The 56,615-nt window shown below is 35.5% G+C and overlaps 1 protein-coding gene across 1 annotated transcript; it reads right to left on the bottom strand.

Moving 5' to 3' along the window:
* Positions 1 to 5,352: 5,352 nt before the first annotated feature.
* On the bottom strand, positions 5,353 to 44,281 carry LOC120078944 (probable E3 ubiquitin-protein ligase RNF144A-A). Its single transcript, XM_039033153.1, has 4 exons — positions 43,373 to 44,281; positions 42,233 to 42,309; positions 5,487 to 5,662; positions 5,353 to 5,415 (listed from the first exon to the last, which is right to left on the bottom strand). The coding sequence occupies exons 1-4, from the start codon at positions 44,083 to 44,085 to the stop codon at positions 5,353 to 5,355; spliced, it is 1,029 nt and encodes a 342-aa protein (XP_038889081.1). The 5' UTR covers positions 44,086 to 44,281.
* Between the last annotated feature and the right edge of the window lie 12,334 nt (positions 44,282 to 56,615).

Here is a 56,615-nt window from a genome sequence, read left to right as displayed (position 1 = left end):
CACGTTCCTATAGGTTCGACACCCATATAAATGGTGAATTAATATTTTCATTGTATCGTAGAATAATAAATGAAACATAAAATNATAATAAATGAAACATAAAATTTAAGTAATAAAATGTTAAATATAATATAAATAATAGACATGTTAATTTATTTAAAAACTATAAAATATTTATTTTTTAATTTTAAATTTTTTGAATTTTTTTATAATGTTTTTCAGAAATTCATTATTTATTGATATTTCTATCAAAATTTTTGTAAAATTAAGGCCTCAACATTTCGATCAAAAATAAGTTTGCTTTATAATCGGGTAAATTCTAAACTTTCAATATCATCCCATTTGACAAATAAATGTACAATTTTTTCTCAAACTCCATTTTTACTAATTTGTCAATTAATTTTAAGAAAAGATATATAGTGCAAATATCTCTATAAACTTATTAATTTTAATAAAATAAAGTTTCGCATAAGAATAACATCATTTACCAATGCACAAAATAATGATGGAATAATTTTGATAAAACTCAAATTTCAACTATAGAAATAGCTCTAATTTTGTTTTTCTCTAAAATTTTATTAATCTTATATCATACCTATGTTTCATAATTCATTGAATTACAAACCTAAATATTTTTGTTGATTTTTGAAGCGAGAATTTATTACAAAATATTTTAAAATTTAAAGTTAAGATTGCAACCATATATCTATATTTGAGATACAGTTTGACAAAATAAAAATAGATTATAATTGATAAAACGTGTATTATTTTTTCCCTAAATTTATTTGAATGGTGTCTATTAAACTTAGTATAATTGAAGTGGTTTGTTAAGGTTAATTTACAATATATATACTTCAAAACAAAAATGATAAAGAAAGTAATAAAATTTGTTCAATCTAAACAGATGATTACAATATTAATAAAAAATTGTTATAAATTTAAAGTTGAAAGGCTCATCTTATATGTGTAACCAAGGATGGAGCTACATAGGAGTTGTGGAGGGAGACACGTGCTCCCTCAATTTATCCATCTTTTATAATTTTAATATAAATTATAAAGTAATATGTATTGATATATATAAAATTTTCAAATTAAATAAAAAAAAACTGGCATTGGCTTGTTGGCTTGGGGTATTGTTTGATTAGCTTACCAACATTTTATATGGGATTTTATATGACTTTTTTACCTAGTTAATCAAACAAGAGGCAGTTTAGAAACCATTTTTTTTTTCTTTTCGAAATTCATTTTTCATATCTCAACTCTCAAGAACATTCTATTAAAAAAGTATCGTTTATTTGTCTACATAATTTTATATTCACATAACGCTCTATATATTTTTATTTGTTTCTATGTTAATTTTTACATTTACATTACTTGTATAATTTTTAAAATTAATTTCAGAATTCAAATTAGAGGATTATTTATTATCACTCGTTTGGATATACGTAGTCGGCAAGTAAGTTTAAAATCTTCTTGGACTTTAAGAGAGTTACATCACATTAAATTTTCAACTTCAAAATTATATTATTGATATGCGTTCAAATATTGAGTTTGTTGAGCTAAAAAGCATATGTGATATTGAAGTAAAAATGGTCTTGCTGAAAGAAGACAAGGTATATTCATTAGTTTACAGATTATTCACCTTGACGTTGATTTTACCTGTTACCACATCTATTGTAGAGAGAACATTTTCTACTATGTATATTGTGAAGACTCAATTGCATAATCGAGAACATTTTGTAGTATGTATATTGTGAAAACTCGATTGTATAATCGAATGGGAGATCAATAGATAATGATTATCTTATAGCTTATATTGAAAAATTTTATTTGATAAGTTGGATACAAAAGTTATCATAGATCAATTTCAAAAAATGAAAACTCATAGAGAGCAATGGTAATGTATTAAATTAGTTAATTTATGAAGTTATGAATACTTTATTTACATTCATTTATAGATTTCTTTTTTGTTAGACTTGTACATATAGTGCCCTTATATAAAATTTCTGGCTCCGCCACTATGTGTAGTGTATATTTTTATAAAGTAATAATTATTTGAATTCAATCAATCTAATAAAATTTACAAGTAGATAAAAGTGAATATTTGTGTTGATTTTGAAATGTTTAAAATCACTTTATATTTGAAAATATGTTTCTAGAAGGATGATAAATTGGGATGGAAGGGATAGAGGACAGGTGTGGATCTCCTAGAATGCATGCTCAAAAGATGGGATGAAACAAAGGCAATAGGTGTAAATACTGAGGGAAAGCCCACTTTGGTGCCACCTTTTTGGCCTTTTGCCTTTTGGTGTAACCTTTAACTTCTGACTTAAAAGTACTCATCAATTTTTGGGTGATGCCCATCACAAAGTAACTACTTTTGTCTTCTGCTCTTTTTTTCTTTTTAAATATTTTATTTATTTTTCAAACTCTTTTCCTTCATAAGTTGAATTTAAGTCACGTTTACTCATAAATCGATAGTATTATAAAAAGTAAACGTAATTAATTATGTTTTTATGTGTTTACCAACATTCTATAATTATAATTAAAAATCATAATCTTGATCTACAATTCGATTGCAGATGAGAGAGGGTGGTCATCAAGTGCCATTAATAATTATCTGAGATTCACTCATCTATTTGTTGAACATTTGAGGATTTTTGGATTTTTCCCTCACACGTCATCAATAAGTATTTTATATGGTTTTGGTTTCATTTAACATTAGTATCGGTAGCAGTATATAAATGATCATATACTATTATCGAAGAATGATATTGATCATGGATACCGATGATACTGATATGAGCAATAAAACGATACACTTTTTGTTGTTTGTTTTAATCCCTTGGTTTCTTTTTTCTTTTTTTGGCTCCTTACTTTTCATTGTTAAATACATGTCTTACTCTACGATAAACACAAGACAAAGAAGAATATAAACATCTTTTACAAAAATGATTTTCGCAACCGTCAAAATAAAAGGTATGAGAAATTTTGTATTTAAGAGCAACGAAGGTATTGTGTAACTGCCCACAATTTTCATGACAGATGTGAAAACGAGTCAATAAAACCAACCAAAACTTAGAACAACCTCATTAATTAGCTAAACTTCATGGCTCGAAACCCCAAGTCAACTTCATCATCCAAACATAAAGTACTAACCTAGTATTTGAACAAAAAAAAAAAAAAAAAAAAAACCCAATTAAGAAGAACCAAAAATATCAAAGATTTATTAGGAGCCTAAATTCCTAAGGTCATGAATAAACTTTTCTTTTTGTGTTATACCAGAACGCTAATCTTCTAATCATCCTAAGAATTATCATTTGCACCTTCTTTTTCTTTTCTCTCTTCTTCCTTCATTGAAGGGAATCGAATTCCTACGGAAGCAATGAGATCGCCTTGCATTTTGTTTTCAGTTTTTAAAGAAATGAAAATAGCAAATAAAACAAAAATAATAATGGATAAACATTATAGGAAGCATTCTTTAAAAGAAGAAACAAAGGGATAATGTAACAACCCTATTCGAATCCCGAACTTTTCACGTTTTCCTCTCCATCCTCTCACGAACATTTCTTCAACGAACAAGAGACACCACCACAAGTGTAATCTTGTTATTCTCTAGAAATTCAATGATAGAATAGTAGTCTCTATCACCTTGGAGGAGGAAGAATAATACATAAAGGTTGAGAGGAAATCAAGATTGGATATTAGGTTTTTTCACAATCAAATTTCAGAATTGGTCATAAAGGGATATTTATATTGGAGAAGGGTAAAGTCTTTCCTAATTTACCCTTAAGCCCAATTAACTAAATAACATTTATTCAATTAATTAACATACCAATTAAATAACCATATATGTTAAGTCCAATTTAATATATATAGTTAATTAATAAATAAATAAACATCACATGTTTATTTGCCTTCATCTCTCAAAATTAATTAATTAATTCTTCATGAATCTAATTCATAAGAATTTATTATTTGAATTTTATTCAAATATTTCTCTCTTAATTATAGATCACATCTATAATTAATCATATCATATTAGTCTCATTAATATGTTATTCCATCAATTGACTTGAACAGTTCAAATCATTCCTCTTATCTATTCTTTCGTGAGCTAACAAGAGGGCCTTATGGACCTACATATTAGAAGCTCCAATGATATGAGATTAATTAATTAAACTCTTTAATTAAATTAATATAATTAATTAATCAATCTTCATTAACTACTGGTCACTCCACTAAAGACCGGAAGCTGCACTCTTTGAACTTTAGATATATTTCTATGTCCATAGATATAATCAATCAACAATAAGTCGATTCTTTACGAAATGCTCATAACTACAACTATGTAAAATTACCATTTTACCCTTATAGTTAACTCTAATTCCTTAAATACCACTGATTTCTTTAATGAACAAACAATGTATAGTCCAACTATAAACTAACACCTCTCAAGCCAGTGAGAGGTTGAAGCCTCAATGTTCAAGACCCAGAATCAGCTATTAAGGGAGCAATTTATATATGGACGGGAAGGAGTGAATTTCATCTTGTGCAGTTGTGTTTCCAATTCCCTACTCGATCAAATCCCCAAAATGGTAGGTTTGTTAAGTCGGCTAACAAGGTTAATCTCACCCATGCAAATCAAAGGATTGCCCTCACAAACAAAAGTTTACAACTCACTCAGGATTAAGGTCATGTCACGTATGGTTCTCCTAGTGAAGTGTAAGCCTCTTCTAGTAGCGGTGTTATCTAGATAGACTATTCATTTCGTGGTCTGGTCTTATACAAACTCTTTGTATAAAATACTCCCACTCGCATGTCGCCATATGAACGATCAGGATATGATCATTTGTAGCACTTATAACAATTGTAATATCTACAAAATAGGTCGTATTCGTAGTGTCACCAGGATATGGTACCCAACCTTATCCATCTACTACAGACCATTTAAGTTATCGCTTAAACATGATCTACCTGTATGTCTCCACATTCATGTTTAAGTTTCATAAAATAAGCTTGGATCTTAGTTTATTAGATTGAATTAATGCAATCTAAATGTCAATAAAATACCTCTTATTTTATTAGATATGTGATTTGTATTTACAAACTAAAGACATATGAGATTTAGGATATCAACTCCAACAATCTCTCACTTGTCCTAAAGTGAATGGAATGTATAGTATCAAATACAATATAACGAGTGGAGTATACAACATCAAATATCATAAGTGGGATGTATAGTATCAAATACAATACAATACATTAGGCATACAATATACACAACAACATCTCCCACTTTTCCTAGATTAGGTGACCTATATCTCTTAGACCCATGTTCTCTAAGTGACCCTAAAAAACTTTAGCCGTTAGAGCCTTTGTAAATGGATCGGCAATATTGTGCTCCAAGGAAATCTGTGTGACAGTCACATCTCCCCATTACACAATCTCCCTAATGAGATGATACTTGCATTTAATGTGCTTACCTCATTTGGATTACAAGGCTCCTTGGAGTTTTCCACTACACCAGTGTTATCACAATAAAGGGTGACAGACAATGTCATATTTGGAACAACTTCTAAATATGCCAGAAATTGTCTAAGCCATACAGCTTTCTTAGTAGTTTCACAAGCAACTACATATTCTGCCTCCATCATGGAATCTGCAATGCATCCTTACTTGATGTTACGTCATGCTATATCTTCTCCATTCAAAGTGAACATTGATACTGATATGGATTTTCTAGAATCCTTATCAGTCTGAAAATCAAAGTCAGTGTATACTGTAAGGATCAAATTCTCAGCACCATATACAAGCATATAGTTTCTCGTTCTCCTAAGATACTTAAGAATGACTTTAACTGGTATCCAATGATTTAATCTTGGATTGGACTGATATCTACTAACCACTCCCACTACATGGTAGGTACTGGGCCTAATACACAACATGGCATACATAAGGCTACCTACCACAGATGCATGAGGAATCTGTCTCATCTCCTCAACCTCTTGAGGTGTCTTAGGACACTATTTCTTAGGCAGAATAATTCCATGCCTAAAAGGTAAACCTAAAGGAACCATGAGGTCTGTAGCGGAAGCAAGATCGGTCCCAATTTCAAATTTTACACAGAATAACAAATTTTCATAACAATAAATTTATGCATAATTAGAAAAGTTTACAACATGCTAAGGAGGGAAGAAGGAAAGGTTAGAAATTGACTTACAATTTACGCCAAAAACCTTCTTCATGAAAGCCTCATCTCTGCTTCTAATCAATCACGAATCAAAAGATCGTCAACGAGGACCCTACCACAAAACCTTTGTATTCTCTGTAAGGGAAGAGAATTCTCAAGAGTGTGCGGTCTAAATTTTGGGAGAGGGAGAATAGTAATTTGGGGGAAGAAAATTCTCCTAAGAGATTTTTCAGATAAAAAAAATATTTTTGAAAAAGTGCTTTATCAAAAATGACGAAGAAGCATTAAAACTCCCACACCCACTAGCACCATCACATTGAGAGAAAAGAAGGGGAGGGAGTTACAACTCCCTCCACAATTATTTTTCATTAAAAAAAATTAAATTTAAAATAATTTAATAAATAACAATTATTTAATAAATTATTATTATTATTATTATATATATGATAATCATTTTATCATATAGTATATATTAAACTATATGTTATATCAAATATAACACATAACCTATAGTTTCTATATTGTATCAAATACAATATAACCTATAGTTTGTTTCTCTCTCAATAATGCATGACATTTGATATAAATCACATTTATACTAAATTTAATTATATGAATCTCATCCATGTAATTAATATTTGAATTATATTCAAATATTTAATTCCTTTCAAATAAACTCTATATTATAATGTATCAAATACATTATATTAGTTATATAATATATAATTAAGTTAAATTAATTATATCACATATAATTAATTTCCTCAATTAATTTGAACAATTCAAATTAATCAAAAATTAATTCTCAATAATCTCTGTTGAGCTACAGATGGGACCTTATGGACCTGTAGATTGAAGTTTCAATGGTACTTGAATAATTAATTAAACTCCTTCAATTAAAATATTCAACATCCATTAATTGGTTACTCCACTAAAGATCGACAACTGCACTTTTCACATTACAGATATATTTCTGTGCCTTTTGGATATAACTAGTCAACAGTGTGATGACTCTTCACAAATTGCTCGTAAGTACAGTTAGGCCAAAATTACCGTTTTTTCCCTATAGTTACATCAAACTTCTTAAGTACCATTGGTCCCTCCAATGAACAATAAGTTATAGTTCAACTACTAGCAAACCCCTCTCAGGCCTGAAGGAACTTGTTTATAAGGAGAGCCATGAGCGGAAGCGGATTATCCAAATTCCATTTAGATTGAAAACAGACATTTATAGTAAACATACAGATTATGCATCTTAATAAAAATTGCAGCATGCTTTTAAACTAAAAAAAGAGTTAAGAGATTATACCTTTCAAGAACACTTCTTCATGTAAATCCCTCGAACTTTCACAAACTCCTCGAACAGTCACAAACCCCTCGAACAGCAACAAATTCGAACAAAAAATGAAGGACACTACCACTTGGTATCCTTGGTATTCTCAGGGTGAGAACCCAAGAGTGGTGAGCTCTGACTATTTTGGTTAGGAGGGAGTTTGTGAGTTTTTGGAGAAGGAAGACGATCGAAGAAGAACACACTATCGTATAGCTAGATCTTCAATTGTGTAGATCTCAAAGTATATCGTATAGGCTATGTTGAGATCGTGTGTAAAACATTCACTATTCGTGTAACTTTCTTATGGAAAAATAAAATCATATTTTATTTATTCCATTTTGTCATAAAAACCAACTAACCTCCCACTAAGGTAGTTAGAGAGAAAAAGGGATTAATTATCCAAATAATTAATAATATAAATAAATATGGTAACTAACTTATCATATTATATTTATAACCTGTAATTTTAATATTGCATCATATACAATATAAACTATAGTTCTTTTTCTCTATTTTATGGCATTTAATATAAACCATATTAAAATTAAATTTAATAACTATGAATCTCATTCATAGAAAATATATTTGAATCACATTCAAATATTCATTCCTCCAATTAATCTCTAATGCATCAAATACATTATGTCAATTATATCATATATAATTGAATCAATTTAATTATATCATATATAATTAAATTCTCTCTTATTAATTTGAATAATTCAAATTAACCCAAAAAATGATTTTCAACTAAATTCTTTTGAGCTACCAAGGAGACCTTATGGACATGTAGCTTGAAGCTTTCACGGTACGTGAATAATTAATTAAACTCTTTAATTACATTATCCACCATCCATTAATTGTCGAGCATTCCACTAAAGACCGACAGTTGCATTCTTCGCACTACAGATATATTTCTGTGTCCATTGGATATAACCAATCAATAGTATGATGACCCTTCACAAATTGCTCGTAAGTACAGCTGGACCAAATTACCGTTTTGCCCTTGTAGTTACATCTAATTTCTTAAGTACCATTGATCCCTCTAATGAATAATAGATCATAGTCCCACTATGACTAAACCCCTCTTGGGCCAAGAGAGGGTGTGGCACCACATTGTTCAAAATCCGGAATCAACCCTTAAAGGAACAATTTATCTACTTGCCCCTGCTTCGGGGAAGGAGTGAATTCCATCTTGTGTAGTTGAGTTCCCAGCTCCCCAATCAGAGGAATCTCCAAAATGGTAGGCTTGTTTAGTCGGTGATCTGGCCACTCTTATCCATACAAATTAAAGGATCACGATCACTCTCATAGGCAGGAGTTCACAACTCACTCAGGATTAAGGTCATGTTACCTATGGTTATCCTAGTGAAATGAAAGTCTCTATTATAAACAACTTATATAATGAGACTAAACATTTCGTGGTCAGGTCTTATACAAACTCCTTTGTATAGAATATTTTTAGCTCGTATGTCTAATACATGAATGATCAGGATCGGATCATTTGTAGCATTTTAAAACTTTTGTACACCTACAAAGCAGGCCATACTCGTAGTGTTACCAGGATAAGATACCCAGCCTTATCCATATACTACAAACCATTTAGTTATTACTTAAACATAATCCGCTTGTATGTCTCTGCATACATGTTTAAGTTACAACGATAACCTTTGATGTTAGTTTATTGGTTTGTGATTGATGCAACTAAAGTTTCACATATTTCATAGACAAAGTGAATAAAATATCAAATATTATTAATCACATACAAGTTTGTTCATACAAGGTTTACAAACTAGAACCATACGAAATTTAGGACATCAACCCCAATAATCTCCCACTTGTTCTAAACCTAGTGGGGTGTACTAGATAATGAAATACAAGTACGCAAAACAATAAACTAGGGCATAACACACCCAGTACAAGATCTCCCAATTGCCTAGTCCAGCTGTGGTCTATTCCATAGACCCATACTCTGCAGGTGACCCTCAAACACTGTAGCCATGAGGGCCTTCATAAATGGATCAACAATGTTGTGCTCCGAAGCTATCTTCATGACAATCATGTCCCCTCGATGCACAATCTCTCAGATGAGATGATACTTTCGTTCTATGTGCTTACTGCGCTTATGACTCCTAAACTCACGGAAGTTAGCCACATAACTACTATTATCACAATAAAGTGTGATGGGCTTTGACATGTCTGGAACAACTTCCAGATCAGTCAGGAATTTCCTGAGCCAGATGTCCCCCTTAGCAGCTTCACAAGCTGCCAAGTACTCAGCCTCCATGGTGGAGTCCGCGATGCACCCCTGCTTGGTGCTTCGCCATACTACTGCCTCTCCATTAAGAGTGAACACTGATCCTAAAGTAGATTTTTGAGAATCTCTATTAGTCTGAAAATCAAAGTTCATGTATCATGTAAGGATCAAATCCTTAGAACCATATACAAGCATGTAGTTCATCGTTCTTCGTAGATACTTGAGGATGTTTTTAACGGCTGTCCAGTGATCATATCCTGGATTAGACTGATATCTATTGACTATCCTCACTGCATGACAGATGTTTAGTCTAGTACATAACATCGCATACATCAAACTACCCACGACAAATGCATAGGGGACCCATCTTATTTCCTCAACCTCTTGAGGTGGCTTAGGACATTGTTCCTTAGACAATGTAACTCTATGCCTGAAAAGCAATAGGCCCCTCTTTGGGTTCTGCATTGAATACTTGATCAACATCTTGTCAATATACGATGCCTGAGATAGTGTTAGCAATTTATTCTTTCGATCTCAAACGATCTGAATACCAAGAACAAACCAAGTCTCTCCCAAATCTTTCATGTGGAATTGGGTCCTAGCCAGTTCTTAACTGTAGTTAATAACCTACATCATTCCCAATGTGTAGGATATCATTTACATACAACACTAAGTAAACTACTAAACTGTTGATGATTTTCTTGTAGACACAAAGCTCATCAACGTTTTGATCAAAGCCATAAGATTTGATCACAGTATCAAACCTTATATTCCAAGATCGAGATGCTTGTTTCAGTCCATAAATGGACCGATTAAGCTTGCAAACCTTTTGCTCTTGACCTTGGATTATGAATCCCTCGGGCTGCACCATATAAATGGTCTCCTCAAGATTGCCATTCAGAAAAGCAATCTTGACATCCATTTTTCATATCTCATAGTCATAATATGAGACAATGGATATCAAAATGGAAACAGGTGAGAAAGTCTCCTCATAGTCGATTCCTTTTACCTGGGTATAACCCTTTGCCACCAGTCTAGACTTGAAGGTTTGCACCTTCCCATCAGCACCCCGTTTCCTTTTGTAGATCCATTTACAACCTATAGGTTTAATCCCATCAAGTTGATCTATAAGATCCCAAACTGAATTGAAGTATATAGGCTCCATTTCGAGATCCATGGCTTTGATCCATTCATCTCTGTCAATATCCTCCATTGTCTTCTTGTAAGACAATGGATCTTTAACTTTGCTCTCAACTACCATAGCTAGAATTTTAATTAAACTCATATAACGAATAGATGGGTTCACAACCCTTCCACTACGTCCCACTACGTCGAGGTTCCCTCAACACTGAAGGTGGATTTGACCTACTAGATGAACCTACTTCAACAACCCTTGTTGAGGTAATAAGCTCTTCAACAACTCTTGTTGAAGATTCAGTAGTTTATTTGGAAAGCTCACTCAACACGATTTTACTTCTAGGTCTGTGCTCCCTTATGTGGTCCTCCTCAAGAAAAGTAACATTTTCTGATACAAGTACATTGTTTTCTTTAGGATCATAGAAATAACCACCTCTTATGCTCTTAGGGTAGTCTACAAATAGGCATAACCTTGAACTTGGTTCCAATTTCTTAGGATCAGCCTCAAGCACATGTGTTGGACAACCCCAGATCCTGAAATGATGTAAACTAGCTTTACGACCATTCCATAACTCCAAAGATGTTTTGGCAACACTTTTGGAGGGAACACAGTTCAGGATATAAGCTGTAGTCTCCACTACATTACCCCAAAACGAGTCAGGTAAGGAAGCATAACTCATCATAGACCAAATCATGTCCAACAAGGTTTGATTTCTCCTTTCTGATACACCATTCTGCTGAGGTGTACTAGATGCTGAGAGTTGGGAAACTATTCCATGTTCTATAAAATAGTTTTGGAAAGATGAATCCAAAAACTCTCCACCTCAATAAGATCAAAGTGTTTTAATCGTTCTATTTAATGCATTTTCAACTTTAGCCTTGAATTCTTTGAACATTTCAAAAGACTCAAACTTCTGTTGCATTAAATAAACGTACCCATACCTCGAATAATCATAAGTGAAAGTAATGAAATATTCATAACCTCCCCTGGCTCTTACATTCATCGGACCACAAAGGTCTGAATGCACTAGCTCTACAGGCTCTTTGGCCCTATGACCTTTTTCAGTAAAAGGCCTTTTAGTCATTTTGTCTTTAAGGCATGATTCACACACAGGTAAAGAATTTTCTTCTAACTCGCTTAGAAGTCCATTCATCACGAACCTCTCAATCCTATTGAGATTAATGTATCATAAACTTAGGTGCCAAAGTTGTGCATTTTCTTTAGGAGAAATTTTAAGTTACTTATTTTGAGTTTCGACAGTTTTAAACATCTCTATGTTATGGAAGGCATTTGTTGCTAACAACCTTAGCACATACAAATTACTTTCCACTTGAGCAGACCATATATCAACCTATTTTTTAGTAATAAACACTTTATTAAAAGAAAAAATTAATTGATATTTACATTCTAGCAAACACTTTACAGAAACTAAGTTCCTCTTTAAATCAAGAACTACAAATACATCATTCAGAATAAGAAATTTGTTTTGTAAAGCTAGTCGGAGACCTCCCACTGCCACAGCTGTGATGATGTGCCCAGTTCCAACTCGCATCGTCATCTCACCAACACCAAGCTGCCGCCAAGAACTAATTCCCTAAAATGAAGAACAAATATGGTTAGTGGTCCTAGAGTCAATAATCCAGGCAGAATCATCATTCTCCACTAAACAGGTTTCCAAAACAAGCAAATCACATTTATCTTGTTTGGCCTTCTTCTTCTCTGCCAAATATCTGGGCAGTTCCTTTTCCAGTGCCCGCCCTGGTTGCAATGGAAACACTTTCCTTTGTCAACCCTCATTTGATGCCTACCACTTGAAGCAACAGGTTGTGGGTTAGCAGGAGCCTTCCCCTTACCACCCTTCTTTTTCTTCCACTTTCGACCTCTGGAACTAAGTCTGCACCTTCTACTTCATCCACTTTTTGGTGTCAGAAGAAGAAGGTGTAGACTTAGTTCCAAAGGTTGAACCTTTATGGAACTTTTTGGATGATGAAGCAACATTTACTTCACCTTTCTTCTTCTTGCTTTTCAACAAGGATTGGAAAGTTTGCAACTCATTGAGTAAAGTTGTAAGGTTGTAGTCAATTTTGTTCAGAACAACATTGCTACAAAAGTGAAAGAAGCTATCTGGTAAGGATTCCAAAATTATGCTAACCTGGTTAGCCTCATCGATGCTAGACCCATTCATCTCAGCCACGTTGAAGTGGATCATCATGTTGGGAAAATGTTCCCAAACAGATGATCCTTCTTGCATTTGTGAGTTTAAGATGTACTTTAGAGCATCGTGCCTGAGCTGTGCAGACGGTTGTCCGAACATCCCCCGCAAGGACTCCATGATCTCGCGTGCAATGACCATGGGCTCATACTTCTTTGCCAAAACTTTATTAAGGCTGGCCAAGATGTACGCTCAGGCCTTCTCGTTCACTCGTGTCCATCGCTCATACGCTTCTCGAACGTTTCGAGTAGTAGTAGAAGGTGGAATAGGAGGACACTTCTCCGTACCGAAGATCATCGATGATTAAAATCATGTTAATGGTGTTTTTCCGGCTAGCATAATTTTCACCAGTTAATTTACCGACAACAAGTAAGATTAAAGTCGTAGTAGTCATAATTAAATTGCTGAAAAATTAACAAACTTAATTAAGTCTACTTGCATTAAACCATTTTTAGAAAATCAATCATGTTTTAGCAAAATAGTCTAGTGTACTCTAAGTGACATCTATTTCACAATGATGCTTCAGTGAGGCAGGACAAAAGTCATCGTAGGGTGATCAAATGCCCCTTCACTAAAATGAGACATTCTCAACCTTTAGACATAAACACCTCTTTGTAACTGAATCTAAAAGTCACTATTGTTCGGTCCAAAATTTGTTAATATCCTTAACAATTTTGTGTAAGTGTAACCCCTCATTTTAAGTCCTAGAGTCCCGCCCTAATGAACCAACCTTAGGGAAAAGCCGATTAGGACAAATGACTAAAGCAACCCTATTCATTTCTGGAGATCAAATAAAGAGTTATGAAAAACTACCATCCTTTAAGGGGATACCCACGATGCCACAAGGCGATGCATAAAACTTTATCCAACCTAATGAGAGAGATTGAGGGATATGTTGTCACATGTCTCGCTCCCACTTACTATGAACACTCTCTCCATTCACCTTGGTATTGACCTACCCAAATGCCACCCGTAGGGGGATACCAATGGTGACTCGAGGCTGAGGATAGATCTCACGGTGTGAACTTTTAGGGAGAAATGTGTGGAGGTTAAAGTGAAGTACCATATACTCCATTTACCTCAGGTTCATTAACTTAGAAAATCCAGCTACTGATTTTATCTAAGTGATTTGTTTAATTTGCTAAAAAAAAAACACTTGCTTTTGATGATTAAACAACTTTGATTCAAGTCTTATTAAACTCTTTAACAGACTTTCATCAAACTTGCATGCATGTAACAAATCTATCTAATTCATCTTTTCAGGTAGGTTCCCAGATAGGGGTGCGACGTTTCTATCGACTTAAGTACCCCAGCCTAGCCAGAACCAACGTTAGCCAAAAGGTCCCTTTTGGATACATTTGTTACATATTTAATCTTTTATTTGGAATCAATGTAATCCTATTAAACCAATTTAAAAGATTAAACTTAGATTTCTAATCGTATTAGAAATGTGATCTTAGGTCTATCTCAATCAAATTTCAAAACACTTTTAAAAAATTATTAAAGCCTAAGGTTTACATGCAACTCTTTATTATTGATTTTAATTATAATTTCATTAATTATAATACTTATGAAAAAAGAAACAATTAAAACCAATTAACATTGCAAGCTAGACATACATAAGTTATTTATAACATTTATAAATGAACCTAAGGTAGTGTCATGCTTCATGCAATATTCATTCATTACTAATATATAACTTTTATATAAACAAGTATTGAATTAAACTATAGCATACATTCCATACAAACATTCAACCTTATATTATAACATTTATAGTATAAATGATGCATGGATATGCTATAATGCATGCATACATATATTATAACTCTTATATTATATGATGCATGAGCATGCTTTATGTAATTTAATCATGCATACTAATATATTATAACACTTATAATATAAAATGATGCATGGAAATAAATGCATAACCTATGGTAGGTTTTAAAACTATATGACATACATTATGGCATATATAATAAACATACTGTTGGGATTGGTGTCGTAATTCTTCTGGAGTCTCGTAGTTTGTAAATTTGTACACATTGTTATTAATAAAATAAGAGTTATTTTATTTTTATTTACTTAAATCCAATAAACAAATATCTATGGTTATTTTATGTAACTTAAGCATGTATATGAGATATACAAGTGGATCATGCCTTAAGTAATAACCTAAAAGGTCTGTAATATAAGAACAAAGGAGGGATACCTTATCCTTGTGACACTACGGATACGACCTGCTTTGTAGAGGTTTACAAGTGTTGTGAACTACTACAGATGGTCTGATCTTGACCATTCATGTGGAGACATGCAAACGGGGATGTCCAATACAAAGAGTTTGTATAAGACCGGACCACGAGATGATTAGTCTCTTTATATAACTCTGTTAATAATTGAGACTTACATCTCACTAAAACGACCATAGGTGACATGACCTTAATCCTGAGTGTTTTGGGAACTCCTACCTATGAGGGCGGTCTTTTGATTAGTATGGGTGAGAGTGGCCAGATTGCCAACTCAACAAGCCTACCTTTTTGGGGATTTTTCTGATTGGGGAGCTAGGAACTCAATTACACAAGACGAAATTCACTCCTTCCCCAAAGCAGGGTAAGTAGATAGATTGCTCCGTTAAGGGCTGATTTCGGGTCTTGAACATAGTGACCACATCCTCTCTTTGGAAGAGAGGACCCAGTCATAGTAGGACTATGACTTATTATTCATTAGAGAAATCAGTGGTACTTAAGAAGTTAGATGTAACTATAGGGGAAAAATGGTAAATTGGTTCATATGTACTTACGAGCGATCTGTGAAGGGTTATCGCACTGTTGATTGATTGATATGGACGCAGAAATATATCTGTAGTGAGAAGAGTGCAACTATCGGTCTTTAGTGGAGTGCCCGACAGTTAACGGATGGTGGATCCCGTGACTAAAGAGTTTAGTCAGTTATTCACGTACTGTTGAAGCTTCAAACTACAAGTCCATAAGGTCCCCTTGGTAAATCAATGGGTTCAAGTTGAGAATCAGTTCTTGGGGTTAGTTTGAAGTGTTCAAATTAACAAGAGAAAATTCAATTATATATGATATAATTGGTGTGGTGTATGAGATACATTAAGTACCATAAAATAGAAAAAGAACTATGGTTTGTATGTTTCATGAGATGAAATATTAAAACTATAGGTTATAAATATATATAGTAAGTTGGTTATCATATTTATTTGTAATATATTAATTATATGATAGTTAATTTTTTTTCGCTAATAACTGATTGAGTGGGAGGTGATTTGTGGTTTTATGATAACCATGAGATAAAAAGGAAATTTGTTTTTCCTAAAATTAGGAGTTGCCTCATTCGAAAATTATTCACGGAGAAGCTATCAAGTGAGAGTGTTTCACTAAGCGATAGCTGTGCAGAGACTAAACGATCACTTACCTTTGTCTATACGATAGTCATTCAGCTGATCGTAGCTAAACGATCGAGTGGCAAAGTCTATATGATAATTTTCCATTTACTAAACGATTGAGCACATCGTTTGTGCGATAGACAGTGTATTATCTCCCACTTGCTCGATCGTCTACTCAATTGTAGACCTCCAGGCTCTTCCTCAAGCCAAGATCATACAGAGCCCACAACTTTTGGATTCTCACACTGAGAATACTAAGGTAACCATTGTGGTGGTGTCCTCACTTAGTTTGTGAATCGAGTTGGACTTGACTGGGTCGAGGAGCATCCAAACGTTCGTTGTGTTCATGCTATTGGTAGCAATCTGTTCGTTGCATTTGAGAGTTGTTGTGGACACGTTTGGACTGATCGAGGGATTCTTGAAGAATGGTTCTTCAAAGGTGCATCCTCTATCTCTTATATCATCGTATAGCATGCAGTAATTTCTAGTTATGCATCACCTGTTAGTTTATGTTTTAAGATTGTAATTGATTGTGTCCAATCCAAATGGAATTTGGAACGATCCCTTCTACTGCTCATGGAAATCCTTGTGCTTGATTTTCTTCACATACATCACATGCATATTTGATTAAAGGTTATGGCTGGGATAGTTAATCTCAAAACCGAAAAAATAAAGGCTAAACTATTACAAAAGCTGAGTCCTCTGGTTTAGAAAAAGTGAATTGGGTCTTGAATCGTTAGCCTTGAAGCATTGCAGCTTGATCGTGTAGCAAATCTCCTGATCGTTAAGCAACAAGCGTCAAGTATAAATGATCATGTATCAACGATCGTGTAGCTTTGGAATATGCGAGGAGCATGAAAGTCCACGCGATCGTGCAACGTGCTTCGAGTAGTGCATACAATGCGATTGTGCAACGTGCTTTGAGTAGCGCATACAATGCGATCGTGTAGCTAAAGACTATGTGATGAGCATGATAGTCTACATGATCGTGTAGCGTGCGCCGAGTATCGTCTACTATGCGATCGTGTAGCTATTGACTATACGATGAGTATGATAGCTTACACGATCGTTTAGCACGCATCCCTTGCGTCAAGTATCATATACCGCGCAATCGTCTACACCTCGAGCACATATGTGATCATGCAGCCAATGCAACATGATTGTGTAAAGAACCCTCCACGATCGCATATCTCGTTTAGCAAATGCTACACGATCGTGTAGATAACTCTACATGAACGCATAGCAAAATCTAAACGATCGTCTAGCTCTAGCTACATGATGCGACCATCATTTCGTCTTCTCCATTGAAACGCACTACAACCTTCACGTCTGAAGCTTCATGAATGATTCAAAACTAAAACAAATACATACTCGATTGCAAGAATAATGCCCAAAAACGTAGGGGCCTTTACAAATTAACTTTTGTAACTTATACAGAAATCCAAAACAGGGACAACTATCCTGTAAACATCCATCAACAACCATCCACATACATTTAATGATTAAACACAATGCAGAAACTTAAAACCCACCGAAACTGTAAATAATTTCAAAACAGAAATGGAATTTGGAATCAGAACACAACCTGGCTCTGATACCAATTGAAGGAACTCATTTACAAGGAGATCCATGAGCGGAAGCAGATCGTCCAAATTTCATTTAGATTGAAAAAAAACATTTACAACAAACATATAGATTATGCATCTTAATAAAAATTACAGCATGCTTTTAAACTAAAAAAAATTTCAGAGATTATACCTTTGAAGAACACATCTTCACGTAAATCCCTCGAAATTTCATGAACTCTTCCACTAGTCACGAACCCCTCGAACAACAACAAATTTGAACCAAAATTGAAGGACACTACCACTTGGTATCCTCAGTCTTCTCAGAGTGAGAACCTAGGAGTGGTGGGCTCTGACTATTTTGGTTAGGTAAAGACATGTAAAATCGTGTCCAAAAGCATTAAGATGAGAACATTGCGATCGCATGCGCCCATCGCATTAAAGCAACTAATTTATTTATTTTGTGCAGGAAAATGCGTTGGCACAAAGCAAATTGTGATCCAAGGAATTCGGCGCCCGAGCGCATTAGAAGATTGCGATCGCAAAGCTATGCGATCGTATGCACTCGTGAAGATCTGCTCAAGAAGGTGGCTGCATAAAGACGGAACATCAAGGTGAAAACATAATAAATGATGATGAGACGGAAAGCTGACGACGATCGAATCCAAATTTAGTTGACAAGCCGTTAACGACACATTGTAGCAATACATTTAACATTTTGGTGACCATTAATCGGCGCATCAGACAGAGATTTAATGACCTCCCATCATTGCAATCATTTGAGAGAAAAGCTTTTTCACCTTGAAGCTCTATAAATATTGAAGGCCACCATTGTTAAAGGAGATCAAAGCTTTGGAGTTCGAATATACATAGTTCGCCATATACATAGAAGATAGATCATAGATAGTCATAGTCTGTAATTCTTATATTTAGAAGGCGGAGGCGAGCGAAGAGAAGAAGACGCCAAAAGATCATTCCTGGTTAGCTCAAGAGACTGCCAAGAAGTGCTGAGAATGGAGAGAGGGCCGATACTTACGAAAGCAAGAACATTCTTTTGGGAAGAGTAGATTATAACACAGTGTAAAAGCCTAGAGGAGCAAGACATTGCTATCAGGCGTTCTATCCCTGCTTTCCATTGTCGTTTTGTATTCTAATTTTATTTATAAAATGGAATTTGCATCTCTACATCTGTTCAATCTTTTCACATTGCGCACGAGTAACTAAATTTCTGAATGGGTTGAGAAGCACTTAGCTAGCATGACCTAAGATCTTCATTTTATGCGATCATCTTGTCTTATGTATGCGTGGATCACCCTTTAGAGATACTTGAGAGAGTAGTCTAAAGAAAGAACCTAGACTTGAGAGAGTCAGGTTAGAATCTAGGCTTGAGAAAGTCAGATTAGAACCACATAAGCAAGAGATAGAGACTTAGAGATAAGTTATGTTTGCTATCATGCATCGCATGCACCCTCGAAATAGGATATGATAGTATGTGGTCACCTTGTGTATGTTCGCAATATACACCATCGCATAGACAAGAATAGAGGCTTAGACATAAGTCCTATAGACATTATCGTATACATTGCATGCGTTGTAAAATTAGGAACCATGGCATTTGCATTGAGAGATGAAATGTTGTTGTATGTGTGTAGCATGATCACATAACTTGAACGCAATCTTAGGAAGTGTTAGCTAAATCCCTTCTCAACCCGTTCCTCGCATACTCATTGTAGCTTTCGCTGTCATTATCTCTTTACTCAATTCCGCTGCATAAGATTTATACTTTACACAATATACCAACCAAATATTTGTTTTCGTCACCGCAAAGGAACCAAAAGTTACCGTCGCATATTGTCTCAGTAGTCCTTGTGTTCGACCCTGGACTTATTAGGAAACTTAGTAAGATTTATACTTGGATTTTACTAGGAAAACTTACATGTGCAATGCATAATTCACCATCGCAATATACACCATTATTTCATCACATTTACAACGCATCAGAGGGAGTTTGTGACTTTTTGGAGGAGGAAGACGATTGAAGAACACACTATCGTATAGCTAGATCTTCAATTGTGTAGATCTCAAAGTCTATCGTATAGACTCTGTTGAAATCATGTGTAAAACACTCACATTCGTGTAACTTTCTTATGGAAAAATAAAATCATAGTTTATTTATTCAATTTTACCATAAAAACTAACTAACCTCCTACTAAGGTGGTTAGAGAGAAAAATGGATTAATTATCCAAATAATTAACAATATAAATAAATATGGTAACCAACTTATCATATTATATTTATAACCTATAGTTTTAATATTGCAACATATACAAAACAAACTATAGTTCTTTTTCTTTATTTTATGGAATTTAATATAAATCATATTTATATTAAATTTAACAACTATGAATCTCATTCATAGAAACTATATTTGAATCACATTCAAATATTCATTCCTCCAATTAATCTATAATGTATCAAATACATTATGTCAATTATATTATATATAATTGAATCGATTTAATTATATCATATATAATTAAATTCTTTATTATTGATTTGAACAATTCAAATTAACCCAAAAACTGATTCTCAACTAAATCCTTTTGAGCTACTAAGGGGACTTTATGGGCCTGTAGCTTGAAACTCCAACTGTATGTGAATAATTAATTAAACTCTTTAATTACATTATCCACCATCTGTTAACTATCAGACACTCCACTAAAGATCGACATTTGCACTCTTCGCACTATAGATATATTTCTGTGTCCATTGGATATAATCAATCAACAGTACGATGACCCTTCACAAATTGCTCATAAGTACAGATGGGCCCAATTACCGTTTTGCCTCTATAATTACCTCTAACTCCGTAAGTACCATTGATTTCTATAACGAACAATAAATTATAGTCCCACTATGATTAAACCTCTCTCGGGCCAAGAGAGGTTGTGATGCAACATTGTTCAGACCTGAAGTTAGCCTTTAAGGGAGCAATTTATCTACTTACCCTTGCTTTGGGGAAGGAGTGAATTTCATCTTGTGTAGCTGATTTCCCAACTCCCAAATCACACGAATCCCCAAAATAGTAGGCTTGTTGAGTCGGCGATCTGGCCACTGATGCGTGCAATTATGATGTGTGTTATGCAGTGATCATGTAAGTTTTCTTAACAAGACCCAAGTATAAGCCTTATTAGGTTTCCTGGTAAGTCCAAGGTCGAACACAGGGACTACTGAGTAAATATGCGACAGTTACTTTGATTCTCTTACGGTAGTAAGAACAAATGAAGTGGATGGTGTTTTGATTAAGAATTTTTCCTATGCGACGGAGTTGAACGCAGAGTTGATAAAAGCGTAGAGTTACAATGAGTATGCAACTAAGGGGTTGAGAAAGGGTTTAACTAACATTTCCTAAGATTGTGCACAAGCTATGCGATCATGCTACACACAAATAACAGCACGTCATCTCTCAATGCAGAATGCCATAACTCCTATTTCTAGGACGCATGCGATGAGTATACGATAAAGTCTATAGGACTTATGTCTAAGCCTCTATTCTTGTCTATGCGATGATGAGTAATGCACACATAAAAAAAGGTGACCACATACCTATTTCTAGGGTGCATGCGATGTGTAGATAGCAATAGAACTTATGTCTAACTTTCTATTTCTTGCTTATGTAATTCTAATCTGAATCTCTCAAGCCTAGATTCTAATCTGACTCTCTCAAGTCTAGATTCTATCTTTAGACTACTCTCTCAAGTATCTCTAAATGGTGAATGACGCATACATAAGACAAGATGATCCCATAAAATGTAAATTTTAAGTCCTGCTAGCTAAGTACTTCTTAACCCATTCAGAAATTAAGTTACTGATAACTGGCAGAAATGCATGTTATTATAACGCAAAGATATAAAACAATGTGAGAATGTTATGGTAAAAACATGTAAAATCGTGTCCAAAAGCATTAAGATGAGAACATTGCGATCGCATGCGCCCATCGCATTAAAACAACTAATTTATTTATTTTATGCAGAAAAATGCGTTGGCGCAAGGAAAATTGCGATCCAAGGAATTCGGCACCCGAGCGCATTAGAAGATTGCGATCGTAAAGCCTGTCTCTTATACACATCTAGATGTGTATAAGAGACAGCATTAGAAGATTGCGACCGTAAAGCTATGCGATTGTATGCGCTCGCGAAGATCTACCAAAGAAGGTGGCCGCATAAAGAGGGTACATCAAGATGAAAGCATAATAAATCATGATGGGACGAAAAGCTGACGATGGTCGAATCCGAATTTAGTTGACAAGCCATTAACGACACATTGTAGCAAGTACAATCAACTTTTCAGTGACTATTAATCGTTGCATCAGACAGAGATTTAAGGACCTCCCATCATTTCAATCATTTGAAAGAAAAGCTTCTTCACCTTGAAGCTCTATAAATACAGAAGGCCACCACTATTAAAGGAGTTCGGAGCTTTGAAGTTCAAAATATACATAGTTCGCCATATACATAGAAGATAGATAATAGATAGCCATAGTCTGTAATTCTTATACTTAGAAGGCAGAGGCGAGCGAAGAGAAGAAGACACCGAAAGATCATTCCTGGTTAGCTTGAGAGACTGCTGGAAAGCGCTGAGAACAAAGAGAGGGCCGATACTTGCGAAAGCAAGAACATTCTTTTGGGCAGAGTAAAGTATAACACAGTGTAAAAGCCTCGGGGAGCAAGACATTGCTACTGGATGTCCTATCCCTACTTTCCATTGTCGTTTTGTATTCTGATTTTATTTATAAAATGGAATTTTCATCTCTACATTTGTTCAATCTCTTCACATTACGCATGAGTTACTAAATTTATGAATAGGTTGAGAAACACTTATCTAGCATGACCTAAGATCTTCATTTTATGCGATCATCTTGTTTTATGTATGCATCCATCACCCTTTAGAGATACTTAAGAGAGTAGTCTAAAGAAAGAACCTAGACTTGAGAGAGTTAGGTTAGAATCTAGGCTTGAGAAAGTCAGATTAGAATCGCATAAGCAAGAGATAGAGACTTAGAGATAAGTTTTGTTTGCTATCATGCATCGCATGCACCCTAGAAATAAGATATGATAGTATGCGGTCACCTTGTGTATGTGTGTATTATTCATCATCACATAGACAAGAATAGAGGCTTAAACATAAGTCCTATAGACATTATTGTATACATCGCATGCATCCTAAAATTAGAAACCATGGCATTTGCATTGAGAGATGACATGTTGTTGTATGTGTGTAGCATGATCGCATAACTTGAATGCAATCTTAAGAAGTGTTAGCTAAATCTCTTCTCAACCCGTTCCTCACATACTCATTGTAACTTTCGCTGTCATTAACTCTTTACTCAATTCCGCTGCATAAGATTTATACTTTACACAACATACCAACCAAATATTTGTTTTTGTCACCGCAAAGGAACCAAAATTTACTGTCGCATATTGTCTCAGTAATCTTTGTGTTCGACTCTGAACTTACTAGGAAACCTAGTAAGGTTTATACTTGGATTTTACTAGGAAAACTTGCATGTGCAATGCATAGTTCACCAATGCAATTTCACATCATTATTTTATCACATTCACAAGCCATCAGCTACTCATGCGAAATATGGAGAGATAGAACATAGATTGAAATGAGATTTCCATTTTCTATTAATAAAGTACTGAATACAAAATAACAAATGGAATTGAGAGATAAGAAGCCCGGTAAGTAATGTCTTGCTTCCTGTGGCCTTTTACATTGTTCTTTTTCACTCCAACTCTGATCTTGATGTGTATTCTTACTCTCGCAAGTGTTGGACCTCTCTTCTTTGTAACGCTTTCCAGCAGTCTCTCGATCTGCCCGAGAATGATCTCTTAGCTTCCTCGTCTCCTTGTTCGTCTCTGCCTTCTAAGTATATCTACGAGTATGTGCGTGAATGGACTAACTAACTCTCTAACTTCTTCTCTTTGTTTGTTCTAAATCTTCTTAACTTATTTTGCACTGGTGGCCTTTGGAATTTATAGAGCTCAAGGTGAAGCAGCCTTTCTCTCTAGTGATTGCAATGATAGGTGGTCATTAATTCCCCTGCTCTGATGTACCGATTAGTGGTCACCGAAAGTTGAGTGTACTTGCTACAGTGCGCCTTTAACGGCTTGTCAACTAAATTTGGATTCGACCATCATCAACTTTTCGTCCCATCATGAGTTATTATGCTGTCACCTTGATGTGCAGTCTTTATGCGGCACCTTTTAAGAAACTTCTCACGATCACATATGATCGCATGACTTTACGATTGCAATTTCAAGCGCACTGGACACCTAGTTCCTTTGGACGCAATTTTACATGCGCCATTGCCATATAACCACATACATCTCATGTGTAATAAACAAATGTTGATGAACCGAGAAAATTTGCCTCAAAATCCTCAAATCTAAAGCTAACTATTACAGAAACAAATATTCTCCGGTTCAAACAGGTGAACTGGGTTCTTGAACCGTTCGGTCGAAGTTCGGTCTCCCACTGATCGTGTACCAAAACACCCCTGCGATTGTCTACACGAATAAGCAAATGCTTTACCAATCGTTTACCTATGTTTTCAGAGCTAAACGATCGTTTAGCAACGATCGTGTACCTTTTTACTATGCGATGAAGTATAAGGTATGCGATCAGTGTACCAAAACACCCACGATCGTCACAATAAATAAGCAAATGCTTCATTTAATCATTTACCTACGCTTTTAGAGCTAAAATGATCGTTTAGCAATGATCGTGTAACCTTTACTATGCGATGAAGCATGAGTACGCGATGTGGTAAAGCACTATCATCTAAATGATTGCTGAGCGAGCGCCTTCGTATCGCAAAACCATGTGATCGTGTAGTCAGTGACTATGCGATGAGGCATGCTAACTACACGATCATTTAGCGTGCGTCTTTTACTAAACGATGAGCATCAAATGCTCCACTTGATCGTCTACCTCCAGCGTCTCCGCGATCGGGCAGCACCAACGCTAACACGATAGAGTAAAACGATTTACCCCATTGTTTAGCATGTAGCTAAACGATCGTTATGTAAATACTACGTGATCATTAGATAAAAATCTACACGATTTTTTAGTTGAATCCCAATGATCGTTTACTTGAGGCTACATGACACGACAACTCTGGTCTTCTCCTTCGTTGAAGAACTGCATCTTTATGCTTCGAAACTTCATCACGAACGAATCGACTAACTCAAACACTTGAATTACAGGACTCGATTGTAGTTAATTATGCCAAAAAAACATAGGGCCCCTTACAAATTAACATATGTAATTTAAAGTAAGCTTTAAACCAGAGGTAAATCTTCCTCATTGTAAGATTACTTAAGGCTTCCTTCAATCCATTCGATTAAACTCTGAACATTCATCAACGGCATCCACAAACGCATTTAACAATTAAACACAATGCAAAAAAACACTCCATGACTGTAAAAGAAAGTTCAAAATAGAAAGTGAATTTGGAATATCAGAATAACCTGTCCTTTTGATACCAATTGAAGGAAATCAGATATGAGAATTTCCATGAGTATACGAAATGATCGTTCCAAATTTCATTCAATTTGAACATTAAAAATTACAATCAAGAAATGGAAACATACAGGTTATGCCCAAAACGAAATTACAGAGCATGCTTTACAGAAACATATCAAGGGAAAGAATAAACATACTTTAAGACTCATCTTCAATCCCCTTGATCACAAATGCTCGAACAACTAGTTAGACTGCAAACCGAACGCTTGACACTATGACCGAACACAACACGATCCAGCAACCACGTGAAGGATCTCAAAACGAGAGTTTCCATGAACGGGCTTAGATCGATCCGATTTCATAGTGACCGAAACATAAACGATATACATTCTATACTAACTGTTATGCATATTAAACTCATCAACAAATGCTCAGAATAACGATAAGACGTAGAGAAAGGGGTTCATACCAGAGGAAGACGGTCTTCGTTTGTGTGAACCCACAAGCAGTGGAAAACTCCAACCGACCTACAGCACCGACCGGTGAGTCTCTCGACTGTTACTGCACGATCCGAACGTACATCCCAACAAGGCTTCGGGGACAACACCAACCACCAGGGAACCCAGGTATCCTCGGCGTCAAAATCCCAAAGAAGTGGGCTTTGGTGAGTTTGGTAGAGGACGGAGGAGAGGATTTTGTGTAGACGACAAGCGCACACAAGAAGAACCTTGCTATCGAATAGTAGAACTAACACGATCGTTTAGGAAAAACTGGACGATCGTTTAGGAAAGTGGTATACGATCGTGTAGGGAAGCGTGAACTAGACGATCGTTAGACGAATGAGAATCTATCGTATAGCGCTCGCGATGATGCTCTTTCACGGTTTCTTTGGGCGGGATATCGAATATGCACGAATGAAATATCAAAACCAAAATGAAAACAATTTTATACTTCAACTCGCGGTTACATTAACCTTCACACGGCCCCACGTTTCCATGTTCCCCACATTCAACGTTTAATTGGTTAATTAATAAATAATTAATCAATTAATTGAATTAAAAATATAATCATATTACATTTATATCCTATAGTTTGATATCATATATATACTACTAATGATTTTTCCTCTACTTGATATAAATCATATGTATATCTAATTTCTCTCCAAAACAAATGTATCTCATACATTTAGCCAATTATATCATTATATAATTAACCAGTCCAATTATATCATATATAAGTTGAACTTCCTTTTGTCATTTTGAACATTTCAAATTAACCCAAACACTAGTTCTCAACGTTATCCAAGCTACCTAAGTGACCTAATGGACCTGTGGCTCGAAGCTCCAATGGTACGTGAATGGCTGACTAAACTCTTTAGCCACGAGATTCACCATCCGTTAACTGTCAATGATCCACTAAAGACCAACAACTGAACTCTTCTTACCACAGATATATTTCTATGTCTATTGGATATAACCAATCATGAGTACGATGACCCTTCACAGATGCTCGTAAGTACAACTGGGCCAATTTATCATTTTGCCCCTGTAGTTACATCTCACTCCTTAAGTACCACTGATTCCTCTAATAAACAATATAACATAGTCTAACTATGTGTGAACACCTCTTGGGTCAAGAGAAGGTGTGTGGCGCAACATCGTTCAAGCCCCGAAATCAGCCCTTAAGGGAGCCATCTATCTACTTACCCCTGCCTCATGGAAGGAGTGAATTCCATCTTGTGTAGTTGAGTTCCCAGCTCCCAAATCAGACGTATCCTCAAAATGGTAGGTTTGAATCGGCGACATGGCCACTCGCACCCATACAAATCAAAGGATCGCCCTCAATAGCAGGAGTTCCCAACTCACTCAGAATTGAGGTCATGTTACCTATGGTCATCTTAGTGAAGTGAAGTCTCTGTCATGAATGGTGTTATATAACGAGACATTAGCACTTCGTGGTCAGGTCTTATACAAACTCTTTGTATAGGACGCCCCCGCTCGCATGTCCCCAACACGAATGATCAGGATCAGATCATCTGTGACAAGCCACAACACTTGTGACCATTCCACAAAGAGGGCCGCGTCCGTAGCATTACCAGGATAAGATTTCCCTCTTATATCTATATACTACAGACCATTTTGGTTATCACTCAAGACATGATCCACTTGTATGTCACCACATACATACTCGAGTCACATACAGATAACCAGGAATTTTATGTTTATTGATTTGTGGTAAAGCAAATAAAACACGTAAATGAGCAAAACAACAAGATGTGAAGTAAATATTATATATTAACAATCACATGTGTTCATATATACTGTTTACAAACTATAGGACACGAGACTTTAGGGCATCAACCCCAACACCACGAACTTAGTGAACAACCTCTAATCACCTCGAACTATGTCATGTTGAGTACAACACTACCACAATGGCTACCTTGGTATTCTCGGTGTGAGAATCTAGAAGTGTGGGCTCTGTGTGAACTTGGTTAGAGGAAGAGACTGAAGGAAGTACAATCGTGTAAACAATTGAGAAAGTGGGAGATGACAATGTCTATCGTATAGACGATGCCCAATCGTTTAGAAGAAGCTTCGCGATCATTTAGCTATCGGCCAGCTGAGTGAACTATCGTATAGTGACACTCCACGATCGTCTAGTCTCTCTTTAGCTATCGTTTAATAAACCTCATTCACTTGACAGCCATCCATGAGTAATTTTCGAGAATAGAAACTCTCAAATCTTCAACTAAATTTTAGGAAAACGTTATTTCTTTTATCTCACGGTTGCCATGAAAACTACCAATAACTGCGCATTCAAATAGTTATTAGAGAAACAGAGGTAATTATCGAATAATTAATATTATTATAAATATATATGATAACCAACTTACCATACTATATTTATAACCTATAGTTTTAATATTTCATCTCATGAAACATATAAACCAAAACTCTTTTTCTATTTCATGGTACTTAATGTAAATCTCATTTACATTAATTCTCCACTTGATGTATCTCATACATCATACCAATCATATCCTATATAATCAAATTACCTCTTGTCAATTTAAACATTTCAAATCAACACCAAGAACTGATTCTCAACTTGAATCTATTGAGCTACCAAGGCGACCTTATGGACTTATAGCTCGAAGCTCCAACAGTATGTGAATAACTGACTAAACTCTTTAGTCACGGGATCCACCATCCATTAACTACCAGTCACTCCACTAAAGACCGACAACTGAACTCTTCTTACTACAAATATATTATGTGTCCATATCAACCAATCAACAGTGCGATAACCCTTCACAGATCGCCCGTAAGTACAGCTGGGCCAATAACCGTTATATTCCTATAGTTATATCTAATTCTTTAAGTACCACTGATCCCTCTAATGAACATAAGTCATAGTCCTACTATGACCGAGTCCTCTCTTCCAAAGAGAAGATGTGGCCACCATGTTCAAGCCCTGGAATCAGCCCTTAAGGGAGCAATCTATCTTATTATCCCTGCTTCGGGGAAAGAGTGAATTCCATCTTGTATAACTGAGTTCCAAGCTCCCAAATCAGACAAATTCCCAAAAAGGTAGGCATGTTGAGTTGGCAATCTGGCCACTCTCACCCATACTAATCAAAGGACTGCTTTCAAAGGCAAGAGTTCCCAAAACACTCAGGATTGAGATCATGTCACCTATGGTCGTTTAGGTGAGATGTAAGTCTCCAGCAACGGCGTTATATAAAGAGACGAATCATCTCGTGGTTCGGTTTTATACAAACTCTTTGTATAAGACGCCCCTGCTCCCATGTCTCCACATGAATGGTCAAATCTACCATCTGCAGTAGTTCACAGTACTTGCAAACCTCTACATCGTAGTGTCAACAGGATCAACAATCTATCCTTAATCCTTATACTACAGACCTATTTAGGTTATCACTTAAGGCATGATCCACTTGCATATCTCATACATGCTTAAGTTTACATACGATAACCATGGAGCTTTGTTTATTGGATATGAGTAAATGCCAAATAAACTAAATCTTATTTTATTCATAACAATGTGTATATATTACAAACTGCGAGACTCCGGGAGAATTAGCACACGAATCCCAACACTTGTAGCTTGAAGCTCCAATGGTACATGAATAACTAATTAAACTCTTTAATCACAATATCCACCATCCGTTAACTTTCGGGCATTCCACTAAAGATCGACAGCTACACTCTTTTCACTACAGATATATTTCTATGTCCATTGGATATAAGCAATCAACAGTACGATAACCATTCACAAATCGCTCGTAAGTACAACTGAGCCAATTTACCATTTTGCCCCTGTAGTTACATCTAACTCCTTAAGTACCTCTTAATCCTCCAATGAACAATATATCATAGTCCTATTATGAGTGAACGCTTCTCGGGCTATGAGAAGGTGTGGCGCCACATTGTTCAAGCCCCAAAATCAACCATTAAGGGAGCAATCTATCTATCTACCTCTTCTTCAGGGAAAGAGTGAATTCCGTGTTGTGTAGCTGAGTTCCCAGCTCCCCAATAAGACGAATCCCCAAAGTGGTAGATTTGAGTCGGTGATCTGACCACTCGTACGTAAACCAAAGGATCGCCTTCTTAGACAGGAGTTTCCAACTCACTTAGAATTATGGTCATGTTACCTATGGTCATCCTAGTGAAATGAATGTCTCTGTCATGAACGATGTTATATAACGAGACTAAACATTTTGTGGTCCGGTCTTATACAAACTCCTTTGTAAAGATACCCTCGATCGCATGTCTCCATATGAATGATCAGGATCAGACAATTTGTAGCACTTTACAACACTTGTAAAATCTATAAAGCGGGCCGTATCTGTAGTGTCATCAGGATAAGGTTTCCCTCCTTTATCCATATATTACAGACCATTTAGGTTATCACTTAAGGCATGATCCACTTGTATGTCTCCACATACATGCTTAAGTTACAACGATAACTAGGGATCTTAGTTTATTGGTTTGTGGTTAATACAACTAAAATATCTAATATTTTATAGACCATAGTGAAGAAAATATCTCATATTAATACATCACAAATATTTGTTCATACACGTATTTACAAACTAAAGGTCCCTATAAGATTTAGGGCATCAATCCCAACACCTAGAATCCTTATCAGTCTGGAAATCAGAGTTTGTGTATCCTGTAAGGATCAAATCCTTAAAACCATACACAAGTATGTAGTCCCTCATTCTCCATAGATACGTGAGGATGTTCTTAATGGAGGTCCAGTGATCAAATCCTGTGTTAGACTGATATCTATTGACTATCCCCATTGCATAGCAGATGTCAAGTCTAGTACATAACATCGCATACATCAGGCTACCAACAGCTGATGCATAGAGGACCCGTCTTATTTCCTCAACCTCTTGAGATGTCTTAGGACACTGTTTCTTAGACAAAATAACTCCATGCCTGAGAGGAGTAAACTCTTAAACATTGAAAATTGGCAAGCATCTTGTCAATGTACAATGCTTGAGATAGGGCCAGCGTTCTGTTCTTTTGATCTATAAAGATCTGAATGCCCAAAACAATTTGCGCCTTTCCCAAATCTTTCATTTGGAATTGGGTCACTAGCCAATTCTTAATTTCAGTCAGCATACATACGTCATTCCCAATTAGTAGGATATCGTCTACATACAACACAAGAAAAGCTACTGAACTGTTGATGATTTTCTTGTAAACACAAGACTCATCAACATTCTTATCAAAACTATAAGATTTGATTGCAGTATCAAATCTTATATTCCAAGGTCAAGAAGCATGCTTCAATCCATAAATATACCGATTAAACTTACAAACCTTTTGCTTTTGACCTTGGGTTATGAATCCCTCAAGCTGCTCCATATAAATGGTCTCCTCAAGATTACCATTCTAGAAAGTAGTCTTGACGTCCATTTTCCAAATCTCATAGTCATAATATGAGGCAATAGACAAAAGTATCCAGATAGACTTTAACATGGCAATAAGTGAGAAAGTCTCCTCATAGACGACTCCCTCAACTTGGGTATAACCCTTTGCCACAAGTCTAGCCTTGAAGGTTTGCACCTTTCCGTTAGTACTCCGTTTTCTCTTATAGATCCACTTGCAACCTATAGGTTTTACCCCATCAGGTTGATCTACAAGATCAAAAACTGAATTAAAGTACATAGACTTCATTTCGAGATGCATAACTTTGATCCATTCACCTTTGTTAACATTCTCCATTGCCTTATTGTAAGACAATGGATCCTCAACATCTCCGTCAACTATGATAGTTATGGTTTCTATTAAACACATATAATGAATAGGCGGGTTCACAACTCTCCCACTACGTTGAGACTACCTCAAAACTTGAGGTAGATGTGACCTACTAGATGAACTAACTTCAAAAACTACATATACATTGTCCAATAAAATATAACTTTTCTGTAAAGTAAGTTGAATTCCTCCCACTGGCCTAGCTAAAACAACATGCCTAATTCCAACACGCATCATCATCTCCCGAGCATCCAATTGCTACCAGGTACTAATTCCCTGAAATGAAGAACAAACATTATTATTGGCGTCTGAATCTATTATCCAGGTTAAATCATCATTCTCCACTAAACAAGTCTCTAAAACAAGTAAATCACATCTACCTTGCTTGGTCTTCTTTTTTTTCTACCATGTGTTTGAGACAATTTCTCTTCTAGTGTTCCTCCTAGTTGCAATGGAAACAAATTCCCTTTGCAGCCTTGACCTTCTTACCCTTCTAGGCAATAGCCAGTGGGATAGCTTTCCTCTTTCCACCTTTCTTCTTCTTCCACTTTTTGGTGTCGGAAGAGGAAGGCATAGACTTAGCTCAAGAGGTCGAACCTTTAAATAACTTCTTAGAGGATGAGGTAACATTTGCCTCTCCCTTATGTTCCTTAACTTTCATCAAGGACTGGAAAGTCTATAGCTCGTGGAGCAAGGTGGTCAGGTCGTAGTCAATCTTATTCATAATAGCATTGCTACGAAACTACAGAAAACTTTCAGTTAAAGTTTCAAGGATGAAGCTAACCTAACTGGCCTCATCGATGATAGACTCATTCATCTCCACCACATTAAAGTGGACCATCATGTTGAGAACGTATTCTTGAACAGATGCCTTTCTTGCATACGGGCATTGAAGATAAATTTTAGAACGTCATGCCTAAGCTGAGCGGAAAATTGTCCAAACATTTCTTACAAGGAATCCATGATCTCACGGGCAGTGAGCATGGGCTCATGCTTCTTGGCCAAGACTTCAGAAAGACTTGCCAAGATATAACTGATGCGTGGAAATTGGAAGTTAATTTTACTCGACAACCAACTTCCTTTGGACGCATTATGGGATGCATGTTCCTAAGATATGCATTGATAGTCATGCGTCAATGGTCATGCGTTGGAATGAAAATTGCGTTAACGAATGTATGCGATGACCATGCGTCCTGTTATAAGTTTTCTTGCGTTCACGCTAAGTATAACATGAACGCAAGTTTCTCAGGTAATTCAAGATCGAACACAGGGACTTGTAACTATATGTTTGCGGTGTTTTGCATGTGGCGGTTGAATAAAAGAATAAAGGGGATGTTGCTAAGTTAATCCTACTCCTGCTTCTATCTATCAGACAACACAATAAGAATATGCATGAAAGGTAGAGATGCGACAAACCTTGACATGAAATAAATGTATGGGAAAGGAGATAAAATGCGGAGATGATTTCATCGCAAATCTTAAGAGTGATCGCAAGGGCAACCCTAGTCAACGCAATCCATGCGATCATGCTACATACACGTGAACCTAACTTTAGGACGTATGCGGTGTATCTGCGATATTGCCAAGAAGCCTATGCCTATCTAGACCTCCATAACCCGCTCATTAGCTCTCGCCGTATGAGCATGCTGCCACATAACCCCTTATCCTACTTCCTGGACGCATGCAAATCCAATTTGTAAGGTGCATACGCTGTGTAAAGCAAACAGAGCTTATCTCTAAGATCCCCATTCTTGCCTATGTGTTCCAATCCACTCTCTCAAGTCTTAGATTTGGGTTTTAGACTACTCTCTCGAGTATGCCTAAATGATGAATGATGCGCTCATAGGACAAGCTAACTGCATGAACTTGATTGACGCAAGGTTGTTACTATCCCTAGTGAACAATGCAAACATTGCTTAATGCGACCAGCCACTTACCCTCCCAGGCATTTGGTTGTTGCTAACTTTACTTATAGACAAGCATTGCATAGCCTATAGAAAAGCGTTGTTGCAGCTTCACACTAAGCAAATAAGGTTACTCACATACTCACGCAACGCATACCTCTCGGTAGGTTGCTACATGCTTCATATCCCTAATCTACATGACTAAGTATGCAATACCCAAGTAATTTCACTAAGTGTTGCAATGAAAGTAAAGATGCTAAGCAAAGAAGATGGAGATGGAGTTGAAGGAACAGAGAAATGCATTGAAAACACATTGTATTAATTTCTTAATTCAAAATGTCATACAATACAATATAGAAAAAGAAAGGAAAAGAAATGACTGGTTGGAAGCAAAACTTTGCTTCAAATGGATGTGCGTCAAGGCTGCCGGTAGTGCCATGGATGGGCAGAGGAGCTGACTCTCTCGAGATCTAACTCTGGTTGAAGGCTCTTGTCATCACTCAGAATGGATGAGGAAGGTGAAGAACTCTCAGCCATCTTCTCACGCATTTTATATGGATCGCGGGGAAAATCCCCGATTAAGGGACAATCTCCGGATCCCTAGGAATTTTGTTCATGGCTTCTATTTATAGAGTTTGGACCGCCGACAGCATTACTGGATTGCTCTGAGTTTGACGTTCGGTGCGTCAGTCCTTTGTGAACCTCTGCCACCAACGACACGGTAGGTGAAATGTTAGCATCAGCTTTGGATTTTCTCGAGGTAGATGTATTGATGCGTTCATTCCACCAACCTTGCGTTGATCCCATTAGAATGCGTTGTCACGTAGCCACAATCTTTTAATGGTCGCATTCGCTTAACACTGCAATTCTACACGATGACCGCATTCGCTTTGACGAGCGCAAATCCCATGCGATGGACGCATACGGCTAATTACCGCAACATCCATGCGTTGATCGATACGTTTGCCTTGCGATGGCATGTTTATCTGCATGCGGTCGTCTATGCGATGGTTCAGTTTCCGCGTTTGCGTTCATTTCCTGCATTGGCTACAAAAACAGAACATTGAACACATAATTAACGCAAAGTAATGGGTTAGCTGAGATTCGATATGCTGATTGATGCAAACTCTTTTTCTCATGAATTTCTAGCATGATCGCGCATATTCTGCCTAACAACCTTCATAATTCTAAGTAAAAGGCCTAAGATGACATGCATATCTGCTTGTCATCAATAACCTTGAGACTTTTCATTTGCCCGTACTCAAAGTTCGTATGAATTTTGAATGTTTTGAGTGCCATTTGGAGATGGGACTGGAGGACATTCCTCCACCAGGACAAATCTCAGGTCATCGATGATTAGAAATGTGTTAATCGTGTTTTTCCAAGTGATGTAATTATCGCTTGTTAACTTATTAGCAACGAGCATGTTTAATTTAGTGGAAGTCATTTTGAAATTTGTTGAAATATACAATTTATTTATATTAGTATTCATGCATTACCCAATTAGAAAAGTCAACCAAATTTAGCAAAATAATTTCATGCATCCTATGTGACATCTATTTTGCAATGATGTTTCGGTGAGGCAGGGTAAAGGCCACCTTAGGGTGATCAGTACCCTTTCACTAAACTGAGACCATTTCAACCAATATACAGAACAACTAATTGTACCTATAAATATCAGTCACCATTGTTCGATTCAGAAATTGTTAACTAGCTTAACATTTTCTTGTAAGTGTAACCCCTCATTTTGGATTCTAGAGTTGTGCCCCAATGAACCAATCGTAGGAGAAAACCAATTAGGGCAAAAACTAAAGCAATCCTATCAATTTCTAGAGTTTGAGTAAAGAGTCATGCAAATGCCATCTATAGGGAAACACAAGCAAAGGTGCCTCGAGATCGAGCATGAAAATTTACTATAAACTAATGAGAGAGATCGTGGGATATCGCTCCCACTTACTATAAACACTCTTTCCATTCAACTTGGTATTGACCTATACAAACAACACCCTAGAGGGACACAAACAAAGGTGCCTCAAGGCTGGGTGTAGATCTCACGGTGTGAACTTTGAGGGAGAAACGTGAAAAGGAAAAATGAAGTATCATATACCCTATTTTCCTCTCACTTAGTGTTTTACCTAGGGTTAATTTAACTTAAAAAAATATGACTACTTTTTTTTACTAAGTGATTGTTTAAATTTGCCCAAAAGTAACACTTACTTTTGATAATTAAACAATTTTGATTAATGTTTATTAAACATTTTAATAAACTTCAATCAAACAATTGCATGCTTGTAGCAAATCTATCTAATTTACTTTTCCAAGTCAGTACCCAGGTAGGGGTATTCCATTTCCATCAACTTAAATACCCCAGCCTAGACGGAACTAGTCTTAGACAAAAGGTCGCTTATAGATACATTTGTTACAAATTTAATCTTTTAATTAAAACCAATTTAATCATATTAAACTAATTGATTAAATTACTTTCTAATCTCATTAGAAATTTTGTGATCTTAGGTCTATATAAATTATGTTTTAAACCTATTTTTAAAAATGATTTGAACTTAAGTTTGCATGCAATTCTGAATTATTGATTTTAATTTATAATTTCATTTAATTATAACAATTATAAAATAAATGAAACAAATTAAAGTCATACATTACATTTAATGACACATTTAATAAAATCATGACATTTATAAAATTATCTAAAGTAGTGTCATGCATCATGCAATTCTCATTTTATTACTTAACATACATAACGTTCATATATACTAAAGTAATGAAATAATTAATAACATACATACATCCATACATCCAAACCATATATTATAACTCTTATAATATAAATGACGCTTGGTTATGTTACTAATGCATGCAAACATATATTATAACACTTATATTATATGATGCATGAGCATGCTATAAAATAAATCATGCAACTATATATTACATTATTTATAATAAAAATGATGCATGAACAGAGATGTCCACGGGGCAGGGCGGGGCGGGGACGGGGAAGTTTCCCATCCTCACAAGTTTTCCCACGGAGAATGGGGTGGGGATTCCTTTGAGGAATTTCGCGGGAATCGGGTTTCTCGTGGGAAAAATTTTTCCACCATCATTTTTTTCTAACAATTTTTTTTTCAATTAAATATATATTTTTAACAATTTCTTAAACATATCTAATACAACTTTCATTTAAATAAAATATTTTCAATTTTGGTAATAAAAACAATAATACACATTCAATTTAAAAAGATATAATTAAAACCCTAAATTCTCATAATTTTTATAAATTAAAATTCAATAATTAGAACATCCTATCTTAAATATTATAACATCTAAGGAATTAAAGTAATAAAGTCTTAAACTTAAATAATTAAAATCTCCATAATTATCCTAACAAAGTCTAAAATATTAATATTAATACATATATACTATAAATTTATAATTTATATACAAAAGTCAGGGCGGGGTGGGGTCATGGTCAGGGAATATATTCCTTGTCCCCGGCCCCGAATTGCAAAAGGGGAAAAAATTCCTACTCCCGATTCCATTCCCCGTGTATTCGGGGATTCCCCGCCTCTTTTGGGGTCGATCCTTGCGAGGCCCCGACCCCATGGGTTCTTTGAATATCTCTATGCATGAATAATGCATAATCTATGGTTAAAATTAAACTCCTCTCAAATAAACTATATATTATAATGTATCAAATACATTATATTAATTATATCATATATAATTAAATTAAATTAATTATATCACATATAATTAATTCCCTCAATTAATTTGAACAATTCAAATTAATCCAAAATTAATTCTCAATAATCCCTGTTGAGCTACAAATGGAACTTTATGGACCTGTAGATTGAAGCTCCAATGGTACTTGAATAATTAATTAAACTCTTTTAATTAAAATATTCAACATTCATTAACTGTCGGTCACTCTATAAAGATCAACAGCTGCATCTTCACACTACAAATACATTTTTTTGTCTATTTGATATAACCAGTCAATAGTACGATGACCCTTCACAAATTGCTTGTAAGTACAGCTGGGCCAAAATTATCGTTTTACCCCTGTAGTTACATCAAACTCCTTAAGTACCATTGATCCCTCTAATGAAAAATAAATCATAGTTCAACTACGACTAAACTCCTCTCAGGCCAAGAGAGAGTGTGGAGCCATATTGTTTAAGCCCCGGAATCAGCCTTTAAATGAGAAATTTATCTACTTACTCCAACATTAGGGTAAGGAGTAAATTTTGTCTTGTGTAGCTGTGTTCCCAGCTCCCCAATTAGACGAATCCTCAAAATGGTAAGCTTATTGAGTCGGCGATCACCCTTACAAATCAAAGGATCACCTTCATAGGCAAGAGTTCACAACTCACTCAGGATTCAGGTCATGCCACCTATGGTCATCCTAGTGAAATGTAAGTCTCTACTATTAATGACGTTATATAAACAGACCATTCATTTTGTGATTCAGTCTTATATAAACCCTTTTGTATAGAACACCCCCATTCACATGTCTCTATATGAATTATCAGGATCAGATCATTTATAGTACTTTACAACAATTGTAACATATACAAAGTGGATCGTATTTGTAGTGTCACTAGGATAAGGTATCTAGTCTTATCCATCTACTACAAATCATTTAGGTTATCACTTAAACATGATACACCTATATGTCTCTACATACATGTTTAAGCTACAGAAGATAACCTTGGATGTTAGTTTATTAGTTTTGTAGGTTAATACTACTAAATGTCGAATAAAATATCGCATATTTTATTAAATAAATAAATCGTTTGTACATTACAATTATAAACTACAGAACCCCTGAGATTTACGGCATCAACCCCAACAAAACCTTTCTTGGAATTCTACACGAATACTTGATAAGCATTTTGTCAATATACGATGCTTGAGATAAGGCTAACGTTTTATTCTTACGATCCCTTATGATTTAGATACTAAAACATACCATGTTTCACCCAAATCTTTCATTTAGAATTGAGCAACTAACCATTTCTTACTTTTGGTCAGAAAACCTACATCATTCCCAATGAGTAGGATATTATCGTCCACATACAACACCACGAATGCTACTAAACCGTTAATGATCTTCTTGTAGACACAAGGTTCATTAAAATTTTGATTCAAGCCATAGGTTTTGACCACAACATCAAACCTCATATTCCAAGATCAAGATGCCTATTTCAATCCATAGATAGATCGATTTAGCTTGCAAAATTTTTTGCTCTTGATCTTATACTATGAATCCTTTTGGTTGAGTCATGTAGATTATCACTTCAAGATTACCATTCAAAAAGGCAGTCTTAACGTTCATTTGCCATCATAGTCATAATTTGTGGCAATAGACAAGAGGATCCAGATAGATTTTATCATAGCAACGGGTGAGTAGGTTTCTTCATAGTCCATCTCCCCAACCTGGGTATAACCTTTTGTTACTAATCTAGCCTTGAAGGTTTGTACCTTTTCATCTACACCTCTTTTCCTCTTGTAGATCTACTTGCAACCTATAGGTTTTACCCCATTAGGTTGGTTTACGAGTTTCCTTGGAGTACATAGACTCTATTTCTTGATTCATGGCATTAATCCATTCATCCTTGTCAACATCTTCCATTGCCTCCTTGTAAGACAATGGATCTTCAACGTTATCATCTTGTATGATACTTTGAGTTTCATTTAAACCCAAATAGTAGGATATGTTTGACTTGAAGAAGTAATATCAACAACTCTTGTTGAATTGTTTTCTTCTTCAACAACTCTTGTTGAAGTTTCAGTAGTGTCTTTGTTGAGTTCATTCAATACAATTATACTCCATGAGTTATGCTCTCTAATATGGTCTTCCTCCAAAAAAGTTTCATTTATCGATACAAAAACCTTATTTTCTTTTGGATTGATGAACATACCACCTCTCGTTTCCTTGAAATAGCCTACAAATAGGCATAATTTTGAACGTCGTTTCAATTTCTTCAGGTTTTCCACAAGCACGTGTGCTGGACACCCCCAAATCCTGAGATGCGGTAAACTACTTTTGCGACCTCTCCATAACTCAAAAGGTGTTTCAAATACACTCTTTGATGGAACTTGGTTCAAAATGTATATTGCAGTCTCAATTGCATAACCCAAGAACAAAATGGGAAGATAAGCATAACTCATCATAGAATGAACCATGTCTAATAGGGTTCTGTTTCTCCTTTAATACACCATTCTGTTGAGGTGTACCAGACGTTAAGAGTTGAGACGTGATTCTATGTTCTATCATATAGTTCTGGAATCCTACATCTATGTACTCTCCACCTCAATCTGATCGAAGTGTCTTTATCCTTAAATTCTCAACCTCGGCCTTATGCTCCTTGAACTTTTCAAAAGTATTAGACTTGTGGTGCATTAGATAAACATACCTGCTAGAATAATCGTCATTGAAAGTGACGGAATATTCAAAACTTTCCCTTATTTTAACATTCATCGGACCACAAAGGTCTGAATGCATAAGCTTCAAGGGTTCTTTGGCTCTATGACATTTTCTAATAAAAGGTCTTTTTATCATTTTTTCTTCTAGACAAGATTCATATACCGGTAAAGAATTTTTTACTAACTTGTTTAGAAATCTATTCTTAACCAATCTCTCAATTCTATTTAGATTAATGTGACCTAGTCTTTGTTTTTCTTTTTCTTCTTCTTTAAATTACGAGATCCTTCTCCGGCAAGTGAGATTGCGCTCAGATCCAACAATATTGCAGAACGAGATGGATGTCAAAGAGCGAGAGAGAGGAGAGCGATCTGTGAGAGAGGAAAGGGATTGAGACAGAAGAGAGAAAAGAGCACAAGAGAGAGAATTAGCCATTCCACATATATGTGAGGATTTGATTTTGGTAATTTCACCGAGTTTAATATTAGAGGATAAAAAAAAACCCTCATTTTCAAGAAGTGGAACAAATATCATTTTTCCTTCCATTTGAGTCACCCTACGAAATCATCAAATAGATTCCTTAACACTGTAAACAGCCTCAATAATCAACTTAGAGGCCCATTACGATTAATGTTCGACTCCATTTCCTTTTTAAGTCCTTTCCTTTTTAAGTCCAACTTGTTCCTTTTATATACATATATATATTTAATATTATGAGGGTTTCTACGTAAATTTAAGTTCATTTTTACTTTTGTGCGAGCAAGAAATTTTATTTACAACTATCTAAATGGTCTGTCAACTGAGTGACGCATGTTTAAAAAATAAGGCTGAAAGCTGTTACTTAAAAATTTTAGGAGATTTTTTTAAAAAAAATTGTTACGTGGTTTCAGCATAAAAATACCATTTTGATAGCTATACTTTAGAATGATTCAATTTCTGTGTACTCTCAAATGTCTAAATTTAGTCTTCATATTGAATAGAGATTTTTTTTAAAAAAAATTATTTTATTTCAACTCTTTTGATACAAACAATTTAAAATACACCGTTTCAAAATCTATTTTGAAGGGTTAAACTAAATATATCCTTAATAGGTTAATATGTTGATTTTTTTTTTTTAAATACCTATTAGCATTTTCACTATATCAATATTGTAATTTTACGCAAACTAAAATTGAATATTTTTTTCAATAAAAAGAACTCAGAAGATGAAATATAATCACTCGAAATTGACTTCTTCGTATGACCACAGTGATACTATTAAAAAAGGGAGTATTATTTATTGTTCGTCGAGCTCGGAATTTTGGGAATTAAACAGAGTTTGAAATATTGAAACAGAATTTGAAGAAATTTTCATTTCATAGTGTGTTTCCACTTTCTATACAAATACTTTTAATGTATTCTTCCAAATAAAACATCATTTAACACAAACATTAGTTAAATTGTTATACACCTAAACATTACAAGAGCCAAAGCATATAAATTCAACTACAAATTAATATTAGCTTAAAATCCTAAGGCAAAAATAAAACTTGTACCATTTTAAGTTTGTTGATAACCATTTTTCTGTTTTTAAAAATTATGTTTCTTTACCAACAATAGTTTGATAAACTTCTTTTTAAAAAAAACACATAAAAACATTTTTCTATCTATATTTGAAACCCCTTTTTAAAAAGTAAAACATGCTTCTAGTTTTATTTTTTAATTCATAATATCCCATCCAAAATCTAGGTTATCTAAAAATCCATTACAAATTTTCACATAAAATCCAAAAGGTAAAGTACAAATATGATCTCTAATTTACGAAAAGTTAAATATTAATTCACAAGTTGAAATTTCTTTTCATAAAACTTCAAAAATAGCTTACATTATATGAATGCAGCAAAACTTTTAAATCATAAGAATTAAGTTCTAATTTTCTTCTGTACATTAACATTAATGATAGACAGTACGTTCATAAGCTGAGTTTGGACAAGCATGGCCACCACCCCACTTAGCTCCACAGCTGTAGCAAAATTGCGTTCCACACCTATAAACGTCATAAAAAAAACTCATTCATTTATCTTCATTTTTAGTTCTGAACCATTTCAACCTAATAAATACTCAAGTACTATTACATCAATTTTCGATAAAATTAAGACCAAATTTGCAATTTTAGTGAATCATAGAAGTCTAATATTATAGTGTTCTTTAGGAGTGCTTAGGATATTCATTTATTCTATCACCACAAGGAAAAGAAAATTGGTTAGCCTAATCTTAGTGCATCTCATCTCTTTGGCTGTCCAACATGAAAAAGATATTCCACACAAGTATGGCTACAAAAAAAGAAACATAACATTTAGACCACGATGAGATTTAACATATTTTTTTTCAATTTACTTCTTAGGGTGTAAATATTCATTTAGTCCATATACTTTCAAATTAAATTCAATTTGGTCTTTGTATCATTTTAATCCTTATTATTGTACTTTTAAAAAATTGGTTACTATAATTATGAGTTATTATAATTGGATTATAATAATTTGTGTTCGAACTATAAATTATTTTAGTTTGGGATATAATAGTATGTATTTGAAGTGTATACTATTTTAGTTTGAGAATTAAATAGTAGATATTAGGGTATAAAAAATGATAAATGTAAAATAGTAAAATCTATAATAAATGGTAGATTTTGAAATAAAGAGGCTTGAAATAGTGTTGCAGTAACTAATTGGATATAAAAATAGTATTTAAGAGGTAGTTATCATTTAAGATAGTTCTTTCCTTCAAGAGCCAAAAATTTAAATACTGCATTGTTGTTTATATTTTTAGAATGATTATTATGATGTTTATATTTTCAAAAAGTTCATATTGAAAATAAAAATGAAGGGACGAAAATGAACTTTTAATAAACCAAATGAGTAAGGTGGCATTTTAAAAATAAAAAAAAAAGAAAACAAATAAATAAACCAAAATGAAAATGTAAATTAAAAGATTAAGCAATATTTGGTGGACTTTAAGATGTCGGACGGATTTGATAAAATGCAGGAAAATAGATATAAGTTAGGACAAGATGCAGAAGAAGGAAGGAGAAGGAGAAGTGGAAAAGTAACCTGCAGATAATATGGACGCAACCTACAGTTTTCTCAACATAAACTTTGCAATTAGGGCATTTCTTCCATTTCTTCTCATCCGCCAGTTTCATCGTCATCATATCCTCTGTGTTCTCCTTCCGCACTTTCTCAAACTCTCTACATTCCATATCCCCATGCCATCCCACTTTACACTGCGCACAGAACAATCTCCAACAGTTCAGACATTCCACCGCCGTCACCCCCTTCTCATCCCCCTCATAAATCATCGGCGCCGAACAGTCTTTGAACGGACAGTTCAATCTCTTCCACTTCAGAATCATCGCTTCAAACAGAGCATCACCCCACCTCTCCAACACCTCTTTCGGAATGAAAGATCTACACATCTCCGGCTCCAGCAACGTCCCGCACTTGGGCTGCGGGCATTTCACCGCCATTGAATCCTCCAGCTTTGCGGCGATGTACTTTGAAATGCAATCGGTGCAGAAGGTATGTGAACAGAGTCCGTTTGTGAACATTTCGGAAGCCAATTTGGCGTCCGTGCAGATTGTACAGATTGAATCTTGGGGCTTTGGGGAAGAATTATTATTGGGGATTTCTGCTGGAGTTGATGATAAGGAGGAAGTGATTGCTTCTTGGAGCTGTAACTCATATGCGAAGTTTTCATCGGACAAATCATGGAGGAAGTGGGAAGAGGAAGAGTTAAAGGCATGGTGGGAATGTAGTGACGCCATTAGAGAGATTCTTGGGCCGCAGAAAACTGAATTTAAAAGGAAGAATTAACAAAATGTGGGATGGGAACCATTATTTCCAATGCAGATAGAAACAGAGGAGAATGAGGATGAAGATGACTGCTCGGTTGTTGTGGATTCATTTAAGAGCAACCCCTTTTGACTCTACCATTTAAAAATCTCTCCAACCAAGAAAAATGCCCCTAAAACTTCCTTTCAGTTGGTTTCAAGATCTTTTTTTCATCAAGGATTAATTAACTAGACGGAAATTATCAATTTATTTATAATCGATATTTTATAAACTAATTTATACCTTCAATCACGTTGTGTTTTGATAAATATAGACTATAGTAAGTGACTTATAACAATTTAGATGGTTTTATTATTATTATTATTATGATGTCACTTTGGCCACATTTCTCAGCAATCCACTTTTCTTCCACATTCAAATTCAACCCACGAACTTCTCCATACTGTTTCTCATTTGCTCCAAACAATGAAAACCAGATAAGAAGATGTATTTAGAATCGTGAAGTTTCACTCATTTCCAAATACAATTTATAATATATATTTTGTTCCAGTATTGTTTGTTAGATTTGTTTTTTCAACTTTTATTTGGGGATTTGTTGTGATTTTTGGAGATATCCTCGGAAAAGACAAAATATGTTTTTCTGGATTTCAAATGGAAGGAACATTTGTTGAAATCCGATTGGATATCTTTTAAGAAAAATTTTTCTCGTAATAAATCGACTAGGTCCTTACGAGAGAAGAAAAAGAAGAGAGAAATATTATTTTACGAGTAAATTAAATTCTTAAATAAAAAGATTCATACCGAATATCTTCAGAAACACCATAGAAAAACATTTGACGAAGCCCTAAATGGGTAATCTAGAAAAATAGAAAGAAAGTTTTCCCGTAAGAAACACATTTTTCTAATAGATAACTGAGATTTCTTTTCAGCTGAAAAAAGAAAAAGATTGTAAGTGTTACTTTAGTTATCCCTTACCAAAAATCTTGGTAAATCTTTATAGAAAATTTTGGTAAGTCAAGAAAATTTTGGTAAGTTGATCCTCATATAAAATTCTCCATAATGTCCATTATCATATTTGTTTTGTTGTATTGCCCTTATCAAGGATATCTCGGGCATACTCATTTTACATTTTTTTTTCCATTTTACATATATTACGTTATATAATTAAAATAAATATTGTCAATTATATATATCATATTTTTTTTGTTCTATCGTAATTCTTGTTATTTTTTAAACAAGATATTCAAATTCAAATTTAAATTTAAATTTATTTTACAAAAAAATCTTAAGTGAAAAGATGTTAGAAAAACTAGTTTTTAAAAGGAGATTAGTTTAAACTTTTTAAATTAGAAATAACAGGATTAAGGGTACATTGTCGAACTTTTTCTTAGTCCCTAGTAGGAGTGAGCATGGTAGACCGAAAAATCGGCCAAAATCAAGTCAGACAATCGAAAATCAATAAACTTCGGTTGGCATCAGTTTATGGTTTTCTGAACTGACTGTCACGATGGTCGGTGCAGATGGTCAATCGAGTCTTGACCGACCCGACCGATTTAATATTTAAAAATTACAATGACGCCTATAAAATAAATTGGAGTTCATGATTCGTAGGGCTAGTCGCGCTTCATCCTCTTCATTGTCTTCAGTCGTTCGCGCTCTGCATAGGGTCTTCAGTTCAACCCTCTGCACTCGCCTTCAACTCTTCAGTCGCAGCTCTCAATGACTCCGTCCGATGTCCATCATTGCTTGCAGCCTAGCCCAGCCCCAGTGATCCATTGATCGAAGCAAACCGGCCATTGAAGCCAACCGTCCATTGATCCGTCCACCAACCCTCGTTCACCATCGTCTGTCAACCTGTTCATCGTCATCTCCCCTCGTTCACCATCTATTCACCGTCCATCAATGGTCAGCCTACCCTCGGTCACCATCAGCCTCCCCTCCATCGATCCTCCTGAAGAAGTTGGTAATTTTTTCCTCCCTCATTTTATTACTTTGAGTTTTTTTTTTCCTCTGTGAGTTTGTGATAGTAAACGACTAAAATACTAAATCAATTTTCTGTAAGATTGAAATGAAGATGAAGAACTTGGTAACTTTGAGTCTGAGCAAAAATAGGTCTTGTTGGGTCTAAAAATTATTCTGTGAATTGTTGGGTCTAAAAATAATTCTGTGAATTGTTGGGTCTAAATATAGGTCTCGGTAACAATATGGAAAAAAAATCAATATTTAACATAGCTTTTATTAACTTGAGAAGAAAATTATTATGTGAATTGTGTGATAATGACATGGTGTGGTTCAACTTCAAACCTTTAAGCTAATACTCTTTGGCGAGAAGTTACCTTTTAGTTGCCTTTTAGTTAATGTAGTTGTTTTTCTATCAATATCAGTTGATAACAATAATTTTCAAGTAAGTTTTTATTCAGTAGATTTACATGGATCCAATGGATATGGAGTTTGATGGAATTGCAACTGATACTTAAAAAAATGAACGGCGTGTAGAAATGGATGCCAATACAAATGTCATTGATGTTGATTTAGCAAATGAGACATCATATATTCCAAATCCAATGAAAAGAAGGAATGTTGTGAAAAATCCATGGTTTGAGTGAAGGAACTCTTATCAAAAAGTACCTATGAGCGGAAGCAAGATCGTTCCAAATTCATTGTGACAGAAATAAAAGCATTCACAAACATACATACAAGTTATGCATTTTAGAACACATTACGACATGCTTTCAACAAATTAAATACAAGGAAACGAGAGACTCACCTTTAAAGAACTCTTCCTCTGTTTATCTCTCGCTCTCGTCAAGAACAACACCTCTCTCTATTGCTGCAATCGTCTACCTATAACTTTCGCCGTCGCTCAGCATATGAACAGTCTTCTACACGAACAACCAACAACTTGGACACCACCACTCAGTGACCTTGGTATTCCCGGAGTGAGAATCCAGGAGGTGTGGTCTTTGTTGGATTTGGTAGAGGGAAGGAGGAAAGAACGATCGTACTCAACGACCATGCAAGTGGGAGAAGTTTGTGTCTATCATATAGCCTTGTGCTTGATCGTTTAGAAAAGGTGCACGATCATTTAAAAAATTAGGTCTAATCATTTAGACGATCCTTTAGTGAATCTCGCTTAGACGCGTGATTGTTTAGTAAAATCTATGCGATCGTTTAGAAAAACAACACAATCGTTTAGACAGACGCGCGTGTACACAATCGTTTAGGAAAACACTTTGAGCTGGCGTGTAGGCTCTCATGAGTTAAACGATAGGCAGTGTACCACTTATTAAGCGATTATCTGATTTTTCCAAAATGAAAACTATTTTCATTTTATCCTTTCAGTTATGAAAACTAAATGCAACCTCCCACTTTTACGCACGGTTATGGAGAAAACCACCAACAATTATCTCATAATTGTTTAATTATAAATAAATATAATAACTAACTTATCATATTATATTTATAACCTATAGTTTTAATATCACATCATATGCAACATTTAAACCATAGTTCTTTTTTCCTCTACTAGATATAAATCATATTTATATCCTTTTCCTCCAATTAATGTATGTCAACTATATCATATATAATTGAACCAGTTTAATTAAATCATATATAATCAAACTCTCTCTTGTCAACTTGAACACTTCAAATTGATCCAAAAACTGATTCTCAACTTGAATCCATTGAGCTACCGAGGGGACCATATGGACCTGTAGCTTGAAGCTCCAACAGTACGTGAATAGCTAACTAAACTCTTTAGCCACGAGATCCACCATTCGTTAACTGTCGAGCACTCCACTAAAGACTGACAGCTGCACTCTTCTCACTACAGATATATTTCTACATCTATCGGATATAACCAATCAACAATACGATAACCCTTTACAGATGCTCATAAGTACAGATGGGTCAATTTACCATTTTGCCCCTGTAGTTACATCTAACTTCTTAAGTGCCACTAATCCCTCTAATGAACAATACATCATAGTCCTACTATGAGTGGACACCTCTTAGGCCATGAAAAGGTGTGTGGTGCCACCTCGTTCAAGCCCCGGAATCAGCCTTTAAGGGAGCAATCTATCTACTTACCCCTACTTTGGGGAAGAAGTGAATTTTATCTTGTGTAGCTGAGTTCCCAGCTCCATAATCAGACGAATCCTCAAAGTGGTAGGTTTGAGTCAAAAATCTGGCCACTCATACCCATGCAAATCAAAGGACCGCCCTCAAAGGCAGAAGTTTCCAACTCACTCAGGATTAAGGTCATGTTACCTATGGTCATCCTAGTGAAGTGAAGTCTCTGTCATGAACGACATTATATAACGAGACTATATACTTCGTGGTCCAGTCTTATACAAACTCCTTTGTATAGGATGCCTCTGCTCGCACGTCTCCACATGAATGATTAGGATCAGACCATCTGTAACATGTCACAACACTTGTAACAATTTACAGAGCGGGTTGCATCCGTAGTATCACCAGGATAAGGTTTTCCTCCTATATCCATATACTACAGACCATTTTGGTTATCACTTAAGGCATGATTCAGTTGTATGTCTCCACATACATGCTTAAGTTACAACGACAACCAGAGATATTAGTTTATTGGTTTGTGGTAAAGAAATTAAAATATCTCATGTTTCATAGACAACAGTGAAGAAAATATCATATATTATTAAATCACAAGCATTGAATACATGTGTTTACAAACTACAGGACCCAATGAGAGTTTAGGGCATCATCCTCAACATTAGGTTCATTTTGAGAGGCTAAAAGATGATCCTAAAGACCCTCATGATCAATGTAAATACTTTGGAGTTGTCTATGCATGTCATTCTAAACGTAATGGTAATGGGACTATGAAGAATCATTTAGAAAATTGTAAAAAAATGCCCTTACCAAATAAAGAGAGATCCAACCCAAATGACATTAACTTTCGAAAGTAAAGACAAAAACAATGTTGGGGATAATACTTCACAACTTGTATGTGAGACATATAGTTTGGAGAGTTATCGAGAAGCGTTGGTTGAAATGGTAATTGTTGAAGAATTGCCATTTAAGTTTGTGGAGGTTAAAGGATTTAAGAAATTTGTCGATAGATTAACATGTGAAAGTCAACTTAGATTTTTTGTTCCATCTCGATTTACTGTGGTTAGAGATGTACTTGAGTTGTATGTTTACGAGAAAAATCGTTTGAAAGACATGTTTGTGAATAAGAAGTATAGAGTTTCTCTCACTACGGATTGTTGGACTTCGGGACAAAATATAAATTACTTGGTACTAATTGCCCATTTCATAGATTCTGATTGGAGATTACATAAAAGGATACTTAGTTTTTTGTCCCATTGAGAATCATAAAGATGATACTATTGGTAAAACCATTGAAAAGAATTTGAAGGATTGGGGCATTGAAAGGGTAATGACTTTGACGGTTGATAATGCAAGTTCGAATGAGCCATTGCTTATCTTTTGAAAGGATTCAATAAGGGATTATTTTTTGGTGGAGAATTTCTGCATGTTCGTTGTTTTGCTCATATATTAAATCTTATAGTATGTGATGCTTTTAAGAAACATAATGATTGCATTAATATGATTCGATATGTTGTACGATTTATAAGATCTTCTCCTGCACGTTTTTTGAAATTTAAAAAGTGCATTGAAATTGAAAAAAAATCTTGTAACAGTTATGTGTGTCTTGATGTTCCCACTAGATGGAACTCCACATATTTGATGCTTGAGGCAGCTGTTAAGTTTGAAAAGGCTTTTGATAGATTAAAAGATGAAGATGCTTCTTATAGACACGATTTATCACCAAATAAGGAAGATTGAACAAATGCTAAGATGTTGATTAGGTTTTAAAAGTTTTTTTGATGTGACGTTGAAAATTTCAGGCTCTTTGTACACCACTTCGAATATGGTTTTTCATCAGATTACAATGGTTCAAAATTGTATACATTTGAATGTTGGTAGTGCAAATGCAATGTTAGTTGGAATGGCTAATAGCATGAAGACCAAATTTGAGAAGTATTGGAGGAACAATGAAAAAATAATCTATTGTTATATGTTGCTATTGTGCTAGATCCTCGAAAAAAGCTAAGATTTGTATCTTTTTGCCTTAAAATTTTTTTTGGGCCAGAGGTTGCCAAATCTATGGGAAATGTACTGGAGCAATGTTATAGACATCTATTTCATACAGTACTCAGATTGGGAGTGAGAGTGGGAGTGAGGGTGGGAGTACTACTACTAATACACCAATTCTCTCAACCTCGGAGACCATGATTGATTGTGATCCAACTAAAAAGGTGAGTGAATACATTGTGTATGATACAATTGATATTGATTTTGAAGGCGATGAGACTACACCTTTTGAACAGGGGTTAGAGATTAATATTTATTTGTTGAAAGCCAATGTTAAGAATGAAGGTGATTTTGACATACTTCAATGGTGGAAGACGAATAGTCATCGGTTTGAGGTTCGTAGTCATATGGCTAGAGATATTTTGACAATTCCAGTATCTACTGTAGCGTCTGAGTCGGCTTTTAGTATAGAAGGACCTGTTGTTGATTCATCATGTTGTTCATTGGCTACAAAAAACAGTGGATACTCTCATTTGTACTCAAAATTGGCTACATTCTGGTCCAATAGATCTTGAAGTTTAGCATGACTTGGAAGAAGCTTCATTATTTGAAGAAGGTATTTATTCAATTGTTTAACTTTAAACTTTATTCACTTGTATTTTGTAGATGTAACTTGTTAGTTTAAAATCTTAATGAGGTTGTTTTTCTCTTCTTAATCTTAATTATAGGATTCAGAGCAGTTATGAATAATGAAAAAGAGATTCAAGACCTTCCAAATTTTGCCAAGTTGTCACTTATCAATTAAACATTTATCATTTACTAGCAGTGATTTTTGTTGTATTTGACTATTTTTGTTTTATTGTAATTTGGTTGTATTTGACTTTATGTTGTAATTTCTAATTTGATTGTATGTGTCATGTGACATTTGTGATGTGACGTACTATTTGTGTTTTCATTGTATTTGATACTATTTGTGACGTAAACTCTCGACTCTCATATTAGTTTTGTTTTCAAATATATATGTATTATGTGCTTTTTTAAGCAATTAAGCGAAGCGAACACAATCCCAAACAATGGACATATTAAATATTAAGGGTTGTCAAATCAAATCATATCAATATTTTATTTTTAATACCTCTATCCGTAAGTATTAAAATGTAAAATGGTATCTTGAATTCTGAATCACAATCATAAATTAAGGAAGAAAACTAAACATGATTGATAAGAAAGAAAAAGGAAGTTAACAAATAATTTACTTTCGATAGTTAATTTAATTTGTATTAAAAAAATGTTATTTATAACAATTCGATAATGATCTATAACTAAATATAACTTTTACCTACTAGCAATATTCAATCCAAATTGACTAACTAAATTGATAGAAAGAAAAAGGAAGTTAACAAATAGTTGACTTTTGATAGTTAATTTAATTTTTATTAAAAAATTGCTATTTATAACGATAATGATTTATAGCTAAATATAACTTTTACCTAATAGAAAATAGTACTAATTACCAAGTGGTAAAATATAAATAATTAATTATTAAATATAGCATTTTTTCTAAGAATATTATAAAAAAGGGAAAAAAAGAAAGTACCAAACCGACTAAACCGACTGACCGACCGGTCGGCTGGTCATATTTTTGCTCAGTCGATGGTCGGACCGGTTTGGTTAGGTTCAGAACCGATTCTACTTGGTTCGGCATTGGTCTAGTTGAAAAATCGACCCCGACCAGCCGATGATCACCTCTAGTCCCTGGTATGAACCTCATTAATTGCATTTTTTTTATAAAATAAAGTAGGTGGAATATGTTAACGAATATTATTGTTAAAGGAGAAACTTCAAACCAACCAAAAATTGCCACGTCGTTTACTAAATTAATGATGAAATTCCAAAATATTAAATTTGGAACCAATTAAGAGTTGACATGTGCCCCAAATTGAAGTTGAAAAATTTCAATGATGCCATGTGGTTTCATCATGACTGTTGAATTGGATAAAATTAACTTGGTCTAATTTAATATAATTATTATTATTTGGGTTAAAGTCTCTAAACCCAAAAATAGGTTGAATTTGACCCAGATGTCAAATCAAACCCAAATCCAACTACTTGGGCCAAAGAGCTCATGGATCAACCAAGTTCAAATTCAACTAATTGGGCCCAAGAGCCAGGCCCATGGGTCAACCAAGCCCAAACCCATGAAGCCCACTTGAGAAATCTATAAATAGAGAAGCTTTCCTCATTTGCAGGGGTCAGCAATTTTACAATCCAGAGAGCCCAAAGAGAATTCTCCCAACAATCAGGAGACTCCTAGACTCCTGAAGCTACACACTCCTTGAAGACACAAGTCTTCTGAAGATACAAGGACTCTTCCAAGACTTGAATTTCAAGAAAATCACGCGCTTCACTTCTTCAAGTCAAGTGTACACATACATCTGAGAGAGTATTAGAGGATCAAGTACTAAAGATCAAACCACACAACATTTACATCAACACTAACTCAAGTTCAACTCAACGAATTAAGTTTCTCCGAAAACCTCGTGCGAACAAATTGGCATGCACAGTGGGACCATCTCTACCTCTCATCTCTCTTTCAGCATCCAAGAAAATCGATGCCACCAAAGTAAGTCGTATCCAGAGCGTCCTTCACAAGCAACTCTTACACGGGATCTATCACCCGCAGTCATTCAAAAGAAGTCACGCAGGAGCAAAAATAATGTTCTGTCATTTTGCACAACATCCTGAGGCAGATGGCAGAGTCTCAGAGGCGGGATTGTCATCAAGGAGAATCCTTTGTTTGATAATTCTACTTCTACCTCCAACAAGTTAAAAATGGAATCACAACCCCAAATGTGATCTCTATCATGATGGCGGACGTAACTACTGAAGTGACCATGGCAGAAATGGAGAGGAAGATAAACTTTCTGATGAAAGTCATCGAAGAGCGAGATCACGAGATCACTGCCTTAAGAGAGCAGATGCAATCTCGAGGGGCTGCTGAATCAAGCCAGGTGCCTGTTGTCAAAGCAGCTGATAAAGGGAAGACCATGTTGCAAGAACATCAGTTGTAACAATCAGCTTCAGTGGCCTCTCTGTCTGTCCAACAGCTGCAAGATATGATCATGACCTCCATAAGGGCTCAGTATGAAGACCCATCTCAGATCTCTTTCATGTATTCCCAGTCGTACACCCAGAGAATTAACAACCTGAGAATGCCAGCTGGGTATCAACCACTGAAGTTCCAGCAATTCGTTGGACTTGAACCCTCACGATTTTTAAAGTCGACGGATTAGGACCTAGAGCCTGAGGTGATCAACAGCTGGGAGTAGCTTGAAAGGGAATTCTTGAACCACTTCTATAGCACTAGATGCACTGTCAGCATGATGGAGCTGACGAACACCAAGCAACAAAAAGGGGAATCAGTCATCGACTACATCAACTGTTGGAGAGCTCTGAGTCTGGATTGTAAAGACAGACTCACCCTAACTACTGCAAGTACCACAGGGTCGTTAGCCACTCGGTCGAAAAATTCTTTGTGCTAAATGAGTTGATCCTAAGGTTGGCTTGGGAGAGGAAGATTGAGCTAGACTTGGACGAAGTTGCTCAAACAAATCATGCCACGGTGGCGGTACCTCCGAGCTCGCCAGCACCGATCATATGTTATGAGGAAAGAGAGAGTTTGGTCTAGTTTGGGACCCTCAAACTTGTGATTGACGGTTTCAACAAGAGATCCAAGTCACTAATTTTTGGAATAGAGAAGAGCGTGTTGAAATTGATAATGTTGAAGGCTGGATCCTTGTGACGTGCTGAAAGAAGAGAAAGTCGAGTACTGCCCAAAAAGACTCGTGCTCCCATTGAAGTTACAGAAGAGTGAGCAAGACCCAGAAAAGGAAGGGAAGAAAGAGGGCTCGAAAGCCCAAGGCTATTGAGAAGGAAGACGAGGACTTTCCTCGACCCAGACGACAGGTGACGTTAGCAGATTTCCTTATGGAGAATTCTATGGTCGAGGTTTGGGAGAAATGCCAAAGACTGTTACATGTCACACTGTTAGCACGACAAAAGAAGAAGATACTCCTATAAGTTCATTGAAATCGACAGGGGAATAAAATGACTTATCGTCCTTCAGCATGGATGACCTATTGGCACTCCCTCAAGTGGCTAAGATGACCCTCATCGATGCATTGTTAGAATCCAACGCATTCGGTGTACCGAACTCCGCAGTGCATGTGCATGCCTTGTGTTGTACATCCATAGTTTCTCTGAAGAAGATCTACTATTGTGATCCAAGCTGCACAATAGGCCTTTGTATGTCTTGGGATACATTCGAGAATAGAGATTCGGTCGAATTCTCATCGATAATGGATCAGCCGTCAACATAATGCCTAAGATGACATGAAACAATTGGGCATCCTCATGGAAGAATTATTGAATAGCAAATTTTTGATTCAAGGTTTTAACCAAGGTAGCCAAAGGGCGATAGGCATGATATGCTTAGAACTCCTCATTGGGTACCTGAAGGCTGACGCGTTATTCCATGTTATAGATTCAAAGACCACCTATAAGTTGCTAATGGGTTGCCCTTGGATTCGTGGAAATTTCATGATAACGTCGTGACTGCATCAATGTTTCAAGTTCTATCATGATGGGTTTAAGAAGGTTGAAGTAGATACTAATCCGTTTTTAGAAGCTGGATCTCACTTCGCAGATGCGAAGTTTTATTTGAAGAGTAAGAGTGGCGGTGAAGAAATGCCCACAGAGACCTCGCTAATAAGGAAAGCAGGTGAATCCAGGTCAAAGTCACTAGTAGATACAGGGAAAGAAATTAACAGTAAGACTCAGGCCTCTAGCTCAAAAGGAAATGAGACGTCCACAAGTATTGGAGAGACACCTATTTTAAGAGGTGAAAAGGCTCCAAGCTCCCCAAGTTTGCATTATGTCCCTTTGTCAAGATGCAAGAAGGATGAGTCACATTTTACGGAATGCCCAAAAGGTTTACAGGTCGGTGATATTGAAATCTTAAAGGAGAGTTTTGTCACACCACTCATAAGAATAACAAAGCAGAAAATCCACAAACCAAAAGTAGACTTGGCAAAGGTAAATCTACCCGAAAAGCAAATAGAAGATGGGTTCGATCCTAAGGCTTACAAACTATTGACGAAGGTGGGTCATGACTTCATGACTCACACTGAGTTTAAGAGCTTGAAGATTTATGAGCGACCCGATATTTCTTCGACCTAGAAGAAGCTTTTGCAAGAGGGGCACGTTATACCTGCGTTGAGGAGAGGACTTGGATATAAGTCATAGGACCTAGTTCACATAACCAGAAAGGAAAAGGAAAAGGTGGCAAACAGCAATCATATAACTAGAGAAGAAGTCGATGATGCAGGAGAAAAGAAGGGCAAAGGTAAAAGAACATCACCCTTCGACCCTATTAAGCCATCTACCGCATGTACTTTGGTCTTTGAGAGATTGAGCATGACGAAAGCAGAAAAAGAAAATCTATGCACGACCCCCGGACCTACTCGACGTTCAACCTTTCGAAGGTTGACTTTGCCTGACGAAGGAGTAGAGGAATCCGTCTGTTAATCTCCAGTGTTGACATGACCATCAGCCTTCAAGAGATTAGGTGAAGTTTCAAAGAAAAGTAAATAAAATCGCCGATAAGGAAAACCCTGCACACCCATTTTTTATCGCCTTAAGCACAAAGGTGTTGAAGACCAATTCAACAGGTATATCTCTAGTGAGATAAAGGGTAAGGGAAAAGCTCGTAGTAACATCCCCAACATAACTATAAAAAGAGGGAGCTAATACTTCGGGTGTCAATTTGGCGACGCCTTAGCCTTAAGGACGCCACAAGGCCGTCAAACGAGAAATCATCTAGTGAGGGAAGAAGCGACAGAGAAATTCGTAGTTCCATTCCCTCACGAATGAAGAGAAAGACCTTTGTTACTCTAAACATAAGCGAAGGTTCACTAAAGGAAAAGAGGTGCGATGTCGTCTTCACCAACCCTTAGAATGGAAACTTAGAGCATGAGGAAGGTGAAACTTCATGTCACCACATTACCATCACATAAGAGTTTTTTGAAGATGATATGACCGAAGAGGAAGTAGAAGATGCTCCTCTAGGTCTGAAGGGTGGTGGTCAATCCACGATAGACGAAGTCAAAGAGGTAAATTTGGGCACAGTGGAGGAACCATGCCCGACTTTCATCAACACATCCCTTTTTGAAGAGGAAGAGGGCAAATATATGAGTTTACTTAATGAATACAGGGATGTTTTTGCATGGTCATACAAAGAAATGTCGGGTCTAGATCCAAAGATAGCAGTCCACCATCTCGTAATTAAACAAGGGTGTCAACCTGTTAAACAGGCTCAGCAACGCTTTCGACTAGAACTTATTCCCTAAATTGAAGTTGAAATCAA

The sequence above is a fragment of the Benincasa hispida genome, chromosome 1 (assembly GCF_009727055.1).
Source record: "Benincasa hispida cultivar B227 chromosome 1, ASM972705v1, whole genome shotgun sequence".
NCBI classification, from domain to species: domain Eukaryota; kingdom Viridiplantae; phylum Streptophyta; class Magnoliopsida; order Cucurbitales; family Cucurbitaceae; genus Benincasa; species Benincasa hispida.
The sequence above is the reverse complement of the archived record's forward strand: the minus strand, read 5'-3'. Positions and strand labels throughout refer to the sequence as shown.

Bases quoted from the DNA above. Each gene is read 5' to 3' on its own strand.
- LOC120078944 (XM_039033153.1), bottom strand. From the start codon at position 44,085: ATGGCGTCACTACATTCCCACCATGCCTTTAACTCTTCCTCTTCCCAC. The intron at 42,310-43,372 runs GTTACTTTTCCA...TGACGTTTATAG, and splicing joins TGCGTCCATATTATCTGCAG to GTGTGGAACGCAATTTTGCT. The intron at 5,416-5,486 runs GTAAGCACATTA...ACTGTCACACAG, and splicing joins AGCCTTGTAATCCAAATGAG to ATTTCCTTGGAGCACAATAT.